Source organism: Silene latifolia, chromosome 4 (genome assembly GCF_048544455.1).
Source record: "Silene latifolia isolate original U9 population chromosome 4, ASM4854445v1, whole genome shotgun sequence".
Taxonomy (NCBI): domain Eukaryota; kingdom Viridiplantae; phylum Streptophyta; class Magnoliopsida; order Caryophyllales; family Caryophyllaceae; genus Silene; species Silene latifolia.
In genome coordinates this window covers 70,543,222-70,615,310 of record NC_133529.1, presented here as the reverse complement: position 1 = coordinate 70,615,310, position 72,089 = coordinate 70,543,222, and the positions used below count along the sequence as shown (strand labels likewise).

Below are 72,089 nucleotides of genomic sequence, written 5' to 3'. Positions count from 1 at the left end.
AGATGATTGGAATGTTGGAATCTTCCTCCATGTCAACAATGACAAAGTCCACCGGGATGAAAAACTTCCCACCCGCACGGGGACATCTTCCCATATCCCTAATGGTGTCTTCGTCGATCTATCGGCCATTTGAAGAGTGATATTGGTGCATTTAAGCTCTCCTATTCCCAACCTTTTACTTACCGAGTACGGCATGACACTCACACTAGCCCCTAGATCACATAAGGCTTTGTTGATCGTTGTGTCGCCAATGGTACACGGTATTGAGAAGCTTCCCGGATCCTTTAACTTTGGAGGTGAACTCCCTTGAAGTATTGCACTACTCACCTTAGTGAAGGCGATAGTCTCAAGTTTCCAGATCGACTTCTTCTTTGTGAGGATATCTTTCATGTACTTTGCATAGGCCGGAACGTGATTGATTAATTCCGTGAAAGGAATTGAGACTTCTAAGTTCTTCACAATCTCCATGAACTTCCCAAGTTGATCATCGAATTTAGGCTTGGCTTGACGACTTGGAAAAGGAAGTCTAATCACAATGGGCTCCTTTTCTTTGGCTTTGTCTTCATTTTTCTTTGAGCTTTCTTCTTTTGATGATTCCCCTTCTTGCACCACAACTTCATTCTCACTAGCTCTCACAACTTCATCCTCAACTTGCTTCTTCGGTGCTTCATATCTTGTACCACTTCTCAAGTGAATGGCACTAACCGTTTCATGTCTAGGGGGATTACTTTGTGGTGGTAATTGCCCCTTTTGTCTTTGTGAGCTTGAAGATGCTAGTTGGGTCAATTGTGTTTCCAACATCTTGGTGTGAGCTAGAATGTTGTTGATGGTGGTGTCTTTTGCTTGGCTATCTTTTTGCATTTGGGTGAAAAATTCTTGTTGATTCTTTTGCATTTGGAGGACCGCTTTTTGGACATCAAAACCTTGGTCATTGTGGTGATTGTATGGATTTTGATTTTGGTAACCTTGGTTTTGATTGTAAAAGGGTCTTTGATTTTGATTTCTCATGGGTGGTGGAGTGTATGTTGTTTGAGGGTTTTGGACATTTTGGCTTTTGTATGAGAGATTTGGATGGAACTTGGTGTTTTCATTGTAAAAATTTGAATAAGGGGTACCACTTTTGTAAGCTTGGAAAGCATTAACTTGTTCGGTTGTTCCCCTACACTCACTTGAGTCATGACCCAAGGTTCCACAATTCTCACATATCCCGCTTGGGATTGATGAGGATGCCGTCATGGCATTGCCATGATGCTTTGATGATTTTGAGCTTTCCTCAAGTCTAGCCATAGCTTGTTCAAACTTCAAGTTGATTGTGTCAATGTGAGCACTAAGTTGAGCACCCAATTGAGTAACGGTGTCCACTTCATACTTTCCTCCTCTAGTAGCCTTGCGAGGCCTACTATATTGTGAATTATGGACCGCCATTTCCTCAATCTTGTTCCATGTTTGATTGTCATCAACTTCGGTGAACATTCCATTTGATCCCATATTGAGAATGTTCCTAGAATCTTCATATAAACCATTCCAAAATTGTTGCACTAAAAACCATTCGCTAAGTCCATGGTGAGGACATGAGCGACAAATACCTTTGAACCGCTCCCAAGCTTCATACAAAGATTCTTCATCCATTTGCTTAAAACCCGTAATTTGAGCTCTTAGCATATTGGTCTTTTCCGGTGGGTAGAATTTTTTGTAGAAAGCTAGAGCTAGCTTCTTCCAAGAATCTATTCCAAGGGTGGCCTTATCAAGGCCCTTCAACCATTGCTTTGCGGTGCCGATTAACGAAAAAGGAAATAAGACCCATCTTATTTGGTCTTGAGTCACACCCGTTTGAGAGATAGCTTCACAATAATCGCAAAAGGTTTCCATATGAGAATGAGGGTCCTCACTAGGCATTCCCCCGAATTGGCTCCTCTCAACTAGTTGAATGAAGGCGGACTTGGCAATAAAGTTTCCGGTAAGATGTTGTGGGGTAGGAGTACCATTTGGTAAATCCTCCTCGGTGGGTATAGAGTGTGACGAGAATTTAGGCATTGTAGGTGGATTTTGTGTGGTATTGTTTAATGGGTTTTCTTCTCCTTCTATTGCGAAAGGATTGACAAACTCACTAGTGGGTTGAACAACTTCACCAACACCTCCCAAATTCCTCCTAACAAGTCTCCTATTATTCGTCAAGGTTCTCTCGATTTCACGGTCAAAAGGTAACAAATCTCTTTGTAACCTTCTAGACATGCAAAATATCAAACAACTCGAAAACAATTAGAACAAACCTTGAGGAGTTTTACTTCCCCAAGGTGAAAAAGACACAACTAAAACAATAAAAGAAATCTTAAATCAATTAAACACCGTCCCAAGAACGGCGCCATTTTTGATCGAGTCCATTTCGTGTTCACAATTAAGCATATGTGGTCGTTGGTCAATGGTCGATACAAAACACAATTTATACTTCACAAACAACTCTACAATTAGTAAAGAGGCAAGTAAAGGTCGGATCCCAAGGGACGGGTATTGAAATGAAGATTCTATTGTAACTAGTGGTGTCTAGGGGTGTCACAAATTGGGTTGATGTAGAAGGTTACTAAACTAAGATAGCAATGAAAATAAACTAACAAGGTAAATAAAATAAGGGGTGTAAACAATTGATTAAAAGCACTAGGGTGTCATGGGTTCATGGGGGAATCATGGGATATGATCATACAAACATGTTCTCAAACTATAAGCAAGCAATTATTGTTGTGATGGATTGAGTTGGGTTATATCTTACAATCCTAGGAAAGTTTGGGTCCCGGAGCCGAATCTCTTGGATTGTACAACACCTACAAGTCGACTTAATCTTCCCTACTTAACACATGCATGGTCTAACAAGACTCGAGTTGGGTTATGTCTTACAAGTCAAGTTGAAAGGATAGAAGATGATAGTAAATGCAAGGATTCATAGGCTTAGCATTTCATCAAATATAACATGTGCATGTATTAAGATCAAAACAAGCAAGCAAATAAGATATGAAAGCATATTAATTTAAGCATGAATCATTCCCCATGTTGGTTTCCCCTAATCACCCATTAAACCCTAGCTAAGAGACTACTCACTCATTATCATATTGATCATGCTAGAAAGGTTGTCAATCATACTAACATAATGAAACATGATGAATAAATGAAAGTAATTAGCAATAATTAAAAAGGGATTAAGAGATTATACCTACTAATGATTCCAATAATAAAGCAAGAATAATAGAAGTACTTGAATCCTAGATTAAGAGGTTGTCAATCTCCCAATAATAACCCAAATAATCTTCAATTACGCAAAATAAAGTAAGAACAAGAGAGAGATTAAAGAACTAAAACTTGGATTAAAACTTGATTAATATTTGATTACAATATTGAAGAGAGATTTGATTGATATTAACTACACTAATTATTGATAAGAAGAACATGCTCCTCTAATTAGACTAATGGGGTATTTATAGTGAAAATTAGGGAGGATGCATTAGGGTTAACTAAGGGCTAAACTAGTAATTACACTTTTTAAGTTGAGCAAGGAGACTCCGGGATTCTCCGAGAGTAGGGCTTCTCTTATCGTTGCTAGAAGAATGAAAACGTGCTGTGCTGCAATCCGTGCGGATGGGAGTCGGGACGGCCGGATCTAGGCTGAGGAATCCGAGCGGATTCTTGGGCAAGACGCTCGGATTGGCGAGGGGGAATCCGAGCGGATTCCTTTGCGGGACGCTCGGATTGGGCTTGGACGGACGGACGGATTGTGTACGATCCGTTCGGATTGTTTGTCAGCATCTTTTCTTCTTCTTTTCTTCCCTTTTCTTCATGAATTCCTTGGGGATTCCCTTGGGGACTCAAGGATCCTTTTCTCAACATTGCTCTTCTACTATGCTATGTACAAAGGCCTTCTAGTCTTGTCTCTCCTTGATGCTTGGTCATTGAATATGATCAATTTAGCCTTGTTTTGCCATGAAAATGCAAGATTCTTACTCCTTTCCTACCAAGGGATCAAAATCTCAAAGAATATGCAAAACAAAGAACTAAAGATAAGAAATGACCCAAATAGGCACTAAAAAGCATGAAAACAATGGTAATTCGGGGGCTAAATATGCGCCAATTATGGTCACATCAAAGTCATTACCAGACGATACCTTGAAATAAACCCGATGTTTCAGGCTATTTCCTAGAGTTGATCATTCGACCATCGATGGCTGGCGAGCCTCTACGCATCACCTTCCTATGACTGGCGAGCCTCAAAACGCACCTTCAACATGGCTGGCGAGCCTTTGCGCGCAAGCAATTCAAGGACATATCCCTAAGATGCCTCATGTATGACTCCTTCCTATGGCTGGCGTGCCTCAAAACGCACCACCTTCAACACCGGCTGGCAAGCCTTTGCACGCAAAAGATTCAAGGACATATCCCTAAGATGCCTCAGGTATGACTCCTTCTTATGGCCGGTGAGCCTTTATAAGCAGTCTAATGGACTTTAAACGACCCGAATCGGAAGTCGACAGACTCTAAAATTTTCCCGATGGCAGGTCTTTGACTCGAATCCTCGAGTCGCCTCGACGTCGCCCTTCCCAACGGCAGGTCCTTGGCTCAAACCATTTTGAGTTGCCTCGACGTCGCAATGGTCTTCGAGTTGTAATCTTCGATTGACCTGGAGGCCATACTTTGACTTTTGCCCTGTCCAAGCCTCAGTCAAAGTGGGGGCTCTGTAGATACCCAGTATCTGCACCTTCCAAAAACCACCCGATGATGATCGGACTGTAACGTGTTTTTGATATGCGTACGTGAATTGGCTATACATGAGACGGTTTAATGCACTACTCGAATATGAAAAATGATTTCAAAAGTTTTCTAACTTCATTTGATTAAAATAACACTATTTAGAGTTAAAATCGTCTTCGGACCCAAAACCGACTCAGAAACCCGCAACACGAGTGAACCTGAGTCAACCCAAATCCCGAATGTCAAAAATAATGCCATGAATGCCTTTATCATGTAATTTCCATTAAAATGACCCTAATAATTAGAGTCAAAACCGTCTTCGGACCCAAAACTGACTCAGAAACCCGCAACTCGAGTCAACCTGAGTCAACCCGAGTCAACCCAAATCTCGAATGTCAAAAATAATGCCATGAATGTCTTTATCATGTCATTTCCATTAAAATGACCCTAATTAGAGTCAAAACCGACACCGGGCCAAAAACCAACTCCAAATTCAAATCTCGACTCACACGGATCAAACCCGAGTCAAGCACACAAAACACCTACCTCAAGTAACACCAAAATCATCTTATTAGATGCCCATATTATTACAAGATATCTTATATAAACACCACATATCAAACTAACCAAACAAGGGATAGAGCAAAGGCCACGTCCAAATTGAAAAGGACAATACACCCATTTGTAACACAAGGTAGCCCGCGCTTCATTAGGGTGTCTGCTTAGCCTCTATGCAAACTCAACCGACCTACCATCCCACATTTCTCTATAAATACCCACCATTACACACCACAATCCGCACGCGAGAGTCCGCCTCCTCCTTCTCCCTTAAACTTCTAGACCCGACTTCCTAAGTCACAAAATCGACACGTGTTTACGACCTATCGATCGTAAACACTAGCCTTACACATTTTGTTTGGTACCGTCGCCGTGCATTCGACCGACCCATTCGACCAACTCAACATTAATCAATATGTTTTTCAACAACATATTTTCAACTCATTTTCAAAACAAAATCCTTTTTAAGGCACTCTTTTAAACTTCTTTGATCATGAGATGTCGCTACGAGAAAATCGTCTCTAAAGTCGTCTACCTTGCAAACATCAATACACGCAAGTTTGAGGGTGTAAATATCTCATTTACTTCATGTCTTTACTGTTTTTATGAGTTCATAAGCATGAACAATGCATAACACGATTCAAATATAGGTTAGACGAGCCAAAACCGAGTTTTGGTCTGAGACAAAAGCCCTTTGCTATGCAAAGAGGCTCGCGCCTCTTGTAGGTTCTCGGGTCAGACTCAAATATGTTTGTTCTCGTCTTTCCTCTTTATTTCATTTCTTATTTGTAATCGGTTTTTAACATTTCAAATGTTTCAAATCATTTTTATGACAAACTTTTTAGCCATAAATTATAATCACCCTTTGTTCCTTATACCATGACGGTTTAATCCGTGACTCGGTGATATTATTTGGTTAATTACATTTTAATGGGTATTTTAACACCTTTTTCTTTTATTTAGCATTTTTCTCATTTATTTACATTTGTAAACATATTAGTCATAACTCATAATCATCCTTGGTTCCTTATACCATGTCGGTTTAATCCGAGTACGATGACAAACTTGACTAATTACAAAGAAATGAACTGAACATAATTAGTTCAAATCAAACATTTTTCATTTTTATTTGTAAACTATGATTTTCAAACATGCAAATCCGACAACGAATATTACTAACATAATAGTAATTATTCCGAGTCATGCAAATCATACTTGCAAATCATTAATCACAAAAAATGGTTTTAAAAACCTTTTTAACAACCAGGAGACGCCCCTTGGGTCGGCTCATGGCTCACGCCCCAAGGCAGCTCCTGTTCTCATATTTCAAAACCTGAGTAGAGCCCTTCCCTCGCCAATAGGCTCGCGCCCCAATAGGGCTGCCTGGCACCGTTCTGTCTCATTTTGATATTCGTCTAGGACGATCTCGATTACGGTTAATCCGAATGCATGACGGATCAGATTGATAAGTTTACGTTTTTACACTTTGTCATTTGACACCCTTTTTCAATAAATGGATCGTGTTAAGCATCATAAACCGAACTTGGTAAATGGATGTATAATTTCCGTTTTCACATGCAAATCAATCTAAATCCAACTCGACACAAATTTCTTGGTACATGCATAAACAACCAACTTAGGAAATATTCACACGTTAGGTTAAGACTTTTGGATGCGCATTCATGCATTTAAACCGTTTTATCATCTTTTGCACTTAAACAACCACGATCGATCAGTAGAGGCCGCTAACGTGGGCGGGATTGGGTGTCCGATTAAAGGGCTTCCCAATATGTACCCTCACCCCTTCCTCAGAACCTTTGGATAGTGGATGGCCTTATCCAGGGCGCACGAGAGTCATTTTAGGCATAGAATGCTAAAAGGGGGACGAGTCCTTATCTTTAGTACCTATGTCAAACACCGCTTTTTGCCTTGATTAACCTAGGTATAAATTGGTTTCGAACGGGTTCCAAGCATCCTACAAATGCTTGGTGGCGACTCCGAACATCTCTGTAATGTTTCGAGACTTTTGCCGAGACGAAATCGACCAATCTAAAGCGATCCGGTCGAAAACATTTCTACGCCACCGACCGTGGCTTTCAAAACACCGCTGCATGTCCACAATTTGGCTTGGCGTGCAGGTGGCCTGTGACTATGGACCGGCAGGCGGCTCACGCCCGCAGACCGGCTTGTGGCCCATGTCCACAGTCCCATTCATACTTATGGCTTGCATCTCTCCATAAAAACGGATGGGAGCATTAGCCCATGCGATCATAGCATATTACATTAAAATAAATACGCATTCAAGGAAGTAGGATGACTAAGTCAACCAATTTCATATTAACTCGACTCAACAAGTGTAAGAGATATACAAAGTGTAGACAGACAAGACAACCAACCTAGACTCCAACCTCCTGGTAGGATGACTATAATAATACAGTCCTAGTCTAAACCTGGATCGAGACTCTCGGGATGGGCGTCACTCGATTTGATATACGATATTCCAATCGCATCCAAGACTCGAAACATGGCACACATAGCCGTAACCAAAGGTCGTGTAACCTCTAATCAGAAACATGGCACGCATAGCCGTAACCAAAGGTCCGACGAAAGGCGGAAGGATAACCCAATTCCGGAAACATGGAACACATATTGTAACCAAAGGTCCGAAAGAAGGGGAAGGCTACCCAAATCCGGAAATATGGCACACATACCGTAACCAAAGGTCCGAAAGAGGAAATAAGGAAAGTTAAGTCGTCACACAATGTAAACGTTACACTTGGGTCACAAATAAGAGCAACAATGATTATACTAACATAACGTAAACAATTCATGTGAAGCACGTAAAATTACATGAATATAACAAACATCAGGGGGGCTCCCATGATAAAAATAAAGTGCCAACACACCATAAACAAGCATTAGAACTAAGGTTAAGATGCATACCGAAAAGAAATATAAAACTCAATCTATAACAACAAGTTTAGTACTCGACTACAACAAGGGTCAACTTCAAACGGTCATAACTTGAGTTCTAAATATGAGAATGAGGTGAATCCAGTTGGAGATGATAGCTTATCCTCTTACGGATCTAACGGTAGGTCATAAGCCTCAAACAAACAAGTAACAAAGAAGTTATGGCCATTTTATGAAACTTGGTCCAGGCTGTAGCGCAGCCCGCGCCGAGGTGCGCAGCCTGTGCAAATCACTTATTTGCACGACCCAACAAGTTCATCTTCATCCCCAAATCAATTTTTTATCATACCATTACCATACCAATTCCATTATATATTACCCAAGTAACTTCATGCAAGTATTAAGGGTGAAATTAAAGCATAAAGGAGGGATTAAAACATAACATTTGATTCAAATTCAAACAATTCCAAATTAACAACTTCATGCCATAATTAAACACAATTATTAAGCATGAATAAGATGGTTTCTTCACTAATTCATCCATGTAAACAAAAGACTAGAAACTTTCTCAAACCACCAAGAGAGATTCCACACAAAAACCCATACAACAACAAACAAGTAAAAACATGTAAAGAATCTAACTTTAACACACATATGAACAAACTATAACATATAAACACCCAAATTGACATAATGTCGAGTAACCCATCACCGTTACCTTTTAGCTCATCAAAGGACATGATTCCAATTCGATATCACCCCGGAATGCTAAAGCATCATCCTGGAACAAGTTTAAGGCAAAAAGGGTGAGAAAACTCATCTTACAAAAAGATGGATTTTCTAAAATATACAAAAGGCTAGAACTTTCTTACCTAGAAAGATGGAGGGCGAGGAGAGGAAGATGATGGTGCGAAAATGGTTCCAATTGGTGAAGAATTAAGTTAGATATGATGAATCTAGGTTTTGATGGAAGATGAGTGTTAATGTGTTTGTTGAGAGGAGAATTTCAGAAAAATAATGAGGGAGATGAAGTTGTGAGGTGTTATTGAGGGTTTTATGAAGAGAAAAGAGAAGGAGAAAAACCCATAAGTTATAAAAGGCCCAACAACTCAAATTGAGCCGGATCTCACTAAAAACAAGACTCAAGACTAACTACGCATTTTAAAATGCTAAGCCGGCTATTATTATTATTACCATAATTACACTACTACAAATACATGCAACTACAACGGCCCTTTAACAACGCTTATTCAAGAAAATCATCAAAAGACGTTGTAGAATGGATGGCGCGAATTTTACCAAACTTAATTACAACGGTTCTGTGTTGTTAACCGTTGTTATTGGTTTTAACAACGGGTCATACTTTCAAAACCGTTGTTAATATAAAAACTAATAACAACGGTTAAATTTTAACCGTTGTTAATAATTTGGCGCAAAATTAGTGAAAAGTAATTACAACGGTTTGTTTAGAACCTGTTGTTAATACTTTTTAACAACGGTTGTAGACTCAATAACCGTTGTTATTAATGTTATGAAAATCTTAAAAACAACAGATTGCTTTATTCTGCAATACGCTACAAAACACAAACACAAGCTAATACTGCTACTATATCATCCTCCATTCCTCCCTGATCATCTCTCTGTCTTCATTTCCGTCACTGTTGTCACCGTCTTCTCTCCCTCATCGTGTTTATCAATCAGGTATATATATGTTTCTTAGCAACGCTTATAGATATAGGATTTTTTGGGTTATTATCTAATTTATTGATAATTTAGCTTAATTGCTTTTCTGAATTTCGTTTATTTGTTTGCTTATTATTGTATTTTCTGAATTAGTTGCCTATTATTACGAATGTAGAATAATGACTCGAACTTGGATGATTGATGTAAATATGAGTGACCGCACCTACAAGGATGGTTTAGTTGAATTTTATGAATTCGTTTCGAACAATTTGAAAGGTTCTTCTAGTATTGCATGTCCTTGTGAAAGATGTGGTAATATTACCTATATGGCTTTCCCGGACGTTAAAATACACCTAGAAAAGTGGATATTTAGTCGATCCTATACACGTTGGATTTTTCATGGGGAATCATTAGAGGAAGAGAATAACTCTGAAGAACATGGTGTTGAGGTACACTAAAGGCTAACTGATGATCCTGAGTTTTTTGAGTTGGAAGAGTTGGAAGAGTTGGAAGTAGAGAAGTTGAATGTTGGGTCTATAGATAATGAAGAGAATGATGATGAGTCGATTGCTTTTGAAGATGTAGGTGATGACACTAGTAATTGGGATGACCTTAACAACATGTATGAGAAGTTGTGTGAGTCTGAAGCACCTCTGTATCCTGGTTTTAAGTTCACAAAAATGTCGGCTGTGGTGAAGTTGTATAATATCAAGGGGGCAAATGGGGTGAGTGACACGTGTTTCACTAGTTTTTTAGCCTTGATAAAGGAGTTGCTTCCTGATGGTAATGTTCTACCTGTTAAGACATATGAGGCGAAAAAACTAATAAGAGGAGTGGGTATGAAATATGAGAAAATACATGCATGTCCAAATGATTGCATATTGTATCGGAAATTATATCAAAACTTAACCAATTGCCCTAAATGATTGGAGTGGCGTTATAAGGATAAGGAAGAGATCCCGTCTAAGGTGTTGTGGTATTTTCCATTGATACCAAGAGTCATAAGGATTTATGCGAATCCTGATGATTCAAAAATTTTAACTTGGCATGAAACAAGAAGAATAAATGATGGAAAGCTAAGACACCCGGCAGATGATATGCAATGGAAATCGTTCGACGCTAAGTATCCCGAGTTCGGCAATGAACCTAAAAACTTACGTCTAGCACTGTCCACTGATGGAATGAACCCACACGGAAACATGAGTAGCCAACATAGTACTTGGCCAGTAGTGTTGGCTATTTATAACTTACCTCCATATGTGTGCATGAAAAGAAAGTATTTGATGTTGTCGTTGTTAATTTCCGGCCCTAAACAACCTGGAAATGATATAGATGTATATTTGGAACCTCTTGTAGATGATTTGCGATTATTGTGGTATAGTGGGATAGAATTATTTGATGCATATAAGAACGAAACTTTCAATTTAAGAGCGATGTTATTGTGTACAATAACTGACTATCCGGCTTATGGCGACCTTTCTGGGCACACGGTTCATGGGAAAGAGGCTTGTCCATTGTGTGGGGAGGATATCGAGTCTGAATACTTGAAGTCTTCTCGTAAGTATGTGTATATGGGAAATAGGAGGTTCTTGTATAATGACAATTGTTATCGCAAGATGCAGAAAGCATTCAATAGAAGACAAGAACTTCGTCAACCTCCTAGAATTTTGAGTGGGCATGAAGTTTATCAGAAAGTAAAGCATATTGAGATAGATTATGGGAAGAAGAGCGGCTCTAAATTGTCTACTCGTGGGTATAAGAAAAGATCCATATTTTTTGATAATCTTCCATATTGGCCTGACCTGGAGGTCAGGCATTACCTCGATTTCATACACATTGAGAAAAATTTCTGTGATAATATTATCAATACCCTTTTGAATGTTCCTGGTAAAACAAAGGATAACGCCGCAGCTAGGGAAGATATGAAAATGATGGGTATTAGGCTAGAGTTGGCATCACAGAAGAGAGGTAATCGTACATTTTTACCGCCAGCAGCTTATACCCTTTCACGGAATGAAAGAAAAAGAGTTTTGTGCATGCTTGAATGGAATTAAAGTGCCACATGGTTATTCGTCGAACATCAAAAGCCTAGTGTCGATGCAAGACCTAAAACTCACCGGGTTAAAGTCACATGATTGTCACACTTTGATGCAACAATTACTACCTGTGGCTATTCGTTCCATTTTACCTGAAAAGGTAAGATATGCTATAACTAGATTCTGTCTCTTCTTCCAGTCCATATGCGAGAAAGTCATCGATCCCGATGACGCGGATTCATTGCAGGACCTCGTTGTAACCTCTCTTTGTCAGTTGGAAATGTATTTTCCACCCTCTTTCTTCACTATCATGATTCATCTGACCATTCACTTGGTTAGGGAGATTTTGTACCTTGGGCCCGTGTACTTGAGATACCAGTATCCTTTCGAAAGATTGATGAAATTCTACAAGGACTATACATCTAATCGGTATTGTCCGGAAGGTTGTATTGTTGAACGCGCTATTTTAGACGAAGCTCTTTCATATTGTTACGCTCATCTCTCCCCTGAGGAGTTGATTGGCGTTCCTAAGAATCGTCATAGTGACTGGATGACCGGAAAAGGTATTAGGGGTCGGGTTGAAAAAATTGTGACACGTGAAATGTTGCATTTAGCACACATGTATGTGCTAAACAACGAAGATGAGATGCAACCTTATATTCAACAACACAAAGATGAGCTCAAATACGATCACCCAAACAAGACCGAGAAGTGGATTGCGAATGACCATACAAAGACGTTTGAAGAGTGGTTTAGGAATATTGTCTTAGAGTGTACGGATCAAACTGGTGATGACATCTCTCCTAGGTTACTACGTCTTGGTTTAGGTCCAAATGCCAGGGTCACCTTTTACAACAGTTTTGCCATTAATGGATATACTTTTTACACCCGCGAGCAAGATGAGTTGAGCACAATGCAAAATAGTGGTGTGAGTTCTGTATTTGAGGCAATGCACTTTGCTACTTCAAAAGATAAAAAGCCTATTTGGGGAAAATGCCTTTATTATGGTGTTATTCAAGAAATATTGGTACTAGATTACATTGATTTCATAATGCCTTTGTTTCGATGTAACTAGGTTGATAACAACATCCATTGTGTCCGAAAGGATAAGATGGGATTTAAGTTGGTCAATCTGGGTAAGGTTGGCAATAATAAGGATGATCCTTTCATAATGGCATCCCAAGCTAAACAAGTGTTCTATGTCACCGATCCTATGGATAAGAAGTGGTCTGTTGTACTGTCTATAAGGAGTAGAAGGAGTAGTCCATCCGATAATGATGATGATGATCAGGATGTCGTTTTTGAGGGAATGGATCACTCTACCACTGTATCTTATTTCGACGATGTTGACACTGATCATGAGGACACAGAAAGCATCTATATGCGTGATGACCATGGTGAAGGTATTTGGGTTAACAAAGAAACTATGACATCTAAGAAACGTCCCCGATCCTGAGATAGTTCATCAGGACACAGTGATATGGACGACCAACATTTTGAGTCATTTTCAGACCAATAATTTGATGGTTTAATTTATTGGTAAATCAATAATGGTCATTGTTAAATAAAAATTCCCAAATTTGCATGGCATGGTAAATCCTGTAGCTTAGATATGCAAAGCATGCATGCTTTGGTGTTGTCTTATTTTCTTGATCTTATTATTATATGTGGATCTTTGGTGTTGAAATTGTTTGAATAATGTTGCGAAAGATATGGTGCTTCTCATTTGTTACAGTATGTATTGTTACAGGTTTGGACTGTAATGGAATTACAGTAATTTAAAAAACAAAAGGTTCAACAATAACAACGGTTATATTTAAATTACCCGTTGTTAATACTTTCAACAACGGTTATAGTTACACTACCCGTTGTTAAAACTTTCAAAAACGGTTGTAGTACCCCTAATCATTGTCATTGATGTTTTTGACATATTTCATTTTGGCGCAAATTTGGTGAAAATATATTACAACGGGTATATTTTAACCGTTGTAATAAAGTTTTGACAACGGTTGACTTATATTGACCCGTTGTTATTAACATATAACAACGGTTTTGCTTTGAGAACCCGTTGTCAATAGTTTGTCTTAATAAAAAACTAATTTACAAACACATACAGCATACCATACACAAACACACACAACATCAGTTCAACCGTTGGTATCCTGAGTTTATTCTTCACTCTTCCTCGCTTTCTACATTATCGTCGACGGTCGTCGCCCAGTTTCCGACGCCCAGATTCCGTTGCCTTCCCTTATCATCCTGCTCCTTCTCTTATCATCATAATCATCAGGTATGTTCACTTTAGTTTTGTGTTTCGTCATTAGGGTTTTAAGACGATCATCTTTTTTCTTTTTCATGCATATGTTTGTTTTTCGTCTTCTTTGTTATTTTTATCATCTCGCATCATCTACTTCACTTCTCTTATTAGGGTTTAGGATTTTAGAAGCTCAATCTGTTGTTTTAAATTTTCATTCCTATTAGGGTTTAGAGTTTTAGATAATACTCTGCATGTACGCGCATTGTTAAGTTGTTCATTTCCTATATCATTCATATTTGGGTTTTAGGATTATCATGGGTGAAAAACGGAAAAGAAGTCAAAAAAATAATAAGCATGGGGATAATAAGCCTGGTGAGAGGGGTGCTACGAAGTGCCCGAGAGCCCTTGCAGCTATAGCCGTTAAAGAACCGATGGAAATAACATGGAGCTCGAAGGGTTTCCCTACTGGTCCAAATGCGGGTTTTTTATCCAGTTGGATTCGATGTTGCACAAAACAGTTTGTGCCTATCCATTTAGATGATGTTAGAACTTTGAATCCAAAATTGGCGGAGTTATACTTGGCTTGTGTAAAGAAAGCCTTTATTATACCCGATGAAAGCCATGATAAGTATTTAATGCATAAGGCAGTGGATGTGCACATGCAGTGGAGGAGTGACGTTGCTAGGGATTGGTTGTATGTGGATAAGGCAACGGGGGAGATGCGTAAGAGCCCACCGACAAACAAGTGTCCCATCATCAGTCAGGAACAATGGGATCTTTTCAATGAGATGAGAACTACTGAGAAGTTTCAGGTTAAATATCCCCGCCTTTTAACGATTTACCTATAATTTTTTTAATTAATAAGTCCTTTATATAATCTTTTTATTATCTGATCTACTTGCGCTTTTATATAATTATTTGAAGGCCGTTAGCAGAAGAAATCGTGCTAACATTTCATGCAAGAAGGGGAAATGGTATGGTTCTCGAGACGGTTACAGAAAGATAGAAGAGAACCTCGTAAGTAGCATGCATTATTCCCCGGCCTGTGAGAATTTATTTTTTTAATCACACTTGGACTTGCATTGATACACATTTACATGTATAAATGTTACCATGTTAATGTGTAGGTGGCAAAGGGAGTGACCAACTTGAATCGGCATGTAACTTATAAAGAAGGGCACACGCCTAAAGGATCCCGGTCGTCGCGTGACAAATATGATGAGGAAGTGTTGGCCAACATAGTAATAAGCATTATTTTATTAAGACGAGTTCATTACTAACTTTATTATTTTAGTCACAAATATAATTTGAAGTTTATTTAATATATTATAGGACAACGTATTGAAAGAGGTAGAAGAAGGGAAATTCACTCCCAGTGGTCGTAATGACGTTCTTGCTAGAGCGATCGGCCGACCCGAACATCCAGGTCGTTTGAGGGGCGTCCCGTTACAGGTTGGAGTAACGAAATATTATGGGACAACTGCCCCGATAAAGAAGAAAAGGAAGACTAAGTCTGAGAAGGCTGACATGGTACCATTTATTCTATTATTTTCATTTAAGTTCAATTCACATGTTATTGTTGGGATAAAAATTGCTGAAAAATTATATTCTTGGCACGCAGCTTCAGTTAATGGCATCCGTACTACTAAAGTTGAATGCTGGAGGCAAGCTTTCCGAAGAAGAAGTGAAGATGATGGAGGATGTCATTTACAAAGGGGGTAATAAGGTACAACAGATTGATCAAGAGGCCGCTACTACCTTGGCAATACATGAGAAGGAAGTTTCGGTCAACGAGATTCAGAAAGATCAGGTACCTAATGCTTCTGAAGTTGTAACAACTAAAGCCGATCAGGTACCTAATACTTCCTTATTTTTCTTTTTTTTTTTTTTTTGGGTAAGATCAGGGGGTGTGTTCCCTGCCATCTCTAATGCTATAACTTCTGACATCGTGCCATTGGTTAATTTTATTAGGTAAATAATGGGTCTGAAAAGGAGATGCAACTTGAGAAGACGGTGATGGAAAACAAAGATACATCCCCTTCAAGTCGTTCCTGTTTTTAGTAAGGTATGCATACATGAAGTGTTTAATTAGTTAAATTTATATGAATTCTATTAAATTTTGGGATATAATAATGTATGTGTATATTCTTCAGGCCGCAAACAAGAGGGTAGTTATTCTTGCTGACCCTAAATTCGAAAATCCAAATGTGCGTGTTGGCCGGGGTCTCGTAGAAATGCACACCAAATCAGCAGCGGTAACTGTAGTAGTTCATGGCGAAGAACTTTTGCCGAATCATAGAAAAGTAGAGATAACTACAGTCTTTCCAGGCCATGAAAACTTTCAACTGCCTGTCCCGATTCAGTGACGACATTACCATTCTCGGGAGATGCGGTTGGGAGTTTCATCCAATGGCTCTGAAACTCACATCTACTTGGCTCGGTCGTCTCGCCTCCGCCTCAAAGAAATTCGAAAGCGATTGGGGTTAGAAGAAATACCTTTATATATATGTTACATTTTTAATTGTTGAATGTTTTTATATGTTAAATTTATATGTTATTTTTTTTTTTGAAGTGAACAAAAAGCCGGCTTTGGCGGATAAGCCTAATGTCCGGGGACTTGATGAGGTATTTAATTAACTTCTCCATTTTTATGAAAACCTCCCTTTAATTTTTTTTGTTTCTGTATTTCTAAAAAGCATGGAAATTTTTTGTATGTAGGGAACAGAAAAGCCGGCTAAGGCGGATAAGCCGAAGTCCCCGGACATGCCAACTACCTCGTCCAGACAACAACTTGATGAGGTATTTAATTAACTTCTCCATTTTTTTAAAAACCTCGCTCCCTTATATTTTGTCTGTATTTCTAAAAAGCATGCATGGTAATTTTGTGTATGGGACAAAAAAGACTGATAAGCCTAAGTCCCCAGTCATACCTGCTACTACTACCTCATCATTAAAAGAGCAGGTTGATGAGGTATTTAGTTAAGTACGCTTTTATTTTTATTACTACAACTAGGATATATTACCTTTGGATTTTTTATTATTTTAATTATCTACATGTGTGCGCTGGTGGTAGTAGCACAAAATCAAAGAATCATTATTTCCCTGACCTGAAAGAAGTTAGGAGTTTAAACGACTCACAATATTCTGGGAAGGATTACATGCAAAAAGTAAGAACGGCGACGATGAGGAAACTGCATGAGGAGGCTAACCGTCGCATAGCCATCGAGCAATTGATAGTTATTCCGCTCGAGGAGGATATTCTAGGGGTTGAGCGCGAAGCACTTATGTCATGGGATATGCTAGCCATTTGGGCTGGCCTAGACCAAATTGATGTCCAACACCTATTTGTTTGGATGAAGTAAGTTTCTTAATAAATAATTTCATATTCTAATATTCTGACTACTAGATATTGTTTTAAATACCGGAATTAATACCGTAATAATGTAGGATATTGAAATTGAGAGTGATCCCCGAGAAGAAGATTCCATCTGATCAATACGGATTCCTGTGCCCCTATGTTTTATCTTTATTTATTCTGGAATTCTCGTTCGAAGATCGGGTAGATTATATTGCTCAGCAATTGGTGACAACCAAGAAGCTGATTTTTTCCCCTTATAATGAAAAAGGGTAATAAACAAATTAATATTACGTTTCCCCCTACAATTGCATTTTCATAACTAATATATGTACTTGTTAACAATGATGATGTCTCTTGATGTAGGACTCATGGGGTGCTAGCAGCCATCATGCCGACAAAGAAGAAAGTTTTTTGGTTGGACTCTTTACATAATCAACCAAGCGAGACTTTTATGCGCTTGATTAATAAGTAAGTTTATAATACTGATTTATTTATAATAACATTAAGTTTCAATTTTTATTTATAGCAAAAAGCTCATTTTTGCCCCTAAAAAAATGAGTTTCTGCCTCCTTTTATTTTTTAAAAAAAAAGGGTCGTTGAGAAGAGAAGAGCTAACGATCAGGATCAACCCACGAAAGGTTCTGATGATGGCCCCTGATTTTATTACGATAACAGGGGTACGTGCTCAAATACAATACATTAAGTGCAAAAATCTGTGTTTAATACTAATACAATACCTAAAGTTCAAGATTCTGATATGAGCCTTCTCTCGTCTGTTTGTTTTTATGTAATAATAGGCCCCTCGTCAGCCGGATAGCATACAATGTGGATACTACGTTTGTCGGTTCATGTTGGAGATTATTAAGCGAAGATATATCCTTATTCCAGAAAAGGTTAGTAATTTAATAATGTGTTTATTACTTTTTTAAAATTAGAGTTGATTTTGTCTTGCTTGCTGCTATACCATGATGTTGCTATGCAGTATTTGATGTTGTTACAATAATGTCTTGTCTTTGTTTTTTCCGTAGTATATAATCAACCCGTCACAAGAGATTCAGCAGTACTCAAGTGTAGATATAGACGAGGTAAGGGACATGTTGGGCAAATACTTCTTAGAAAATAGAAATGCATGATACTCAGAGTTTAGATCAGCTTATTAGTAAATTTTTTGTTGAAGTTAGGGAATGATTAGTTCATGTAAATTTAACTCCTTGTAAGTATATATATATATATATATATATATATATATATATATATATATATATATATATATATATATATATATATATATATATATATATATATATATATATATATATGTCTTTGTTTGTGGTTGAAATGAATCTATTGAGTTACGATGAACCCACTGTGATTTATCTTTGTGCTAGTATATGGTGCTGCTGATATATGCAGGTTTTTGAATGACATGAAACAAATTTAATTTTTAAAATCATTAGGAGTTCGTAATAAAAACGGTTACTAAAAAAACCGTTGTGAAGACCTTTCACAACGGTTACTAAAACAAAACCCGTTGTGAATACCTTTCACAAATACCGCGCATAATATTCAACTACAGGTTTTAAACGAAGAATCGTTGTTAAAAGTCATCACAATTTTGAAGGGAAAGTTACAACAACGGGTTTTAAACTAAGAACCGTTGTTACTACAAATTTCAACAACGGGTATGTAGCATATACCCGTTGTTAAAAGTCTTCACAATTTTAGAGGGAAAGTTACAACAACGGTTATACATATGACAACCGTTGTTATATTATTCCCACCAAATTTTTGAAACACTTTCCACAACGGCTTACACGTAACAACAACGGCTTTTAACCGTGGTTAATACTTTCGACAACGGTTTAAGTAAATAACCTAACCGTTGTAAATATGTTTTACAGCGGCCGCTTTAACAACGTCCGCTTTTTGTTTTTACAACGGTTTTTACCCATTGTTATAGCCTGTATCTGTAGTAGTGTTATTATTATCACTACTACGGATACAGGCTATAACAACGGGTAAAAACCGTTGGTAAAACAAAAAGCGGACGTTGTTAAAGCGGCCGTTGTAACAGGTATTTACAACGGTTAGGTAATTTACTAAAACCGTTGTGGAAATTATTCAAAACGGTTAAAAGTCGTTGTTGTAGCGAGTAAGTCGTTGTGTAAAGTTTGACAAAATTTTTGTGGGAAAGATATAACAATGGTTATAATATAGAAAACCGTTGCTGTATCTTTCCCCCAAAATTGTGAAGACTTTTAACAAGGGTTATATTTAAAAAAACCGTTGTTAAAAGTAATAACAACGGTTATATGTTAAAAAAACCGTTGTTAAAATTGACTATTAACAACGGTTTTTTGGCATATAACCGTTGTTATTGATGTTTATTATTTTTTTAAAAAAATTTACAAAATTAGTGCATTAAAAATCCTATATCAACAACAGCAGCAGTATCAACATACAACAAAAGCCCACTTTAAATTGATTAACACAAAATTAAACACCTGCAAAGTTTTATGCACTAGCACAACGATTTTTTCAAAATATCAATACCACAATTCAAACATCCATTTACATCCGAGAGTTACGACTCCACTACTACGCATGCACATTTTAGTGAATAAAATATTCCACAATACAACTCCAACAAACATACATCAATCTCGCATCACATCCAACATAACAATAACATCTTAGTGAATAGACTATCCAATATTACGTATTTCCTAAATAGTTGGTAAGCCTACACCTCATTAACATCCCTCATCTCCTTAATTGACACTCTTAAATTTAAATCTACAATGATACATTTAAGTTAAGATGATGGAAATAAAAAAGGAAAACCTACGTAGATATGAGAAGTGGATGGAAGTAATAAGTTGAGGAAAAACAAAGGAGGAAGATACCTGAGGAAAATATATGAAAATCACCAAAAGTCTAACCTACAAATAGCAGAAAATGAATGTTTACTAGCAAAAATCAAGGAATAAAGCAGAAATTAAAAATGAAGGAGAAATCAAAAAGAAGAAAGTGAGGTAGCACAACATAGAAATTTCACAAGTTTAGCCAAAAATGAGCATATATTGCATCTTTAGCCATAAAACTAAAAGTCGTGAACCCAAACACTTTAAATTGAAGTAACACAAACAACATTGATCCATCTTAACTTCATAAAATTTGGAAGAAGATTCAAACCATAATGGATATTGTGGGTGGACTAAATTACCAAGTCAAATTAGTTATAGTTGAAAGACTTGTTGATATGCAGCAAATAAATTAAACAGTTCTATAACATTCCAAAGAAAAAATATTCTGAGTCTTGCGAATCCTTAGCAATTAAAAACTTTGCACTATTTGTAAACTATATATGAATAACATAATTTCTAGTGGAAAAAAGTAGTGATAATTACCAAATGAAGTGGCTTTCGTCCTGCTTTGTCAGTCAGAGTTGCTCCGGCAGCAGTGATTACTACCTGCAGGATCAATTTCTCTAAAGAAGAGGTCAATTTAAGATGTTAACTTAAGTAAGAGCATATATTACAATCCCAATGCTAGGTAATACCGCTGAAATAGGGAAAATGAAGAGGTCACGGGTTAGTATCTTCGTGAAAAGGAAGGAATACATACCATTTTACGCACCTCTGAAATTAATCATCTATAATCGAACAATACTATACAAAGAAGCATCATACCATTTCACGCCCATATATTGAGCGAGATTACCTGACAAGAAAGACGGTAAAAGACTACAATGTACAAACTTTCACCATGTTTGACCTTCTAAATCAGCTGAGAATATTAGCATACTACCTCCAAGACTCCAAGACTACAATGTAAAAATTTCCAAGTATAAGAATAATGCGAGACGGTAAAAAAAGTACAAATATCAAACGAAACCTAAAATTCAATAAGGCACCAGAGATTTTAAAATCAAAATAGGCGAAGAAATTACGGTTAGAAAAAATACCTCTAGATCTGAATCCCTTCATGGATACTCTGAAAGATGAGATCCTTATGAAATCAAACAAAACCCTAAAATTTAATAGGGTAATTGATAGTATAAAATGAATAATTGATAAAGGGGAGAGTGATGTCGATGGTGAGATAAAGAAGGGTTAGTCAAACAACAGTAAAATGGGAAATAAAATAGATGTGCAATTATTAAGATTTTGTGTTGACAAATAAATCGAGTAGGTTAGTATTTCATACCTAACAATCGAAGTAATAAGGCGAAAATCAAACCAAAAATCAATTTCTTGCTCTCGTATTTTTAAAACCCTGGGTTTCTAAAAGTCGATTTTGAGTGATTTTGGTAGTTTTGAAGGTTGGAAAATGGGTTATAAGTATGTAAATTGAGTTAGGGAGAATTTTTGAGTGTTTTGGGGGTGATTTGGTGGGTTTTAAGTGAGTATTGTGTGAGAGGTTTTGTTTTTGAGTGTAAGAGAGATGAAGATGCGAAGGTTGAAGATGAATAAAGAATAGAAAGGAAAGAAACATAAGGGATCCGGTTTGTCCCACAATGAAAATATTTTGGTGCGAAGGTAATAACAAGGGTTATATGTAAAAAAACCGTTGTTAAAAGTAATAACAACGGTTATATGTAAAAAAACCGTTGTTAAAAGTAATAACAAGGGTTATATGTAAAAAACCGTTGTTAAAAGTAATAACAACGGTTATATAAAAAAAACTGTTGTAAAAAGTAATAACAACGGTTATATGCAAAAAAACCGTTGTTAAAAGTAATAACAAGGGTTTTAAATAAATAACCATTGTTATAACTTTTCAACTATTAACAACGGTTCTAAAATGAAACACGTTGTGATTACTAATAACAACGGTTTTAAAGAAATAACCGTTGTTATTACTTTTCATAGAATTGCGCCAAAATATACTAAGCTGATTAACAACGGTATTACATATAATGCATTAATATGCGTTGTTAATGGGGCGTTGTTATTGCCTATATTTGTAGTAGTGTATACATATAAAGTAACATTGTTATAAAATTGGGTTTAAAATATAAGTAGAATAATAAAATAGCTAATTAAATTATAAATGGCAAAATGGGAATTTCGCGGGTGTTACAGGGCCGCTTTCATATTTTGTCTAATCTCTTTCACTTGGTCTGTCACTCCTGTACCATCTGTGGTCCTAAAACCACTGCCTCGGCTCTATCAACCCAGCAAATCGGACTCCTACACCTCCTCTCAACAAAGTCTCAAACGGAGCCATCCCAATACTTGTGTGGTAGTTGTTGTTGTAAGAAAACTCGATCAAATCCAACCTATCTTCCCAACTACCACCAAACTCTATCACACAAACTCACAACATATCCTTGTAGATACCTCATTTATGCACCTCCTGCCAAACACCCAGTGATGATTGGGCCGCATGTTTAGCATATGTCGCGATTTTATGACATTTTGTAAATCGGTTAATAAACGGTAACTCATACACTCTTGTGTACCTCATGATCATCATCTAGGTGTCATTCCGGTCGTTTTGGCAGTAATTATAGTTCATTTGGAGTCCGGTTTAAAAACCGCTTCATTTTCCTAAAACCGTCAAATCCCGAGTCGAAAAGCAATGTACTTGTCTACCTAAGGTTAGGATGTCATAAAATGTTAGGAGTATATCTCATTTTTAGTCCCATGTCACTTCTTTGGGCTAAACTTAAATTTTACATTGCAAAATGTGCATTTCATTTAGCTAAAATGACAACCCGACCTTTAGGCCCATTTTACGAGGTGATAACGACTTTTTTGGGTCAGGCCTATTTCACAGAAAGTTCTAGATCTTTCTCTTAGCTTTCCAACGCCACCGAAATCACCTTATCCGAGTCTTGTAGAGAAAGTTATGCCTAAAATACGACAGGCTGTCAAACGCGTTTTCTCGCGCAAAAGAACCCTACCAGAGAAAGGACGCAGCAAATGCTGCGGCTCTTTGAAGGATCGCAGCACCTGCTGCGCCTTTTCTCCGGGCTTTCTTTTTGTCTAAGTTTCCGTGTTTCAACTAAGTCGGTTGTTTCCGGATCTTTCTTTCCTATTCTTTTCCAAATTCTACCCTTACCATAATTCCTTCGTGTGTTTAGTATAAATAGAGGCCTTTGCCTCACATATTTTTCACGCGAGTGTCCACCCTTCTCTTCGCCCTTTGCATTCTAAGACCTTGCTCTAAGCTTTTGACGCCAACGTGCTTGATCAATCGACCACGTAAGCTCAGATCATTCTGAGTGCCAGTCACGTTTACATGACCGACCAATTTGACCACTACACCATAATTAATCAATTTCAATCTTTTTAATTCCTTTTTCAAGGGCACTTTTATATTTGCATAGATCGAGTCAAGTTACCATTAAAAACCGATTTAGTTAAATCTCGCGACGTTAACATGTAATCTGAGGGTGTAAAATCCCAATTTTATTTAATGTATTTTATTTTATTGTAATTAATTAATGTATGAGTTTATGTCATAAGCATGTTCAAAACCATCTTTAAAAACCATCTTTTAAAATCGTATTACAAATCAGTTGAGATCTGACGTCGATAAGAAACGCAGCAGCAGCGGCGCCTCTTCGAAGAGTCGCAGTACATGCTGCGCCTCTTCCTGAGGGTGCTGCTACTTCTGCTATTCTTCTTCTTCCTCGATCTTCTGCAACCTTTTCTATTTTTCTTGTTCTTTCGTTTCTCTTGTAATTTTCAGTATATAATCATAATCTAATCAATCCTTTTCAAATTATAATGCTTAATTCGACATAAATCCCTTATAATTCAATATTTGCGGGTTTTCGTCACAAATTCGAACCCGGGTTTAAGAGGCTCGATTTGTTCATATCAGGTCCCTTGAAGTCGTCTTTGATACATGTTTTAATTCTGTTTTCATCTTTGATTCTTAATCTTTAATTTCTGCCTCTAATTTCAAGTTCGCATATAAACTCGTTTCCGACATTGTAAATAATATATAACTTATAATAATTTGTTTCAATCCGTTTTCATCATCTTATAACAATATTAGAATGTATGTAATCTGTTAATCACTTCAACTCGAGTTCTAATCGGCCTTAAAATTACTAACGAACATTAACAACCCGCGAGTATGACTTTCACAATCAGAATCCAACTGGAGAATAGACGTAGAACTGATGCGCCTCTTCTAGAGGACGCAGTTTATGCTGCGCTTGTTCTAAGTTGGCTTCTGCCTCTGAACTCTCCTCGTTTTGACGTAGGCTTCTAACTAGGTTTCTAATTAACTATTATTCTTATTATCACCATAATTCGACATATTTTCCATATATTTCATATTTTCCATATTCTCTATTTTATTTCTTTATTTTTATTTTCCTAGTTTATTTTATTTCCTATTTTCTTTTTATTTCCTTATTTTCCAAATTTCCTTATTTTCCAAATTTCCTTATTTTCCAATTTTCTTTATTTCCTAATTTCGTTATTTAAATAAATTTCCAATTTCCTTATTTTTCTAATTTTCTAATTTTCCTTATTTCGTTCATTCTTTTCATTTCTTTAATTTCTAAAACTCTTTTTAGCATGTTTATGATGCAAATTCAAATATCCATTGTAATTTATTTCTTATTCCTTTGTAATATCTCTTATTATTATGTATGATTTAATTTTATGGCTTTCACATGTAATTAATCTAACATCAACTTTCGAACCCAGTTGGTTGTTAAATTATTTGCTCACCGACATAGTTTAATTCACATGCTAGGATTAATCTATTATTTGTTGCATTGTATGCATATAATCGACGACATATCGAACTATGAATAACTTCCCTAATCATTAGTAGAGGCCGCTATCGAGGCGGGCGGGATTTGGTGTTCAGTAAAAGGACTTCCTAATACGTACCCTCACCCCCTTACTCTAGATCTTTGTGAACATCCATGTTCATTGGCATCCATGAGAGTCATTCTAGACATAGAATGCTAAGGGTAACAAGTTCTTAGTGTTCATGTCACTACTTTGTGTCTTGACATGACACGAGGCATTCGAACGGTTGCAATTTCCCATAAAAATTGGTGGCGACTCCACAAATGCAAACGCTTGTTCCCAAGCGCCCCCGTGGCCCATGTCCACAGTTTGGCGACTCCGCTGGGGATGATACACTTACGTGTTACCCAGGGTGAAACTTGAACGAGGTTAGGGAGCAGTTTGTATGAGACAGTTGTCGGTTTTCATTACTCGACCTTCTTAGGTCGTTTTATTCGGCCTTCCTAGGCTTAACCCAACACTTTCGACCAATCATCCCGTCTGGACGGTCCAAATTCTTATCTGGGCCTAAAGATGGATAGCGATTGACGTCAACCATACCGTGGTACATACTCATGTTTGTATCAAGAGCTTTCACTACTCGAGGAAATGGACTAGAAGCCGACCTTACTCATGTTTGGCACGGACCTCTCCACAGACCAGAGTTTGATTGCTTGGTATGGCAACCCACCTTTTTAGGCCAAAACCCTTTAAATGCACTCAGCATACTGTTATAATGCATGTTTGTATGTATACATTGTACGTGTCTAAATTCCTCATTTATAAACAAAATAATTCATTTTCAAACCTTTTCAAATATCACATTTGTAAACCAAATAATGCCGAATTTTCCGATTTTCAAATTTCAATTTTCCAAAAAAAAACCTTTTCAAAAATCCATTTTGTAAATTAAATAATGTCTAATTTTCTGTAAATGTAAAATCCATTTCCTTTCAAAAATTACTTTTTTTTTTTAAATTCCATAAATAAAATCCTTTGCAAATTCTCAAAACAAACAAAAAAAAATAAAAAAAAACGTAAAAAAAAACCAAAAAAACATTTTAAACCTAAATATTTTCAAACTATGTAAATGTAAATATTTAAATTCCATTCGGCTAAGTTAGAGTCAAAATTCAAACCGACTATGTCCTAGTCGGAACTCTGTCGAGTTATAAAACCGTCTTCCTTTACATTATTTGGTCTTTTCAAATTCAAGTCGAATCCTAAGGCGTCACGCCGTCATTTTGGACCCCTTACCCCAATTCAGTTAGGATTTAAACATTTTCGACACCTCGAGTCACACGTTGCGAGGCTCAACACACGAGTCTCAATGGGCCTCACATTTGAGTCTAAATGGCAGCCGTCTTCTTAACACATGTCTTAGAATCAACATGTGTCATCAATCCCGTCAATAAGGTCAATCATATAAGGGTCACTCCCTCAAAGTCGACACTCGAGTCTAAAATTAAAGTGAAGCACCATGAATTCAAACACGAGAAGTCGCTCACGACATTTCACGAATTCACAAGTCAAGTCTAGATTTGTCATCTTATCCTTGTGTTTAATTCCTGTGTTCGTTTCTTATTGCCTTAGTATGCGTGATCCCATGTCGAATCGAGTTGTAATGCGCGTCATTTCTGTCGAGTAGGAATCCAGCAAGTTCCGAAGCAGCTGAAGCCAAAATCATCGTGTCTCTCCAAGACGTTTATGCCACGGTCCTGCGAGTTCAAACTACAGTGGAAAATTTGAGCATTCGCGTCCTCACCCTTAAAAATGGGAGGGTGGAAAAGAACATGCCACCCAGAGAAACCTCTAGTCTAGGTCGTCTAAAGCTTATCACTTGCAATAACTGTCGTCATAGAAAGCCGAAGACAACCGAAAGGAAACCTGGAAGGCATTAAAGGGTGCTTACCGATTTAGGCATGTCTTATGCCGATGCTTTGAAGAGACTCTCTGCCCAAGGTAAGCTACATCCAATAGGTCCGACTCCGGATCCACCTTTAGAGAAGCAAGTTAACCTCTACAAGGGCAACAAATATTGCTTGTATCACCAAGGTAGAGGCTATGATATTAAAGAGTCTTTTCTCTTGAAATACACCATCCAAGATATGATTGAAGAGGGCAAGCTTTCAGTGCCACCTTCTGTCGAGCGATCTAAGAAGATCAACCCTCCTGGGTCTAGCAGCACTAAACATAATGTAGAACCATCCCTAGATTGTTCTCATCTCCTCGAGCCTCGTGACGACAAAGAAATCAATGTCCTCGAAGACGATGATATCCAAAGTGGAATGCTCATGCTTTCCATTGCCTTCAACAATAAATGGTGGCGAAAGATGTCCAAGTAGACAGCTGATCTGTGGCTCATGCCTTGCCTTTATATGACGTCATCATTCTTGCAATTCTTCTACCTTTGGAACTGATACGCATTGTCACCCACGCTCGGCTAGGGGTTACGCATACTTAAACAAAGTCTGTCAAATTCGTCCCTGTGTCACGTCAAATCTAAGTCAACGTTGCATCAGTCTATCGTCTTGCATCCTAGTGAGTCGATGTCGTTTCAAGTCATGTATCTAGAGCCCATTGAATATGCATAACGCATTACAAATTCCATCTTTATTTCAGGTTTTAAACAATTTTATAAAGAAAGAGCATTCAAAACTTGTATGTTTCTGTTAGGCCTGGAAATCCGCAGACCTTCCTGATAAATATCTCACCTGAACCTGACTGCCAGGCTGTCAGGGTGCCAGGCTATCAGGGCACATGAAGATAGGCGTCAGGCCATGGAGAGGACAACGGTGAAAATATCAGGACGATATCAGACCATATTCGCATATATTAAAGGAATTAAATACGCAGCATTAAGTATGAAGATTATGCAGTAAATACGATAATTAAGGGAGAAATATTCGGTGATTATTATTGGCAATTATGGAGAATATTCTGCCTTTAATACCAGATCAAGCAGCCGTTCAGGGAAGAAGACTATATAAGGAACACTTTGAAGATTTCAGAAGGCATCTCACATACACGCAAGAAGAAATATACGTAATACTTAGATAAATACAAAGATTGTTATTATCAGATAATTATTCTCTCAATTTACATAGTGAAATCCTCTCCTGGCTTGGTGCCCGTGGTTTTTCCCATTCAAGGGTTTTCCACGTACAAAATTGTTTATCTCGTTATTATTGTTATTTCATTCACGTCTTGTTATTATACCCTGACGACCTGACCAACAGACTACCTAGAGCTAGTTAACCCTACACAGTTTCACCCAGACCTAATTTTGCCTTGCGCAAAATCCACACAAAACAATTGGCGCCCACCGTGGGGCATCTAGCTCTTTAAATCCTTTTTTCTTATCTTACAAATACTCAAAAATCCCATAAAAATGGCCCAACCCACCGTTGAAGAAGAATTGAACGCAGCTCCCCAAAAAATCGCTGAGTTGGAAAGCCTGAAAGAAAAAGTGGCCCAAACTGAAGCAGAAATTCTGCAATTGAAAGAATCTGAGTCGGCCCTGAAGCAAAAATTGGAAAAAAATACAAAGGGGTAGGCTCTAGATTCCAACCAGGAACCCCGTTTTCATCAATCATTAAGAACATTGATTTTCCAGCTTTGGGAGCCCAAGTATTCCTAAAGTTGTTAACGTAGATGGTGATGATGAACCAAAAGATGATGATAAAGAGAAACCTGATGAATCTACAACAGCCATCATGATGGCAGTAGTTCAGGAGATCAAGAAACTCAACGAAAAATTCGATAAGATACCAGAGTACCGCCAAAGATGGAAGAAGTCGCCCGACAAACTTTGCTGATTCGCCTTTTATAGACGAAATAGCAAAAGTAGACCTACCAAAAACGTTCACAATTCCATCCATGAGAGTCTATGATGGGACCACGGATCCACAAAATCACGTGGCTCTTTACAAGCAGAAAATGCTGGCTGCATCTATTCCTAGCAAGTTCAGACAAGTTTGCATGTGCAAGGGATTTGGAATGACCCTGACTGGCCCTGCCCTGCAATGGTACATCAACCTGCCAACTGGCAGCATCCATTCCTTTGCCAACCTGATTAATAGTTTCAACCAGCAGTTTGCAAGCAGCAGGGAGTTGGAGAAACGATCCAGTGATATTTACCGAGTTACACAGAAGCCTGATGAAACTCTCAGGACATTTCTTGCAAGATTCAACAAAGAGAAAATGTCTATACCCAGGTGTGACGTTGGAACAAAGAAAGGGAGGCATTCGACAGGGGTTACTACCATACAAGTGACCTATACAAATAACTCACTAAGTATCCCTGCCACACCTTCGAAGATGTTCAGGCCAAGACTCTTGCTTTCATCAGGCTGGAAGAAGATAAAAGCTACAAACTTGGCTCACCCAGTAGATCGAAGGACCATGAAAGAAGTAATAGGAAAAGCAACAGAGGGAACAATTATAGACCTGCCCCATATTCCAGGCCAGACCAGTTAGAAGTTAACCTGGCTCATGAGTATCAAGGTAAGGTTAAAGTTTATCCACCTATCTCCGAACATAACTTTAGTGTTGATATTGCAGGATTAATCTAGAGACTTGACAACATGGGATCAGCTGTTAGATGGCCCAGGAAGTCAGAAAATCCAAATCCCAGAAGAGACAATTCAAAATGGTGCGAATTTCACATGGATATTGGACACACCACGGATGATTGTTTCACTCTGAGGAAGGAGGTAGCCTACCTGTTAAAGTCAGGGTACTTAAAAGACCTGATCAAGACGAAGGGCAGGAACGCAAACCTGGATAAGGAAAACCAAGAGCACAAGCAGGATCGTAGTCTCCCTCCACCACCACCAATCTATGAAGTAAAATTCATATCTGGAGGTTCGGAGATCTGCGGCCTGACAAGTTCAGCAGCAAAGAAGATAGCCAGGACACCAAGGACTGTGTCACCCTGCAAGCCGGATCTTGCCCCTACAATCACTTTCAATGATTGTGACCTGGTGGGCATCCCTGATGTTCATCATGATGGCATGGTCATTTCTATGCAGATTGGAACAGTCACGGTAAGAAGGATCCTGGTAGATGGAGGCAGCTCAGTGAACCTGATCATGCTTGACGTACTGAAAGCCATGAAGATAAACGAGGATCAAATCATCAAGAAATCCAGTGTCCTAGTAGGATTCAGCGGTGAAACCAAGAACACCTTAGGGGAAATCCACCTCCCAACCTACGTGGAAGGAGTCTCATCCTATGAGAAGTTTAGAGTCCTTGACTGCCTGTCACCCTACAATGCTATCCTGGGCAGACCCTGGATTCACAATGTCAAGGTCGTACCATCAACCTATCACCAGTGTATCAAGATACCAACAGACTGGGGCATAGCCACAATCAAAGGGGATCACAAGACAGACCCGAATGCTACACAAAGACCTTAAAGCCTTCCAAGGCGGGTAAGTCTCTGGCATAGCAATTACAAGATTCCATCAGAGCACTTATGTAGCACCTCCCAGAATGGAAACAGATCAGGTAATCCTAGACCCTGAGTACCCTGACAGGTATGTTTTGATAGGATCTGACGCACCAGATAGTGTCAGACCTGAACTGGTAAAATTCCTTAAAAATAAATAATCTTGGTTTGCTTGGTCACATTTTGATATGACTGGAATTAGCGCTGATATTATTACTCAAAAGCTCAATGTTGACCCATCTTTTAAGCCTGTACAACAGAAAAGGCGCAAATTTACAGCTGAAAGAAACACCATAATAAATGAGGAAGTAGAAAAACTCTTAGATATGGGGATGATCAGGGAAGTAATGTACCCTGAATGGCTGGCTAACGTAGTTGTTGTGCAGAAAAAGAACGGGAAGTGGAGAGTCTGTGTAGACTACACGGGCCTGAACAAAGCCTGTTGGTCGGACTTACTAAATATTTTCGGTAACTTGTCGTTAGGAGCACCTAGACCAAAACACAATTTATAACTTCATAAACAACTCTACAATTAGTAAAGAGGCAAGTAAAGGTCGGATCCCAAGGGACGGGAATTGAGATGAGATTTCTATTGAAACTAGTGGTGTCTTAGGGGTGTTACAATTTGGGTTGATGTAGAAGGTCACTAAACTAAATAGCAATGAAAGTAAATAAGCAAGATGAATAAAAAGGGTTGTAAACAATTGATAAAAAGCACTAGGGTATCATGGGGTCATAGGGGAATCATGGTAATTGATCATACAAACATGTTCTCAAATTATAAGCAAGCAATTATTGTTGTGATGGATTGAGTTGGTTTATATCTTACAATCCTAGGAAAGTTTAGGTCTCGCAGCCGAATCGATTAGATTGTACAACACCTACAAGTCGACTTAGTCTTCCCTACTCAACAACATGCATGGTCTAATGAGACTCGAGTTGGTTTATGTCTTACAAGTCTCATTGAAAAGATAGGTGATGGGTAAAAAATGCAAGGATTCATAGGCTCGCATTTCATCAAACATAACATGTGCATGAGTTGAGATCAAAACAAGCAAGCAAATAAACCATGAAAGCATATTAATTTAAGCATGAATCATTCCCCATGTTGGTTTCCCCTAATTACCCATTAACCCTAGCTAGGTGACTACTCACTCATTATCATGTTGATCATGCTAGCAAGGTTGTCAATCATACCAACAAATGAAACATGGTGAATAAATGAAAGTAATTAACAATAATTAAAAAGGGATTAAGAGAATTATACCTATTAATGATTCCAATAATAAAGTAAAGAATAAAAGAAGTACTTGATGCTTGATTGAGAGGTTGTCAATCTCCCAATAATAACCCAAATAATCTTCAATTACCCAAAATAAAGGATGAACAAAAGAGAGATTAAGGAAATAAAACTTGTATTAAAACTTGATTAATTGTTGATTACAAAACTAAAGAGAGATTTGATTGATATTAACTACTCTAATAATTGATAAGAAGAACATGCTCTTCTAATTAGACTAATGGGGTATTTATAGTGGAAATTAGGTGGATGCATTAGGGTTAACTAAGGGGTAAACTAGTAATTACACTTTTGAGATTTGAGCAGGGAGACGCCGGTATTTTTCGAAGGAAGGGCTTCTTTCTTTGAAGCTTGAAGAAACGGATTTGTGGTGGACTTGAATCCGTGCGTCTTAGGCACGGGACGGCCGGATTCAACGGTCTCTGCCCGAGCGTCTTTGGGGGAAGACGCACGTCTTCTGGTAGCTGCTGCCCGGGCGTCTTTGAAGAAAGACGCACAGATTGTGGTGCTGGGGATGGGCGGATTCAGGACAATCCGCACGGATTGCTCCTCAGTCTTGCTTCTTCTTCTTTTCTCCCCTTTTCTTCGTAAAATCCTTGGGGATTTCCTTGGGGATGCAAGGATCTTTCCACAACATTGCTCATCTACTATAATATGTACAAAGGCCTTCTAATCTTGTCTCTCCTTGATGCTTGGTCATTGAATTCAATCAATTTAGTCTCATTTTGCCATGAAAATGCAAGGTTTGCACTCCTTTCCTACCAAGGACACAAAACCTCAAAGAATATGCAAAACAAAGAACTAAAGACAATAAATGACCCAAATATGCACTAAAAAGCATGGGAGCAAGGCTAATTCGGGGACTAAATATGCGCTAATTATGGTCACATTAAATATCCCCAAACCGAACCTTTGCTCGTCCCGAGTAAAGAGGTGACAAAGACTAGGACCATTATTTAAACTAACCTATTAACATAGCCGATATGAGACAATTAGCGGGTCTCACTCCGCCCCTTCAACTCACAACAAGACAACCATGAGGTAGGATGCCTTTTTGCAAGGCAAGGTGGGTCTTGCCAAAATGGCGACACATCCAAACATTAAGCACACAAAATCAAATAATGGATGCATCTACAAAAGGAATAGCCACTTCCTCATCAAGTGGCGGAGGCAACTAAAAGAGAACAAATTTCAGAGCATATAATCCTCCACAAATACTAGTTCAACAAATTACTAAGGCTAAGAGGATGGCACTAAATCACCTCCAAATGGTGTTAAACTAGACTACTTTCGTCCTCAATTTCCAAATGCTTTCGTCAAGAGCGATCGGATGGTATGGAATGATGATCCCTATGATTCTAGTAGCATACGACATGACAAGTCTCGAATTCTCTACAAAAGTAAAGGTCATGGATCGTCCCAAGCTCGACAAAGTGGTTTGACAAAAAGGCTTTTTGGGAATGAAATGCTCAAATCGTTATAAACAAGGGTGGATATGACTAGTATTCAAAAATTGACCTCATTCAACTTTCACATTTCAAAAATTAGAGATGGGGTTTGTCCCTTCCGTGCTAATGTCCTTTGCTTTCGCCAATCGCTTATTAGGCAACCGGTTAACCTCTAGACAATAGCTTTTCGGGGTGATAGTTACTCTGTCTCTGGGCGGTTGAATTCACAACCGTGTGGGGGCCCAATTCAATGGATCCCTCTCCAAAGCACATCGAAGTGGTACGCCTCCATCAAAACAACTAAAATTCTCAACATTTCAACATTTCATAACATTTGAGGTTTCCTTGGCAATAAATTACTTCCACATAACAAAATTTTCGAAATGAGCACTTCAAACTTATTGATAGAAAGTATTTTTGGGTTGCCTTACCACAAGGTCAATCAAGGTCACCTAGACAAGTTAACCAAGTCCACATCGCATCACGGGGTTGGAATAGGTGACTCACATGCAAACCCTTGACTAGGCTTTGGGTGATGGGTCAAAAGACACTAGTATGACACAACCTAGGGTGTTTTACAACCATTCTAGTAGGCAAAGTCTTAAGTTGAAAAAGTATTTGTAATGGCTTAGTTGCTCTTGTCAAAGTTCTCAATTAGGCACTTTTCAAAATATTTCATCTAAATGCAACTATATGCCATGATGCAACTATTATATACATCCTAATGCAAATGATTCTACCAACTAATATGACATATAAACTAAATGCAAGTCCTAAGTTCACATTGTTATACCGCATCAATCAAAATAAAGCCACATAGTCATTAACATAAAGAGGAAAAAGGAGATTGGAAAGATCATACCATGCGGTCTTCATGATCCTCATGTCTCGAATGTGGCGTAGTCAATCAATGTGAACAAGGATAGAACAAACACAATATATACAATAATATATACATGACTACACTAAAAAGGAAATAAACATGTTTTTGGATTTTTCAATTGTCAAATTTTTATGGTTTTTCGAAATTTTTCAATTTTTTTGGATTTTTGAATAAAAGTTAAGTTAGAATTCCCCATTCCCACACTAATATGGGCATTGTCCTCAATGGCCAAAATGATGGGAAATTATGCAAGCATGATGCATGATTTCTACACTAAATGCAAGCTACACTAATCTATACTACATGATGCATGGTTTTTGTTTATGACGGAGTGGATAATTTAGATTACCTCCCGTTGTGTATGCGTGTACTTCCCCAAACCGATCTAGACATTATTGCTAATGTCCTAAGGTTGGGTGTAGTTCATGCACACACTATGCAATGCATGAAACTAATTTTGTCATTTTGGATTTTGAAAGGTGGGAACAATAAAATGAGAACACCTCAATGGGGCCGAGGTGTTAGTCCTCTATGGTGCTAGGACTACTCCAACAATGATCAAGATTAATAAATAAAACAAAGAGAGAAATAGACAAACCTCAAGAGGGTAGAAGCCTCTAAAGCTTGCTAATCTTCCATCATATCATCACTATCATCATCTTCCTCACTAGAAGTGGACTCATCACCACTTTCTTCTTCACTTTCTTGTTCACCTTGCTCATCACCCTCTTCTCCTTCTTCACTAGCTTCTTCATCAATGTTATCATCAACCTCTTCATTACCGACAACCTCATTATCACCCAGAGCAACCCTAGATGCACTCGGAAAGAAGACTTCCCTATCCGCCCAACTAGGCAAAGGACATGAAGGGTCAAGTAGTCCTTGCCTAGCTAAGTGAAGGAGGGGTGGATATTGGGCTAAATAAGCATCTTTCCGATCCTCGAAAGCTTGCTTGTGCATCTCTTGCATGAGAAGAGTCAAATAATCATTTCTTGCTTCAACGCCTTCGGGCTTGAACTCTTGGTACTCGAAAGGGTAGGGTGGTGTGACAATGGAAGAGGAGGGCATTTCAATTTCACCCTTTTGTTGTCGGATAATGTATTCGGCCTCTTTTGAAAGGGGAAGTAGATAGTTGGTCCGATGGACACTCAAACGACAAATCTTCGAAGGCAAAGTGAAAGATCTAGCCTCACTAGTGAGCCATCCATACTTGGTGTCAAGAGGGTTATGGGTAACCCACTTGTACTTGTGTATCATGGTATTAATATCAATGAGATGACCACCCTCTTTCGCCTCATACTTGCTATCCTTGTTGAAGTTTGGATCAAAGTATTTAGCTAGAAGAGTGACTAGTCCTCCATTCACAATAACGGTGGTGCCTTTCTTCCCACAATCAATATTTAGCCATCTATCCACCAAAAGCCTTAGATGGTTGAAAGGCTTGGTGAATTCCCTTCCAATGTTCAAAGCCGACTCAAGAAGAACAAAATCGAGTTTGGTGAAATGGTTTGTGTCTTTTCTTGCAATGATGGTGTTCCCTATAACCTTGTGCCACACTCTAATGCCCGGATGGTGGACTAATAGAGCGCGACTAGCATGAAAGTCCTCAAATTTCCTTCCGGAAATCGCCTCCCAAAGAGGGTCGGGGTCATACTTGCCAACATTCTTAAAATAACTCGGTGAATCACTAAGACCCAAAGCTTTACCCATTTCCTCAAAGGAGATGCGCCTACTAACATTAGCTAGGCGAAACTCGATGGTCTCCATAGTCTCAACTTTATTGACTTTCAAAGAACTCAAAAATTATAAGGTAAGGGAGGGGTATGTCAATTCTTTTGATTCAAACAATTTCTCCAAACCCATGGCCTTAAAGAAGGCTCTAGTTTGCTCAAGGACACCCAACTTATCTAAGGCATCTTCACAAATAAACTTGGTGGATAGAAATGATTTTCTAGCAAACTTGGCAAAAGTGTCCCTATGGGATTTGGAAATGAAAATTACCTCCGGATAATTCGAAAGTTGAGCAATTTCCGGAGTAGAGGATGTTGTTGTTCTCATGGGAGGTTTTTGTTGTTGCATTTCCATGTTTGGGTTAGCTACCACCATAGCCAATGATTTCTTTGCTTGAAGACTCTTTTGTCTTGATGAGAGTGCCTTTGCCTTTGGTGCCTTTGCCTTTGTTGCTTTTGTTGCTCCCTTAGTCCTTGCCATTGATGAATAAACCAAGAAAAGAGTGAAAATCTTCAATTTCTATTGTACCCAAATCGATTTAAAGATGAAAGGCTTCGCCTTTATGAATTCAAAAATCGACTCAAAGGTTGAAGATTTTGTGCTTGGTTTTGATTTTTGTTGAAAGAGGAGTGATTGATTTGTTGTTAAAAGGATGTTTTGATTTGATTTTGGTGAATGTTGTTGAGGAATCTTGTTTTTGTGATGGAGAGGATGAGGGTTTTGGAGTTATGGGGTTTATGAGTAGTGTTATGACTTATGAATGAAGGAATGAAGAAATGAATGTGGGAGGGGGTTTATAAAACCCGAAAAATTTGAAATGCAAGGGCAAGACGGGCGGTTTTGGCTCGGGACGCCCGGATTCGGCCTGTTCTGGGTTGGAAAAAACTCGCCTAAAGACGGGCGTCTTTGAACAAACACGGGCGGATTTGAAAATGCGGGACGGGCGTCTTTCAGAGAAGACGGGCGGATTCCTTTACAAGGATTTTTCTTGTTTTTCTCAGCCAAGAAGACGGGCGTCTTTCCTTTCAGGACGGGCGTCTTTTTGAAGACGGGCGGATTCTACTGCAGGACGCCCAGATTCGTTGACAGTCAGAAATTTCAAAAATTCAGCTCATAAGGACGGGCGTCTTCTGCCCAATATGCCCGAATTGCCTGAAGACGGGCGGATTCTACTGAATCCGCTCGGATTCGACTCCTTTTAACCCGGATTCAGTTCCATCCGTGTACATTGCATATCCCTTGTCATTTTTCATTCTTCTTCATATCTCGTCTTCTTCATTGTGGGGGCACTACTAAGGCATGGATAGCCTAGGCAATTGCTATCCCCACACTAAGCTAAAGCACTACACATCAATTAAAATCGTTAGTCCCTCCCTCACTTCTCTCAAACATGATAATTATCTTGATCAAAGTACAAAAATCCAAAAATGACAAAAATGCAATATAAGAAATGAAATGCAAGTTAGGGAGTTAGAAATATTTACAAATGGTGGTTTAGGGAGGACTCCACCAAACTCTCATTCTTGATGAGATGTCAAGGGGGCATGTTCAAGGTGTTATTGATGTTGCTCAACACCTTGAAAAAGTAATCAAACGCTTGTTCATTGTCATGATAAAGGTGTTCAATAGACCTTGGCCCTTGTTGTCGGTCTTGATCGATGGCATTACCAATGTAGGGATTAAAAATCCCTTCAAATTCGTCGTCCCAAAGACCACAAACTTCATTAAGTTGATCATTGAAAATCTCTTGATTTGATGGAGACAACTCTCTCATTTCCTTTTCTTGGCCAATAAGGCCATCTTCTTCATTGCTTGACTTTGGTGAGCTTTTCAAGCTCTCTTTGTCACAATTCACTTGCTCTTTGAATGGAGCATCTTCAATTTTCTTCTTCCATTGGAGTTCCGACTTCTTCCTATCATCCTTCCGACTATAATGATCGATCATAAAACACGGTTCATGTAAACGGGGAGCTCTCATAGTCTTGTCAAGATTAAAAGTTATACTCTCATCTCCCACTTCTAGAGTGAGCTCACCATGTTTCACATCAATCACCGCACCCGCGGTGTGTAAGAAGGGTCTTCCTAGAATGATTGGAATGTTGGAATCTTCCTCCATATCAACAATGACAAAGTCCACCGGGATGAAAAACTTCCCAATTCGTACGGGAACATCTTCCCATATCCCTAATGGTGTCTTCGTCGATCTATCGGCCATTTGGAGTGTGATATTGGTGCATTTAAGTTCTCCCATCCCCAACCTTTTACTCATCGAGTACGGTATAACACTCACACTAGCCCCTAGATCACACAAGGCTTTGTTGATCGTGGTGTCGCCAATGTTACACGGTATTGAGAAGCTTCCCGGATCCTTGAGTTTTGGAGGTGAACTCCCTTGAAGTATTGCACTACTCACCTTAGTGAAGGTGATAGTCTCAAGTTTCCGGATCGACTTCTTCTTTGTGAGGATGTCTTTCATGTATTTCGCATAGGCCGGCACGTGATTGATTAATTCCGTGAAAGGAATTGAGACTTCCAAATTCTTCACAATTTCCATAAACTTTTTAAGTTGGTCATCAAATTTGGGCTTGGCTTGACGACTTGGAAACGGAAGTCTAATCACAATGGGCTCCTTCTCCTTGACCCTGTCTTCATTTTTATTTGAAATTTCTTCTTTTGATGATTCCCCATCTTTGGAGTTTTGCACAATTTCTTCCTTATCACTAGCTTCCACAACTTCATCCTCAACTTGCTTCTTCGGTGCTTCATACCTTGTACCACTTCTCAAGTGAATGGCACTAACCGTTTCATGTCTAGGGTGATTACTTTGAGGTGGTAATTGCCCCTTTTGTCTTTGTGAGCTCGAAGATGCTAGTTGAGTCAATTGGGTTTCCAACATCTTGGTGTGAGCTAGAATGTTGTTGATGGTGGTTTCCTTTGCTTGACTATCTTTTTGCATTTGAGTGAAAAATTCTTGTTGATTCTTTTGCATTTGGAGGACCGCTTTTTGAACATCAAAACCTTGGTCATTTTATTGATTGTATGAATTTTGATTTTGGTAACCTTGGTTTTGGTTGTAAAAGGGTCTTTGATTTTGGTTTCTCATGGGAGGTGGGGTGTATGTTGTTTGAGGGTTTTGAACATTTTGGCTTTTGTATGAGAGATTTGGATGGAATTTGGTGTTTTCATTGTAATAGTTGGAATAAGGGGTACCACTTTTGTATGCTTGGAAAGCATTCACTTGTTCATTTGTTCCCCTACATTCACTTTGGTCATGTCCCAAAGTTCCACAATTCTCACATATCCCATTTGGGATTGATTGAGATGTCGTCATGGCATTAACATGATGCTTTGGTGATTTTGAGGCTTCTTCAAGTCTAGCCATAGCTTTTTCAAACTTCAAATTGATTGTGTCAATGTGAGCACTAAGTTGAGCACCCAATTGAGTAACGGAGTCCACTTCATGCTTTCCTCCTCTAGTAGCCTTGCGAGGTCTACTATATTGTGAGTTATGGACCGCCATTTCCTCAATTTTGTTCCAAGTTTGATTGCCATCAACTTCGGTGAACATTCCATTTGATCCCATGTTGAGAATGTTCCTTGAATCTTCATATAGACCGTTCCAAAATTGTTGTACCAAGAACCACTCGCTAAGTCCATGGTGAGGACATGAGCGACAAATTCCCTTGAACCTCTCCCAAGCTTCATACAAAGATTCTTCATCCCTTTGCTTAAAACCCGTAATTTGAGCTCTTAGCATGTTAGTCTTTTCCGGTGGGTGGAATTTTTTGTAGAAAGCTAGAGCCAACTTCTTCCAAGAATCAATTCCGAGAGTAGCCTTATCAAGGCCCTTCAACCATTGTTTCGCGGTGCCAATTAGAGAAAAAGGAAATAAGACCCATCGAATTTGGTCTTGAGTTACACCGGTTTGAGAAATCGCATCACAATAGTCACAAAAGGTCTCCATATGAGAATGAGGGTCTTCACTAGGCATCCCCCCAAATTGGCTCCTTTCGACTAATTGGATAAAGGCGGATTTGGCAATAAAATTTCCGGTTAAATGTTGTGGTGTGGGAGTACCATTGGGTAGGTTCTCCTCGGTGGGTACGGAATGTGATGAAAACTTAGGCATTGTGGGTTGATTTTCCGTGGTATTTTGTGTTGGGTTCTCCTCACCTTCTCTTGCAAAAGGGTTGATGAACTCAATAGTTGGTTAAATATCTACAACCTCACTAATACCTCTCAAATTCCTCCTAGCAAGTCTTCTATTGGTTGTCAAAGTTCTTTCAATTTCACGATCAAAAGGTAACAAATCACCTTGTGACCTTCTAGACATGCAAAATATCAAACAACTCGAAAACAATTAGAACAAACCTTGAGGAGTTTTACTTCCTCAAGGCAAAGAAAGACACAACTAATAACAATATAAGAAAATCTAAATCAAGTTAACACCGTCCCCGGCAACGGCGCCATTTTTGGTCGGACTTACTAAATCTTTTCGGTAACTTGTCGTTAGGAGATCCTAGACCAAAACACAATTTATAACTTCACAAACAACTCTACAATTAGTAAAGAGGCTAGTAAAAGTTGGATCCCAAGGGACGGGAATTGAGATGAGATTTCTATTGAAACTAGTGGTGTCTTAGGGGTATCACAATTTGGGTTGATGTAGAAGGTCACTAAACTAAATAGCAATGAAAGTAAATAAGCAAGATGAATAAAAAGGGTTGTAAACAATTGATAAAAAGCACTAGGGTATCATGGGGTTATAGGGGAATCATGGGAATTGATCATACAAACATGATCTCAAATTATAAGCAAGCAATTATTGTTGTGACGGATTGAGTTGGGTTATATCTTACAATCCTAGGAAAGTTTGGGTCCCGGAGCCGAATCGATTAGATAGTACAACACCTACAAGTCGACTTAGTCTTCCCTACTCAACAACATGCATGGTCTAATGAGACTCGAGTTGGTTTATGTGTTACAAGTCTCATTGAAAAGATAGGCGATGGGTAAAAAATGCAAGGATTCATAGGCTCGCATTTCATCAAGCATAACATGTGCATGAGTTGAGATCAAAACAAGCAAGCAAATAAACCATGAAAGCATATTAATTTAAGCATGAATCATTCCCCATGTTGGTTTCCCCTAATTACCCATTAACCCTAACTAGGTGACTACTCACTCATTATCATGTTGATCATGCTAGCAAAGTTGTCAATCATACCAACAAAATGAAACATGATGAATAAATGAAAGTAATTAACAATAATTAAAAAGGGATTAAGAGAATTATACCTATAAATGATTCCAATAATAAAGCAAAGAATAAAAGAAGTACATGATGCTTGATTGAGAGGTTGTCAATCTCCCAATAATAACCCAAATAATCTTTAATTACCCAAAATAACGGATGAACAAAAGAGAGATTAAGGAAATAAAACTTGTATTAAAACTTGATTAATTGTTGATTACAAAACTAAAGAGAGATTTGATTGATATTAACTACTCTAATAATTGATAAGAAGAACATGCTCTTCTAATTAGACTAATGGGGTATTTATAGTGGAAATTAGGTGGATGCATTAGGGTTAACTAAGGGCTAAACTAGTAATTACACTTTTGAGATTTGAGCAGGGAGACGCCAGTATTTTTCGAAGGAAGGGCTTCTTTATTTGAAGCTTGAAGAAACGGATTTGTGCTGGACTTGAATCCGTGCGTCTTAGGCACGGGACAGCCGGATTCAACGGTCTCTGCCGGGCGTCTTTGGGGAAGACGACGTCTTCGATAATCACGCTTCTTGCCGGGCGTCTTTGAAGAAAGACGCACGGATTGTGGTGCTGGGGACGGGCGGATTCAGGACAATCCGCACGGATTGCTCCTCAGTCTTGCTTCTTCTTCTTTTCTTCCCTTTTCTTCGTAAAATCCTTGGGGATTTCTTTGGGGATGCAAGGATCTTTCCTCAACATTGCTCATCTACTATAATATGTACAAAGGCCTTCTAATCTTGTCTCTCCTTGATGCTTGGTCATTGAATTCAATCAATTTAGTCTCATTTTGCCATGAAAATGCAAGGTTTGCACTCCTTTCCTACCAAGGACACAAATCTCAAAGAATATGCAAAACAAAGAACTAAAGACAATAAATGACCCAAATATGCACTAAAAAGCATGGGAGCAAGGCTAATTCGGGGACTAAATATGCGCTAATTATGGTCACATCACTTGTCCTAAAAATCTATTCCCCCTGCCTCATATTGATGCCATGGTAGACGCCACAGCAGGCCACGAAATGCTAACATTCATGGATGCTTCCAGCGGATTCAATCAGATAAAGATGCACTCTGCTGACCAGGAAAGTACTGCATTCATTACAGACCGAGGCATATACTATTACACTGCCATGCCTTTCGGCCTGAAGAATGCAGGGGCAACGTTCCAGCGCCTGGTCAACATGATGTTTAAAGACCAGTAGGTGACATCATGGAAGTATACATAGATGACGTGGTGGTGAAATCCAAGAATGCAGAAGATCATGTGAAGCATCTAGAAATAGCATTTGAGATATTAGAAAAGTATAACATGAAGTTAAACCCTGCAAAGTGCCACTTTGGAGTCTCTACAGGCAAATTTTTTGGATATATGGTCACAAAGAGAGGCATAGAAGCCAGGCCTGAACAGATAAAGGCTATCCTGGAACTACAGTCACCCAAGTCTGTCAAGGATATTCAAAAATTGACAGGCCGGGTAGCTGCCCTGAACCGCTTCATATCGAGATCCTCTGAGAGATGCAAAACATTCTATAACCTCCTCAGGAAAAATAAACAATTCCAGTGGAAGGATGAGCATGAGGCAGCTTTTCAGGATCTAAAATCCTATTTTTCATCTCCACCCTTACTGGCTAAACCAGAAAAGGGAGATCCTCTGTCAGTATACCTATATGTCACTGACACGAGAGTCGCCGATCTGGTGAAAGAACAGACGGGCAAAAACATCCATCTACTATGTAAGTAAACGCCTGCTAGATGCTGAGTTGAGGTATGGACTACTTGAAAAATACGTTCTAGCTTTAATTATGTCATGTACCAAGTTGAGACCTTATTTTGAAAGTCACCCCATTATAGTCAGGACCAACCTACCCATAAAATCTGTCCTGCGTAAGCCTGAACTTTCAGGCAGAATGGCCAAATGGTCGGTACAGATTATCACATATGACATCTCTTTTGAACCCAGGGCAGCGATCAAATCGCAAGCCCTAGCAGAATTTGTGGCTGATTTTAGCCCTAACCTGGAACCGGACCTAATAAAAGAGGTTAATCAATTAGAAAATAAAACCCTAGACCAAGAATGGACCCTATTCATAGATAGGGCATCCAACGCCAGGGGGACAGGGTTAGGACTAGTACTTAAATCACCACAGGGAGACGTGATAGCTCAGGCTGTAAGCTGTGAGATCAAAGCTACCAACAATGAAGCAGAATATGAAGCCCTGATAGCAGGCTTAAAGGTATGTCTAGACCTCGGTGTTCAAAACCTAAAGGTAAAAACTGATTCGCTCTTAATCGCCAATCAAATAAATGGAATTTATACGGCTAAGGATGCAAAAATGATTTCGTATTTAGAATATGCAAAAAACCTTACCGCTAAATTTGCTTTATTTGACATAGATCAAATATCAAGAGACCTGAATACCCAGGCTGATGCTCTAGCCAGCCTAGGTTCAAATTTTACCCCCACTGTTTTCAACAAAATACCAATTGTGCATTTATTAGAGCCAACCATCAGCAAACCTGAACAGGTCAATCCTGTCAATCAGGACAATAAATCTTGGACTAAACCCTATTATGATTGGTTTCTCCGAGGAATACTGCCTCAAGGAAGACATGAAGCAAGGGCTTTTAAAATTAGAGCTTCAACTTATGCTATCATCAATAACACCCTGTTCAAGAGATCGCAGGCTGGGCCCTACCTCAGAAGCTTAGAGCCTGACGAAGCCAAACTGGTACTTCAGGAAATACATGATGGACATTGTGGCAACCACAAAGGAGGAAAGAGCCTGGCAAGAAAAGTTCTCAGGACAGGCTACTACTGGCCTACACTGAGGGCTGACTGCCTGGAATACTCTTCAAAATGCGAAGCCTGCCAAATTCATGCACCAATCATACATCAGCCATCTGAACTCCTTCATTCAATTTCCGCACCCTGGCCCTTTATAAAGTGGGGCATGGATATTGTGGGAAAATTACCTGTAGCTCCAGGACAAAAAGTCTTCATGCTAGCTATGACTGATTATTTCTCCAAATGGATTGAAGCTGATTCTTTCAGGCAAGTAACCGAAAAAGAAGTAATACCTTTTATCAGGACGAACATTATTTGAAGATATGGAGTCCCATCAGAAATAGTATGTGACAACGGAACTCAGTTCATGGGAAAAGAACCCAAGCATTTTGCCAAGATTGGAATATCAACCTGGTAACATCAACCCCTGGATATCCAAAAGCAAATGGCCAGACGGAGTCAAGCAACAAAAGTAGTCATAAGCTGCTAAAAAAGAAGCTGAAAAGAAGACGAGGCAGATGGGCTGAAGAACTTCCATTAGTTCTATGGGCAGACAGGACAACTCCAAAAACTGCAACAAGCCAAACATCTTATTCCCTGGTGTATGGCTGTGAAGCTGTCATCCCTGTGGAAGTACGAGTACCAACATCCAGATGCAGCCTGAACAACGTTGAAGCAAACAAAGACCTGATGCAAGATATACTAGTCTTGACAGAAGAATTAAGAGACGCTGTCAAAATCAGGATGGCATCCTATCAACAAGCAATCGCCAGGACTTACAATAAAAACGTCAGGATCAGGGTCTTTAAAGAAGGAGACCTGGTCTTACGTAAATTATTTCCAAATAAAAAAGAAAAATCAGCAGGCAAACTGGCTCCCACATGGGAAGGCCCTTACTTAATTGATTCAATTGTTGGACAAGGAGCATACAAGCTCCAAACACTAGAAGGGGAAATGATCCCAAGATCCTGGGATGTAACTCATTTAAAATTATTCCATATGTAAAGATCAGGCTGCAATCAGGTATAAATTCAATCACTACTCAACCCAACATGCTATGTGATGAACTACGTGTTTTACATGCCTTGTCTGTTTTTTATACCTGTTCAACTAACCCATTTATTTACTCTTTGAATCCTGAACAATTATACACAATAAAAGATTATATGCATAAATATTCAGGATTGAGGGCTACTCTACTGTACATTCCTGAAACAAAAATTCTGCACTTAACTGTGCCTGACGAGTTGGTAACCACTACAAGATACAGTAAAGAGTCTGGACCAATCAGGCATGAAATAATTGCCTGACCTGACTAGGTTTACTGCCACGGATTACAACCAGCTGGACGTAGCAAGACAGGTGCAAGGGTGTTTTATCCCGACCATCTGTCTAAATGCCCTCTTGACAGGTCGAATACCAAGCCCTCCAGCTAGGCAGGGGACATAAGCCCTTCTGACAGACCGGATTTCCCACCCCTTCAACCATTATAGCAAAAAACTATACTTGGTTGAAATACTCATGACAAATTAAAACGAAAATAATGTGTAGGTCATTCAAATGAAATATTTGACAGGCCCAACAGGATGAAACTCACAAATCAAGCAAAGTCAAAAGTGAAATCAGCCAAAAGAAGGCCACCATATCTATATTAATAAAAATCCATTACTCCCTGGGGCAAAGGCGCCAAAATATTCATAAAGGCCAGGGAGAGTCCCCCTGACCCAAAACAGGAAAATAAAAATAATGTTTGTCCAGGGACATCCCCCCTGGATGGGCCAAAATACCAACTGAGAAATAAAATATATTACTGTTTCTCCTTAGAAGCAGCAGCATCAACAACCTATTCCCCACTCTTAGCCGGCTCAGCCTCAACGTCCTGCTCTCCTGGGGAGTCGACCTCCTGTTCATTCTCCAAATTGTGCAGGTCAGGATACTTTGAAGCAGCGAAAGCCATCTCAGCGGCAGGGTCCCATTTTACCCTGGCCTCGACAGGTTCCGACATATCAGCCGCCCTTCCCTTGATATAAAACTAGAGGGAAGCATCATCGAGGTTAAACTCCAAGTCATCCCTCTCTTGGGTGAGCTCCTCATTCCTATCCAAGGCCTCCTGCAATAGTCGCTTGCTTGAAACCGCCTCAGTCTTAGCAAAGATCCTCTCGGCTGCCGCACCCTGGTCAAGTCGGCGGCTTTAGCAAACCCGAGTTAGCCCGCAAAGTCCACCTCAGATTTTAGCCTATCATAATCTGATCTCATCAGATCAATTCTGGCTACCAATGAAGTAGCCTGATAGGCATTATGGAGACAGGTTGTAGCACCCTGATCAAAAACAGAGAAAAATATGAGTAATTTATACCAACAATAGAAAACTACCAAAACAAAACACATTTAGAAACAATGCCAACCTACCTCCCTCACAGCAGCCAGGGCACCAGCCAAGAGGCTGACTGAGTGATCCACTGAAGCAACTGCCTGAGTAGCAGTCTCAACAGGGTCAAGGGTAAGCATGACATCCGATTTAGAAGCTGCATAGTCCCTGATCTTCACCCTAGTAGCCTCCATATTATCCAACCTCGGCTCTCACCTCCTCGACCAAGGCGAAACATCAACATCTTCAATTCTCCTTTTTTGGGTCATTGAACTTGTTTCGATAGGGGGCGGCAATGTAGTAGTGACCTTGGCGCATCGATCGCTCGTCAAGTAAATAACAGGCTCAGTATCCCCGCTTCCCTGGGGACCTTCCTCCTTGATCTTAGCCAGCCTAGCTGAAAGGTCAGCCACGCCAAACTTGGCAAGGTGAACAGATGACCTAGTAGCTGCAACACGAAATATTGTATCAGCAATATAAACCAAACATTATCAGGAAACCCATGTAAAAAGAAAGGAAAGATTAAGATGGACTTACTGCCTGAAGTAGTGGCACTAGCAGCCCCTGAAACTTTAGCCGCCCTGGGAGCACCATTAGCCTTCAAACAGCGTGGAAGGTGACCAACCCCACAACAAAGAGGCCAGGACCTCTCTAAAGGAGGAATAGCGAGGAAAGCAAAAACATTAGGAGTGGGATACTCAGTTTCAGTAACCCAGTCATCAACTGCACACATAGGAGGTATGATTTACTATAAATTTCGTTTCATTTTTTACCAACAGATAAAACATGCAGGGCAAAGAAAGAAACCAAAAAACTCACCAGCCACACAGGCCTCATGATTTAAATACGCCAGGTCACGACCCACAGAATTGGTCCTGACAAACATGTAGCCAGCAGCCCAGCCCTTATCATGGCCACTGTCCAAGTTACTCAGAAGAGGAGTAGTAGACGCCCTGAGCTTAAAACTTATACGGCCAAGACTGTTTGTTTTAACAGCATAACAGGTCTTCAAATCGTCAAGAGAAAAAGAAATATTGTGTTTTTTACAGAGGTTCTCAATAGAACATACAACTTTCCACACCATTGGCATTAATTGATAAGATGGAACACCGATTTCCTTAATAACATCAACCATAAGAGGAGAAAAAGGAAGCTTACAGCCTGCCCTGAAGGCCCAGTCATGGATGCAAAACCAACCAGGACAAGCCCAGTCAGCCCTGATAGGAGAATCCTCAGGGATCCAGACTTCAGCATCAGCAGGGATGATCCCCTTATCCTTCAAAATCTTCTCGAACTCAAGCTTCAAACGGTTTGCAGGAGACTGATCCTCATTTAAATCCTTCGTAGGCTTGAATTGGAAAGCACCATGAGATATTGAGATAATCTCCAATGGAGGATCACTCGGCTTACTTACTATGGGAGATGGAGCAGCAGAAGAAGCAGGCAAGGTTTCAGAAGAAATTTCCTCAGGATTCTGAGGAGGAGGAGGAGTTGCAGGAACCGCTACCCTAGTAGATTTTTTCTTCGAAACCATTATTTAAAGGATTATGGAAGATTGATTAAAGATTGAGGAAGTTGGGAATTAAGAAAACTGAAGAAAAATATTGTTAAAGAAAGAAGATAAGAAGAAATTGCGTTGATGAGTTCAACTTAATGAAGCACACAAGTATTTATAGTGGAAAAGATTAGGGTTTCAGCCGCAAAATCATTAAGGCAAGTTGCAGTAAATAACCACGCGTCAGCAATTGCAGTAAAAGAGCCGTTACAGGAAACTAATCAGGAAAAACTTAACCGTTGGGTAATCTTACCAATAATAAAGTTATCTCCTAATTTTTCGTCCTGACACACTGCAAATGAGGAGATAAGGGGCAATTGTTAGGCCTGGAAATCCGCAGACCTTCCTGATAAGTATCTCACCCGAACCTGACTGCCAGGCTGTCAGGGTGCCAGGCTGTCAGGGTGCCAGGCTATCAGGGCCCATGAAGATAGGCGTCAGGCCATGGAGAGGACAACGGTCAAAATATCAGGACGATATCAGACCATATTCGCGTATATTAAAGGAATTAAATGCGCAGCATTAAGTATGAAGATTATGCAGTAAATACGATAATTAAGGGAGAAATATTCGGTGATTATTACTGGCAATTATGGAGAATATTCTGCCTTTAATACCAGATCAAGCAGCCGTTCAGGGAAGAAGACTATATAAGGAACACTTTGAAGATTTCAGAAGGCATCTCACATACATGCAAGAAGAAATATACGCAATACTTAGAGAAATACAAAGATTGTTATTATCAGATAATTATTCTCTCAATTTACATAGTGAAATCCTCTCCTGGCTTGGTGCCCGTGGTTTTTTCCCATTCAAGGGTTTTCCACGTACAAAATTGTTTATCTCGTTATTATTGTTATTTCATTCACATCTTGTTATTATACCCTGACGACCTGACCAACAGACTACCTAGAGCTAGTTAACCCTACACAGTTTCACCCTGACCTGATTTCGCCTTGCGCAAAATCCACACAAAACAGTTTCCTTCCTCATTTGAGGTCCATGTGCTAATTGCGTTTCCTCATATGATGTGTGCTATTTGTCTATTAGATTGCGTTCTTGTGTAGCTACTAACCATGCAGGTAAGTATCAGAAGCAGTGCTCGCTCCAACTGGGGGCTTCGCCCAAGTCTTCATTCTCCCCAGCGCAACAATATTTTGCAGTATTGCTCACTCAAGATTTCTTCCATGACGGTCAAGATGTTCCTAATCGTCAATATATTCCCCAGCGAGAGTTCATGACAGCCGATTGCACTTCTCGAGAGACGGAGTTTGTTTAAAAGCAGATACAAGCAGATTTCCCAAAAATGATTCAATCCAGACAGAGTCATTCCCCAACAAGAGTTCGCTTGAGACCGACGCAAGGAGATTCCCCAGCAGTTTCTACCGACGTTTTGCTACCCTCAATATTATTGTTTCCTCACAGAGTTCGGCAAAGGTGTCATTCTCCAGAAGTTCCCAAACCAGAGCCTCCTTCCTTAGGTTCGTAAACCCAAAGTTAGGATTCATACCCTTAGATTCTTAGATCCCAAAATAGCTTCCCTTAGGTTCATAAACCTGAAAGCTCTCATACCAAACGTCCTTAGGTTCATAAACCCATAAATCCTTTTGGAGTTCTCGTACCTCAGAAAGCTTAAAACGCACGCATTTAAAACAAGAATTAGTAACCCAGTAAGTTCCTAAACTTAACCTTAGGATCCCAATTCCTCTTAGGTTCACAAGCCTTTAAGTTCCCATACCAGCCTGTCTTTTTAGGTTCATAAACCCCAAACTTCCCTAGAGGTCGTACACTTCTATCCTTAGGATCATAATCCTTTAGGATCACTTTTTCTTAGAGTTCGTAAACCCAAACCTTGGTTACTCCTTAGGTTGAACTTATATTTGGCCTCATTCCTGTCGATGTTTTCCTTTAGGGCCCCACACCCTAGCACAATCCTTACATATCTTTTAGGTCTTACCCTCAGCTCCTACGCAACTCCAGAAACATCTCAGGAAAGAAGTCTCAGGTATGGTTTCTTGTTATGGATGGCGAGCCTCCTTATGTAGTCTAATGGACTTTAAACGACCCTCCCCAATAGTCGACAGACTCTAAATTGTTCCCGACGACAGGTCCTTGGCTCAAACCCCTTGAGCCGCCTCGCGTCGCAATAGTAGTCAGGTTGTAATGTTCGATTGACCTGATGGCTATACTTTGACTTTTGCCTTGTCCAAGCCTCAATCAAAGTGGGGCTCTGTAGATACCTCATTTCTACACCTCCCGCCAAACACCCAGTGATGATTGGACCGCATGTTTAGCATATATCGCGATTTTATGACGTTTTATAAATCGGTTAATAAACGGTAACTCATACACTCTTGTCTACCTCATGGTCATCATCTAGGTGTCATTACGGTCGTTTTAGCAGTAATTAGAGTTCATTTGGAGTCCGGGTAAAAAACCGCTTCATTTTCCTAAAACCGTCAAATCCCGAGTCAAAAAGCAATGTACTTGTCTACCTAAGGTTAGGATGTAAAATGTTAGGAGTATATCTCATTTTTAGTCCTATGTCACTTCTTTGGGCTAAACTTAATTTTTACATTGCAAAATGTGCATTTCATTTAGCTAAAATGACAACCCGACCTTTAGCCCCATTTTACGAGGTGATAACGACTTTTTGGGGTCACGCCTATTTCATAGAAAGTTCTATATCTCTCTCTTAGCTTTTTAACGCCACCGAAATCACCTTAATTCGAGTCTTGTAGAGAAACTTATGCCTAAAATACGACAGGCTGTCAAACGCATTTTCTCGCGCAGAAGAACGCTACCCGAGAAAGGACTCAGCAAATGTTGCGCCTCTTTGAAAGATCGCAGCACCTGCTGCGACTTTTCTCCAGGCTTTCTTTTTGTCCATGTTTCCGTGTTTCAACTAAGTCGGTTGTTTTCGAATCTTTCTTTTCTATTCTTTTCCAAATTCTACCCTTACCATAATTCCTTCGGGTGTTTAGTATAAATAGAGGCCTTTGCCTCACATATTTTTTATGCGAGTGTCCGCCCTTCTCTTCGCCCTTTGCATTCTAAGACCTTGCTCTATGCTTTCGACGCCAACGTGCTTGATCAATCGACCACGTAAGCTCAGATCATTCTGAGTACCAGTCACGTTTGCATGACCGACCAATTTGACCACTACACCATAATTATTCAATAATTCAATCTTTTTAATTCCTTTTTCAAGGGCACTTTCATATTTGCATAGATCGAGTCGAGTTACCACTAAAAACCGATTTAGTTAAATCTCGCGACGCTAACATATAAGTTTGAGGGTATAAAATCCCAATTTATTTAATGTATTTTATTTTATTGTAATTAATTAATGTACGAGTTTATGTCATAAGAATGTTCAAAACCAACTTTAAAAACCATCCTTTAAAACCGTATTACAAATCAGTTGAGATCTGACGTCAAGAAGAAACGCAGCAGCAGCTGTGCCTCTTCGAAGAGTCGCAGTACATGCTGCGCCTCTTCCTGAGGGTGCCACTACTTCTGCTATTCTTCTTCTTCCTCGATCTTCTGCAACCTTTTCTATTTTTCTTGTTCTTTCGTTTCTCTTGTAATTTTCAGTATATAATCATGTTCTAACCAATCCTTTTCAAATTATAATGCTTAATTCGACATAAATCCCTTATAATTCAATATTTGCTGGTTTTTGTCACAAATTCGAACCCGGGTTTAAGAGGCTCGATTTGTTCATATCAAGTCCCTTGAATTCATCTTTGATACACGTTTTAATTCTGTTTTCGTCTTTGATTCTTAATCTTTAATTTCCGCCTCTAATTTCAAGTTCGCATATAAACTAGTTTCCGACATTGTAAATAATATATAACTTATAATAATTCGTTTCAATCCGTTTTCATCATCTTATAACAATATTAGTATGTATGTAATCTGTTAATCACTTCAATTCGAGTTCTAATCGGCCTTAAAATTACTAACGAACATTAACAACCTGCGAGTATGACTTTCACCGTCGGAATCCAACTAGAGAACAGACGCAAATATGATGCGCCTCTTCCAGAGGACACAGTTTATGCCGCGCCTGTTCTAAGTTGGCTTCTGCCTCTGAACTCCACTCGTTTTGACGTATGCTTCTAACTAGGTTTCTAATTAACTGTTATTCTTATTATCACCATAATTCGACATATTTTGAATATATTTCATATTTTCCATATTCTCTATTTTATTTCTTTATTTTTATTTCTGTCCATCTGTTGCAGGATAAAAATTTAACACCCCCATACTCCAAGTGCCTTACCAGGACCACTTAAGGCATGAAAGTGCTATCATCTCAGTTACCCGAGGCAATGATAAACAAATAGACAATAACGAAACGTACTTTAATAATAAAGTTTAAGCGATACAAACCAAATCCGAACTGACAAAAAGAAATACAACTGTTCTCCAAAGTGTTAACCAACTAAACAACTAAAAGAATGTTCGACACAGCGGAAGACTTCTAAAACAGCTCGTGATGACTCAACCCAGCTATCCCATGCGCATCAACTCATACTTGCTCAATAACTGTTCACCACCCCCGAATGGATCACCAATGTTTTTAAAAAAACAATTAAACGTGGTCAGTACTGATTACACAAAACAAACAGCTGCAATAAACAGTATTACCAATCACATCAATCCCCAACTCCGTCACATCACCATACACCTGACTACACACTAAAGTGTGTAGTCCTGCCAGAATACCCATCGCAACAAGTATTCCACACCGCCAGTAGGGGACCGCAGTCGTTCTCACCTAAGCCATGCTCATCCCATCCGAGCGATAACCCCATGTTCCTTAATGTGCACATCCCTTCTGTGGCGGGTTCCAGAGAAGGCGAATCAAGGGAATGAAGCCACTCCCGCAAGTGACTCAACTCAGCCGAGGACGCACCTCGCAACCACAGACAGTTATACAATAACCACATTACACTACTAACAATCACCAAATCAGAATCCAGTGCCAATACGTATACAATCACAACAGATAATTACCAACACAACCATGTAATCAATACTGAGTAGGGAAACCCTACCTGGAATAGCAATCACCACAGATGATCTAGCAGCCAACCAGAATCTCTCCTCCTATAACATACACACATACAATTACCAACTACACATCACAAAACACCCAAAACCCCCCAACATTACCCAATTAGGGTTTTAATGAAACACAACCAAACGCTATAAAAATTATACAAGGAAATTACCCTCGACACGACGATCACAACGGTATAACGAACGAGATGATCCGCCGAACCTAGCCTTGGGGATTTACCAATAACGCGAGCGATGCGAACAACGTAACTTCTAATCTCTCTTGAAAGGTTTTAGAATGTTGAAAAGTGTTTAAGAAAATAATGACGGAAGCTTTTATATTAATCTCACGTTATTAACAAAACCCGTCTAAACAAACCCGTAAAACACACTTACTCGATCGAGTAAGTGCCTTACTCGATCGAATCCCCAACTTACTCGATCGAGTACAATACATGCAGCCTACTATTTTGCGTAAGAAGTTACTTACTCGACAGAGTAAGTCCCACTCGATAGAGTACCCATTCGGGGATGGTGAGCAGTTGTTGAGCAGGTATGATGGCTTACGCGAGGGATAGCTGGGATGGAGTTACCACATGTCGTAGAGTCTTCCGCTGTGTCATGAACTAGTTGTTTTAGTCATTTAGATTTTGAGAACAGTTGTATTTGTTTTAACAGTTTCGGAGTTGGTTGTATTGCTTTAAACTTTATTATTATTATTATTATTATTATTAAAGTACACTTCTTTATTGTCCATTTGATTATCATTGCCTTGGGTAACCGAGATGGTAACACTTCCATGCCTTAAGTGGTCCTGGTAAGGCACTTGGAGTATGGGGGTGTTACAAAGTAGTATCAGAGCGACGATCTTGAAACCTGTAACCAATGAACCTAATGAACATAGGGAGTCAAACTAAAATGAACCCGGGTAGGAGTTGTAGGAGCTAATGCAAAGCCTTGGGAGACGTCCTAAAGTCGCGAACTCGTCTTACAACTTTCAACCGGTCCCCATGGGGTGTGTATCGGGATCTCTATGTGTTTATCTTGTTTTGTGTATCTATATAGTAATGTGTTGTGTGAATTGGTGGATGCATCCATGTGGAGGATAGGAGATGTGTGGTGAAAGATGGTGATGATATGATTATATATGTCATTGATTGAATACGTGAATTGCATGATAGATGGTTTATAACATGGCTTATTAGAAACATGGAAGGGAAGTTACTGTTATTTGTGTATATAAAGAGATAGTGTATATATATGTTTGTTTGTCGTTTACTATAAAAGTATAGATGGTTGGGAGTGTTGAGTTAAACATGCGGGTAGTATACGATTCAACATGACTCGATCGAGTGGGAGACACTCGATCGAGTAGGTGAGTAACTCGATCGAGTGGGCGACACTCGATCGAGTAGGCAGTTTTTCGTTTCTGGACAATAGCCTGTTTTTAGGCACTCGATTGAGTATGTTTGGACACTCGATCGAGTGGGGTCAACTCGATCGAGTAAGGAGGTGGCTCGATCGAGTAAATTTTTGAATGAATTCTGGTCAGGTTCTGGAGTCGAGGCACTCGATCGAGTAAGTGGGCAACTCGATCGAGTGATCTCAACTCGATGGAGTGGGTTGTGGCAATCGATCGAGTAGGTGTTGTACATGTCATTTTCGTGTTTTGAGATATGGGATGTGCGTTCATGTTCACATTTTCTTATATAGTTTTAAGATGCCGCCAAAGAGAACCGCGTTGTATGCCAGGGCAGAGAACATGAGTATAGATAAGATTGTTAAGATGTTGGAGCACCTAGATGCTCTTACTGAGGCTTTGAAGGAAGTGGGGAAAGATAAAGAGGCGAGGCCAGATCACTTCAAAATAAGTATACATATAGCGAGGTTTAATCCTAAGGAGTACATGGGAACTAGGGCGCCAATTCTGCTGGATAATTGGCATAGAGAGATGGATAACATACTCAATATGGTGCATTTTCCAGAGGAACTTCGAGTGGAACAGGTTGCGTTCTACCTGAGGGAACAGCTGGTGAGTGGTGGGATAAGGTTAAGGTGAGTGCTCTGGACTTATATGTGAAACAGGGGTTACCTGCTATACCATGAGATGAGTTTAAGAGAGCTATGAGGCGAGAGTTTGTGCCGGAGCATGTGCGTAGTAAACTGAGAGAGGAGTTTGATGACTTTAAGATGACTTCTGACATGACAGTTGATGAGTACTACCATAAGTTCAACGAGAAATCTAGGTAAGCAGAGGATATGGGGCTGAACCAAGAGAACTTGGCATTGAGATTCGAGAAGGGGTTGACACCCAAGATTATGGAGAAGTTGCCGGTAGGGGTCCTTACAGATGTCAAGGAGGTGTATGAACGTGCCGGGAAAGCTGAGAGGTTAGTAGAGATGACCAAGGAGAATCGAGAGCGAGCTTCTGGGAAGAGGAAGGCTGAGAGTGAGGGTGGTGATCAGTCTAGTTATCAGAGGGGCGACCATAACCAGGTGGGAGCGTACTCTCAGGATCGGGGTTTAGGGGTGGAGCTTCGTACGGGCGTTGCCGTGGTGGTGGTGGTAGCAGCAGTTAGGGCTTGTCTTGTTTTACTATGGCGGTATGCGCCACAAGAGGCATGAGTGTACCAGCGCTGTGAGTGGGGATTTCCAGAGACCGTCACAGGGGAGTTTCTCTCAGGGTCCATCTCATAGTTATGCTAGTAACAGGCCGGCTGGGTCGTGGAATAATCGGGGTGGTCAGAGTAACAACAATGATGGGGCTAACCGCAATGGCGGTAATTCATATCAGACACCGGCGACGAACAACAACAACCAGGGGTCAGCTGCTAAGCCGTCTACTTCAGCTAGTACTGTCCAGGGAGGTGGGCAGAAGACCAGTGGTAAGCTGTTCATGATGGAGAAGCAAGCAGCTGAGGATGATGCTCACGTTATCACGAGTAATTTTCTTGTTAATGGAGTCTTTACCTTTGTTTTGTTTGATTCTGGAGCGTTGTAGTCGTTTGTATCATCGAGTCATGCTAAGCTTTTGGGTTTGAGTGTGTATGAGTCTGTAAAAGAGGAAGTTTTTATACCGTCGAGTGAGTTTGTATCTTGTGGGCGGTTGTATAGAGGTGTGTCTATGATAGTTGGGCAGGTTGACTTACCCGTGGACTTGTTAGAGTTTCCTTTGGAGGGTTTTGAGATGATAGTTGGTAAGGACTGGTTGGGTAAGTATAAGGCTAAGATAGACTGTCATCAAAAGAGGATTTCTTTGAGAGGTCCTAAGGGGATTAGTGTGTCTTGGGTTTGTTGTCAAACCCAAAGTTAAGCTGATTGTAGCAGTGAGCAATGATGCCTCCGCTAGCTGAAGTACGAGGACTGGTAGGAGGAGTAGGGGGATGACGAGACAACGGGTCGACCTCCAAGGGTTCAGGCCTAGCAGAGCTGGAGTGAGTAGGAGGAGTCAGAAAAGAAGCATCAGGAGCACTCCTCTTGGAGGCAGATGCCACATCAGGGCTGGCAGCGGATCTCTTTCTTTTTGCGCTCTGGAGGATAGCTTCCAAAATGTCAACTTTTGAACCTGCAAGCAAACATCATTTCAGGAGTCAGGAAAATTGAGCTGTCAGTAAGGTTTCATGCAAACTGAAACGATTACAGAAAGCTTACCGAAAGACATACTGTGAGAGACGATTGAAGGGGGTTGGAGGAAGAAGCAGGAGAAAATCCAGGAAGCAGGTCAGGAAACTTTCTCTCTAACTGAGGAATGCAGAATAACTTGTTACGGGCAGGGATCTGGGCACCAATACGGGTCAGCTAGCAGGGACCTGCACGAGAATGATGAAGTAAGATAGTAAGCAACAAGATAAACGAATCAGATGACAGGAAGGCTACTTACTCGAAGTTATGACCCATTTCTCGAAGATGTAATCGGCAAGCGACTGGATAGAAGCCTTCCTCACAAAGAAGAAGTCCTCTAACCATTTCTCATCCCGAGATTTTGACACATGCCTAAAAGGAGCCTCTTCAGAGCTCCGGAATGAGAATTGGCCCCTACCCAGGGACCTGATATCATACATATGGGCCAGATCGCCCAGAGAGATGGAGTTGCCATTATTTTGACAAGCGGCCATGGAGTAGAGAAGAACCCTCCAGACAGTGGCAGAAATTTGTGTCATGGCAAAGTTATTTGTAAAGATGAAGTCTTGAACGAGTTTGAGAAAAGGGAAGCGAAGACCATATCTTAATGGGTATAAGTAAAAGCAAACCCACCCTGGACGGATGGCATCAACTTTTTGGCCGGGCTCAAGAATGGCGACATCTACCCCGTCACCAAGACCAAGTAAATCCTTGATCAGAGGGATGTCGGAATGGGTCAGGGCAGAGTTACAGTCATGGGGGTGAGTGAAGAGTCCCCGGGAAGGAAAGACCGGGTCAGGGTTGCGATCAGAGAGTGTGGAAGTCGATGATGAGTATCGGGTTTTTCCCATGGCGAAGAAAGAGAAAATGGGAATGAAGAAGGAAAGGGAGAGGAAAATACCTGGGGGCGACGAGAGTGGAGCAGTGAAGCCGGCAGAGGAAGTAGGGAAGGAAGGTTAAGGATTTGAGAGAGAAAGAGAGAGTTTTTATGGGAAATGATTTTGTGATGAATGAAGTAAAGAAAGGGAGTTGAGATTATAAAGGAAGAGAGAGAGGGGGCGCGAGAAATGAGGAGAAGGGCGGCAGTGATGATGGATTTGCATGAAAAGAAGGCAAATGACGACTTAGGGTTTTAGCAGTTGGTTACGTAAATTCCTTGTTCGACACCTCGAAGCGTACTTCACAAGAAATTTGGGGCAAACTGTTTGGGGTAAAAATCACATAATAGGAAAGGCCCACTTAATAAGTAATGGACCATAAGAGAAGGGATAGGAGAAGGGGAGCCCACGGTTAAGGTGAGTACAAGAAAGGGAGAATGGGCCGACATGCATGTGAGAAGAAGGCTGAAGCCCATTAAAAGAAGCATCTGAACTTAGGAAAGAGGAGTCAGGGAGAAGTCAGGGAGATCAGGGAGAATAAAGGAAGATCGTGCGTTATGGCAAGAGTTATTATGGAAGTTGTATTCCTTTCCATAATGAAGGTAGGATACGTCTAGGGTTCTTACCCTACAAATAGTCAAGGAAGCAATCAGAGAAGGGGGGATATTCGTTCAAGATCCTACACGACCAATACCACGTGTTAACAAGATTTACATTCCGTCTCAATTGTAATCATCCTCTTATTCGAAGCTAGTGCAATATTTGGCAAGGTACCGTCCCTCCCGCGGTTGTTCCTGCATTGGGTTTTCCGCGTCACCAAATCTTACATGTCAATTTAAATTACGAGCATTATTTCCTTATTTAAGTATCATCATACAAACGACTAATCAAATAACCGAGTAAAACCACATTGACCTAAAACAATCAATTTGGTAAAAATCACCTAAACACTACCCCAAACAAAACAAGTCAGTATAAAGTCTTCTTCATGGGCCATAACAGTGGAGACTAGGAGTGCTTGTGTTCATTATGTGTAAATAAGCTTTTGAGCGAATCTGGATGTATGGAGTTGGACATCAGATCCGTCAAAGCCATTTATCCTGGGCATTGGCGATTGTTTAGCAAAACAAACACACACTGATATGTGTGCTATAATATTGTGTTGTTCACCTACATGAGCATTAATCAATTTTACTTGGCATGGCATATACATTTTGTTGGCTTATTTTCATATTACTGTTGTGGAAACCCTCAGGCAACATGTGACTCGCTTTGATCAGTAATTTGATATTAACTTGACTAACAATAGCCTATAGTATCAATGCTTCAACTTAAGCTTTCTCTTAATGTGTACTTTGTAAGGTAATAAATAGGTAGTTTTTGAACTTTACATCAGTTTAGCCTCACGAACCTTCAAGCGAAGGAATAAATGAAGAAATTTTCCCCATGCTGATGCCCAATTTTAGACATTTTAATTTTGGCTCATGTTATTTGGCAGTTTGGAAATGGTGAAGTTTTTAGTTCAGGGCAGATATTGGAGGGACAATTTACTTGTGGAGGGGTTTCTTATTACCTTTTGTGTCTAAGATGAGACATACATACTACAGATTTAGTATACAGAGACAAATAAATGGAGTGGGAAGTTCGAAACCAACGATTTATCGCTCTACCCGTGTACCAAACTTGTAATCCGCTTTACCAACGGGAATAATAAATTAAAATTAATCAAAATATTTTAAGCAATAGTTAATTTTAAACCTCCCATGCATTACACGGGTCACAAAACTAGTTGTTTTGTGAAAAGCTAATGAAAAACAATTACTTGAGAATTTTCAATATTATAACCAGTAGATAAATTACACAGTGTAAAAATAAAAGCAACTTTATTTATTCTTTTCCAGTATTTTATAAACTAGATAGCAAATAGAATTAAAATACTCACCTTCTGTTGAGCGATGATTTAAACTAAATTGTTGTTGAGTAGTCATGTCAATTTTATTGAGAGAAAAATTATACTCATTAATCTAAAACATAAAAAAAACTAATAACTAAATAAAAATAAATTACAAATCAAATTAAATTTATAAATGTAGGTTATCCCATGAGAAAAACGTAATAGATGGAAGTTTAATGACAACAATGGACAAATTTATAAATAAGAAAAAAAATTTGATAATTAAATTATTGTTTAAGAAAGTGAATAAATTACAAATTTCTTTAATAAATTAGCAATATGCAATAAATTTTAAGAATACTTCAAGCGTAATGAAACTAATTACAAGGATTTGAATACAAATAAAAAAAATTCTTCCAATTGTTTGACAAGTTTGTTTAATTACAAATTTATTTTGAAGACAAAAAATGACCGAATCTGTTGATTATTTTCAATTTAAAAAGAAAAGTTAACAATCAAACCTTGCCTTCTTGTAATACTACGGTTTTCTATGTCTATGGGTACTCTATCGAGTGGGGCTTACTCTGTCGAGTAAGTATATTTTTACGCAAAACAGTAGTCTGCCTGATGGGTACTCGATCGAGTACGTGTGGCACTCGATCGAGTAAGGGGCACTCGATCGAGTATGTCATTTACTCGATCGAGAAAGTGTGTTTTACGGGTGATTTTGACGGGTTTTGTTAATCATGCGAGATTAGTATATAAAGCCTCCGTCATATTTCTTAATCTCTTTTATCATTCTAAAAACTCCTTTTGAGAAGAAAAGAAGTTACGTAAGTGTGTTCCTCGCATTGTTAACAAATCCCCAAGGCTAGGAGTGCCGGATCATCTTGCTCTTTACGCCGTTGTGATCCTTGTGTCGAGGGTAAGCTTTTTATATAATTTTTATAATGTTTTGTTAAAGTTGGTTGAAACCCTAATTGGGTACTTTGGTGGTTTTGGGTAGTATTGTTGATGTTAGATTGTGATTGTTTGATTGTATGTTTGATAGGAAGTAATTTCAGTGAAGGACGATGTTGATTAGCTGATTGTGACAATCTTGGTGATTGTTGTTCCAGGTAGGGTTTCCCTACTCAGCATTGGCTACATAATGTGTGGTGATTGTTGTTGTGATTATTGGTTAATTATATTGTTGGTTGATCTTGATGGTTGTTGGTTGTATATTGTTGATTGGTTTGTATCTGTCTGTGATCTTCGGGGCGCATCCCTGGCTGAGTGGAGTCACTTGCGGGAGTGGCTTCACGCCCTTGATTCTCCCTCTGTGGAACCCGTCACAGAGGAGATATGCACATTAATGAACTTGGGTTTATCGCTCGATGGAGATGAGCGGGGATTTGGTGGGTACGGCTGCGGTCCCCCACTGGCGGCGTGGAGTACTTCTTGCGATGGATACTCTGGCAGGGCTACACACTTTAGTGTATAGTAAGTTATGTGGAGATTAGGGATGGAGACTGGAGATTTGTTTGAGCTGTTTGTGATATTGTTCCTTTATGGTGTTTGTTTTATGTAATTAGTATTGACCCCGTTCAAATGTTTTAAAAACTGTGGTGATCTATTCGGGGGTGGTGAGCAGTTATTGAGCAGGTATGAGACGATGTGCATAGGATAGCTGGGATGAGTCATCACGTTGCAGTTTTAGAAGTCTTCCGCTGTGTCGAACATTTTGTAGTTGTTTAGTAGTTGACAGTTTTGAGAACCTTGTATTCCCTTTTAACAGTTTTTGGAGTTTGGCTTGTATCACTTAAACTTTATTATCATTTAAATAAATTTCGTTATTGTCTATTTGAGTATCATTGCCTCGGGTAACCGAGATGGTGACGTTCTCATACCTTAAGTAGTCCTGGTAAGGCACTTGGAGTATGTGGATGTCACAAAGTGGTATCAGAGCGACGATCTTGAAACATGTAACCAATGAACCTAATGAACATAGGGAGTCATACTAAAATGAACCCGGGTAGGAATTGTAGGAGCTACTGCAAAGACTTGGGAGACGTCCTAATGTCGCGAATTCGCCCTACAATTTTGAACCGGTCACCATGGCATATGAGTCGGGATCGCTATGTGTTTACCTTGTGTGATATGTATTCATATAGTAATGAGTTGTATGAATCGGTGGATGCATGTATGTGGAGGATAGGAGATGTGTAGTGAAGAAAGATGATGATATGATTATATATGTTGTTGGTTGGATATATAAATGGCATGATGGATAATTTATGATCTAGCATAATAAGGAACATGTGAATAGGAATGTTGTGTCATATACGTATATTGTATTTGCGTAAAGTCATATAATGAAGTTATATATTTGTTTACTGTTGTTTCATATGCACATGTTGGATGAATTAATTGGAAAAGATGTAGTGACAATTGCATGAGAATATGAATTTCGTAATTAAGAATATGTTTACGTGACGAAGGGGAGTTATAATAGAGTTGTATTAGTAACATGGTAATAGAATTTGTAATGTATAAGTATGTGTTGTTTTACGAAAGGTTATAAAGTTAAAGCATGCGGGTAGTACCTGATTAATAAGTTGAATGTTATATGAGCATGATAGATGTTATTGTTTGGTTTTGGTAGGTAGTAACTTGTGGTTAGGGATGGTGGTTTTACAAGTATCGAGTCGCTTTTGTTCACCTTGTTTATGTTTAAGTTGTTTGAAAGAGAAAATCAAATAGTTATGTTGTCTGTTTATAGAGAGGTTATCTTTAAACTGTTATAACTTGAGATTCATAAATTATTTTGATGTGATTCTAATTGGAGGTAGTAGATTGTTCTTTTACAATTCTAACGATAGGTCACACGCCCAAAATGACCAAGAAACAAGTGAGTTATGACCGTTTTACGAAATTTGGACAGTGCTGAGAAATGCGTAGGGTACTCGATCGAGTGGCACTCACTCGATCGAGTGCACCTCTTGTTACTCGATCGAATAACCCTTACTCGATCGAGTAGCCCTGGTAATTTGTTTTACGTGTCTCTGACCTTCTCCTACTGGATCGAGTAAGTCACTCACTCGATCGAATGACCTGTACTAGATCTAGTGACCCCTGTTTTGGGTCATATGCTTATTTTTTTGACTTCGTTGCCTATTATGTTTAATTCAAAGGTGTTCTTTTACTTCCTTATGCATTGCTTTACATGTGTGTCGGTCTTGATGCGTAATTTACCTAATCTTATGATGTAAGGAGTATCACCTGTGGTGAGTATGAGTTCGGTGGGGAGGACATGAGTTATATGCGGTTGTGATAGGTAGTGAAAAAGAAAAGGAAGATTGGTAAGGCTTATTAAGGCATGAATCATGTTTTGTGAGAAGAGATGAGTGATATTATTGTGTGTTGAGTAATGTAAAAGTAAGTGAATATGGGCAAGGAATGATGTGAGTCTAAGGAACGTGAGAATGAAAAGATGGAAAGTAAGGATGTGGATAGTGGCAACTTGAGATGTGTAAAGAATTATGGAGGAAGATGGTTAGGAATCATGTGGGTTAAGAATATATGTAGTGAAAGATCGTTATAGAGGGGTGGAGAAGAGTGGTATATAGTAAACTTAGCGCAGATATGCCGCAACGTGGATTTGCAGATAGTGAATGAGTTTGGGAATTTGAATTATCAAGAGGTGAAACTAATGTGTGATTTCCTTGGGCAACTAACGTTATGAAATGATTTTTGTGATTCTAAAAAAAAAGGTAATTGGAGATCAGTGTGAGTGATAGCATGAGATGGACTGGACTGATTGGTGATAAGTGTGAGTGATAGCATGATAAGAGAAGATCTATAGTAATAAAAAGTGAGATGATACTTATATAAAATAATGGGATTTGAGTTTTGTAGCAATGAGAAGGTAACTAGAGCACTAAAGAGTTAGGTAGAAGGAATAAGGAGTTGAATCATTAATTGGTATTGTTGAGTGTAAAGAGATAAGAAGGATAAAAGTAAGCTGAGAAAGATGTCGATCGGAGTTATGTGATATAGAAGTCAGGAATCGTCCAGATGTATGATACTATCATGAGGATGTTAGTTAATGGTTATATATGAGTTTCAGGACAATATGATTAGTCATGAGTTTCGGGGAATTAAGGAAAGTAAGAAGTCGGGTAAAGAATTTACACGATATGAGATCTTGGTGGTGAGTTGGGTGACGATGCAATTAAGGATGGAATTGGGAATAGTGTTCAGGTAATTTTTGTTGATGGATTTGATGTTCGTTATTTGGGATGTTAACCAAAGATAGGAAAGAAACCGTAATGTTTAGAGATTAGTGTAAAAGGTTTGTTATACGAGCAGTTGGGGTATTGTGGTGTTGTCACTAGTGGTTAAGGGTGATGATAGATAAGAAGGATAGCAATTCTAAAGAGGTTGATTTTGTAAAGGCCGGATTGATATGTATGTTTGGGAGGAAGTATAAGATGTGGTTATATGAGGCGAGTGCTAGTAGTTGAATATTAATGGTATGGTTATACTTGGCAGGAGGTGATGGTATGCGAATGGGAGAATATGTTATGAGGGGCATACGAGTTAAGCTTGGGCGAGAGGTAACCTTTATCAAGTGGTAACTTACGTGATCTGGGTTGACTAGTTGGATGTGATTATGAGTCTATGATGTGTATAAACGTTTGTGTGAGGTTTTGACCTCACGATAAGTGGTATGGTGTGATAGTCATAAAATTGTTATCTAAATGTTCTGTAATATATGTTGGATACGGTAACCTAATGGAATGATGTTTAAAAGTGATAGTTTGGGTGATCTGGCATGGCTAGTTATATTTGTATGTGTATTCCTGATATATGTTTATTCCGTAAAAAGGTATGGATGATATTCATGAGATTCTTGTCTGTTTATTCCGTATAATATGTTGTGTTAAGATCTAGTAAAGCAGTTTTGAGTAAGTTTTCTTGTCCGAAAAGTTATACTGAGTCAGTGTTTATGGGAATGGTATGTGGTTGTGATGTCTATCGATGTGGTTGTTGTGCCTCGAGTGGTGATCCGTGCACGGTACTTCGTGTTGTGATGCGGGTATTTTTGCGCTGCTGTGCGGCTGTTGGTGGCGGTGTTGTGATGCCGTCACCGGTTCTGGTGGAGTAGGCGGGATGAATGCGATTCGAGTTTCGAAAGTACATACCAGTTATACATAGATTGTTGTTTTGTTTGCTGCGGTTTTCTGTGAGTTTCAGTTTGGACAGATAGACGGTTGTTTTGTTTATTGATATTTCTTACCAGTTTCAGCTTGGGCGTGAGGGTAGAGTATGATATGGAAGAGAGTTGTGTATGTTTTCGTTGTTGTCATGGTATAGTGATATCCTGTTGATGGGACACAGTTGTGAGAGGTTGTTACAGTAATTTTGATCTTGTTTTAAGATGAGGCATTGGTAGACATAGGAATGGCAAGTGAATAGTTGAACATGTGTTGTACTGATCTGAAAGCTGTAAGTGGTTCATAAATTTTTATTGGGACAAGTGAGTATAGGGTGTTTGAAATTAGTATAATGTTAAGTTATGGATGAGTTTTGCGGTAATGAAAGAAAAGAACTTGAGGATCTAGTGTGAGTGTGTGTTATAATTGTGGATCGTGAGTTCTGAGTATGGAGATAGGTGCATGTATAGAGGACTATGTCGTTTTGGCGGTAATAGAGAACAATTGAAGTTTTGGTTAAGCTAAAGATTTTGTGGTATAGGTTAGGTGGTGTGCCGAGTGAATTGAGGTATGGGAATTGTCGAAGTAAAAGAGCTTTGGATATAGGAATGGTGAGTGTTTAGATTATAGGCGGTTATCTTTGACATGTGGTGGTGATGAGGATAATGAGAAGATATAGCTAAGGATTTGGTATTAGTGAGTTACGAGGACGTAACATTTGTCTTAAGAGGAGTAGGATGCGATAAAAGAGAGTTTCATGGTTGTGCATGTTGTAGTATAATTGGAAGTAGAGTGTTGGTGTAACATAAAGGATGGATCTTTGTTGTGATTGATTTTATTAAATGTCATGGCCCTGCTTGTAGTAGTTCGATGTTTAGGAATGGGAGAATATTTCGATAGTGTTGACAGTTGGATAATGATGTTTATGAGTTCGATAGTGTTGACAGTTGGATGATAATGTTTATGAGTTCGAGAGTGTTGACAATGGGATGATGATGTTTATGAGTGTGATTAAACTTCGAGGACGAAGTCCCTTTTAAGGGTGGTAGAATGTAACATTCCGTTTGATGTTATGAGTGTCTTGATATCGCATTTTCTAGTGGATAATATGTTACGGAGCTAGCGGCGTTTGTGGATAGTAGTTGGTAGTGTTTGGAGTTGGTGTCGAGAGAGACTATGACGTAGTTGATACGATATTGTAGATACCCAGTATCTGCTGAGACTCCAACAAACACCCGATGATTATCGGACTACAACATGTTTTGGAATCGCGGCGTTTGATCGACAGTTTGTGTACAACTTTACGTCGGAAAACATAAAACGATTTCGAAAATAAAACATTTCAAAACATTTCAAAAATACCTGGAGTGTTTAATGCATGACGACGGGGTCGCAATGACACTTACTAGAGTCAAAACCGACACCGGACCAAAAACCGACTCAAAAATTCAAATCCCGCATCCAACAACGAGTCAAACCGAGTCAACCACCAAAAACAAAACATTTCAAACCTTCTACCTTAATTTTTCCCGGATTTATGTTTGGTCAAGTACCAAACATATGACTACAAAACCTAGGATAGAACAAATCATGATTGCATTTGTGTGAAAGCGACAACACACCTCAAAGACCCGCGACGTGGCACGCGCCTCTTTGAGCAGCCCAGGTAGCCACGTCGTCTCCCCCCCCCCCCCCCCATTTGAGACTTACGCGAGTGTCCGCCCCCTCTTTTCTCCCTTAAAATTCTCGACTTGACTTCTTAAGTCACAATCCGACGCGTATTTACGACCTACCTATCGTAAATACAAGCCTTACACATTGTTTGGTACCGTCATCGTGCATTAAATCACTTGACCGACCACTTCGACCACTACACCGTCAGTAATCTTAAAACACTCTTTTTACTTACCAAAACGGTTTTAAACCGAGTTTTTTCCGACCAAACGAGTTGTTACACTTACGTCGGTCACTCGCCATAACCAAACATGTAAGTATGAGAGTGTAAAAATCCTCTTTTTATCATGTTTTCATTTGTTTCATGACTGTAACATGCTAAAACATGCATAACATGAACCAAAGTCAATATATATATATATATATATATATATATATATATATATATATATATATATATGTATATATATATATATATATATATATGTATATATATATATGTATATATATATATATATATATATATATATATATATATATATATATATAGATTTAGGATCCGGTGAGAACGATTATTCGGTGAGAACGGTGAGAACGAACTAACTACCACCTTTTATTAAACACTACGACATACAAACCCCATTATAAACAGCACACTGCCAAAACCAAATTCCCATTCATCCCCATCTACCCCATTACCAGAATCCGGTGACCACCATTATCGCCGACACCGAGCTACGGCACAGACCGCCGTTGTTAAGACGTTGGCATAGACCACCACCGTCGTCGTCCCTATCTCGCATCTCTCCTCTCCTTTATTCCGCACCCAAATCACCGACAGTGACTGATCGGGAATGACAGAGTTGCCGGACGTGATCCTTTTGTCGTCAATAGAAGCAGATGAAGATTGGGGATGAGAGAAGTTCACCACGACGGCACGAATCCCCAAAATTTCGGATTCTTAAATCACAGACCCTGATTCTACTTCCTTTGATTTTGAAATCTGGCAATCAACTATCCAATCTGAACTCCTTACCTTAGCCGGTTCCCACCGATATTACTCGCCGGAAAATAAAACTAACCTTCTTCCACTGATAAAATTGTTCGATATGGAAAAGGTGAGGTATAAGGAATGATGAGATTTTGCAGCACGAATCATGATGAGATTTGTGAGTAGTTGTGACTGCATCATTCAATTATGAACCTTATTGATCTATGTACGTACGTCTTAGCTCAATTGGTGTACTATTCTTTGAAACTTGATTATATTAATAAAAAACTTCTCGACAAAAAGTTTATATTGATAGAATAAAGTAAATGACTTACTCAATTTGTTGCGCTTCTTTATTTAGAAATAGCAACTGAATTCGATTATCGACATAATTGATATGATGGGATACCTGGAAACATCATCTATGTGTTTAATCGGTGTCTTCAAATAGTGTCTTAACATAAGTGGTAAGGCTAACTTCCAATTCATGTTTAGAGTAGCATGTATAATTCACCTAAACTTGAATTTTCTTCTGTAAAGTGTTACACGTTGCATTTGCTGGTGTACTGTATACTGTATGTAGTGGTAGTTAGTAGTAAGTAGAGACATTAGGGATTCCAAGGAATGAGGTAATGATGTCATAGTTGGATACTTTAACATTCATACTTGACTTATGTGATTTAATTTGCATGTTGTCTCCAGGGAACTTTGCTAGCAATTGCTAGAGGGAGCAGCACATCGGTCAAGGTGTGGGACACTGCGACATGGCAACTTGTTTCCACCCTAACAATTCCTCGTTCGGAAAACAGCAAACCATCTGATAAAAGTGCCACTAAGAAATTTGCCCTCTCAGTTGCATGGGGCCCAGACGGGAGACGGTTGGCATGTGGCTCTATGGATGGGACAATTTCCGTGTTTGATATGGATACTCGTAAGTTCCTACACCACCTTGAAGGTCACCTCATGCCAGTGCGGAGCCTCGTGTTTTCTCCTGTGGATCCTAGAGTCCTTTTCTCGGGGTCTGATGATGGGCACATACACATGTATGACGCCGAAGGAAAGAGCTTGATCGGGTATTTGTCGGGCCACTCAAGCTGGGTTCTGAGCGTGGACAAGCCCGGATGGAGCTGCTATTGCAAGTGGGTTAAGTGATAAATCAGTGAAGCTGTGGGACCTTGGCATTCGAGCCAGACAGACAGAGCATGACAAACCACTCGACATGGTTTGGGGTGTTGCATTTCGCCTCTGGTGGGACTGGATTACGAGCCTAAGCGACTCTCGCAAGTGTTTCAGTTGATAAAAGCATCTCACTATATGATTACTCTTAAACTTGGTTATTTCTTCAATAGAATGATTTTCAAAAATTTGTGTTTTTGTTTTGGGATCTGTTTATTTGACCATCTTATGGCATTGTTTATTTTAAAAAACTTATTGATTGGAGCTTGCTTGAACCCATTGATTATGTGGTTCTCACTACGGCCAATTTGCTTATCATATTTGGATACCATCTAAACTGTCCGTATGATCTAATCCAATTATCTAAGTGTGGATGGGTAAAGCTGTATATGTTTGAGATGTATAGTAGGGAGTAAATGCCCTTTATAAAGTGTATCTAGAATTCTTGAAAAAAGCGTACCTCAGAGTGTCTAAAGTGTGTATAAGATTTGGTAAAAAAATAAATCAATAAATAAATAAATAAATAAATAAGTGTATCTACTATGGAAAAAAATTGTATCTGCATCGTCATAAAGTGTGTATAGAATTTATGTAAATAACGTACGTATAAATGTATAATATTGTAAAGTGTATCTGGATTACCAAAAAAAAAAGAGGCGTATCTGACATGTATTTTAATGTATCTAGTAGCTATAAAAAAAGAAAAAAAATGTATCTATATTGTATCTAGAATTCTTCAAACAAGCGTACCTAGGAGTGTCTAAAGTGTATCTACGATTTGGTAAAAAAAAAGCGTATCTGACATGTATTTTTATGTATCTAGTAGCTGTAAAAAACGGATAAAAAATGTATCTGTATTGTTATAAAGTGTATCTAGAATTCTTGAAAAAAGCGTACCTAGGAGTGTCTAAAGTGTATATAAGATTTGGTAAAAAAAAAAAAAAAGTGTATCTACATTCTTAAAATGCGTATATAGAATTTTGGTAAAAAGTGTACCTACTTTAGTTAAAAGTGTATATGAGAATTGGTATAAAACAAAAAAAGTGCATCTACATTCTTAAAATGCGTATATAGAATTTTGGTAAAAAGTGTACCTACTTTAGGTAAAAGTGTATATGATATTTGGTAAAAAAAAAAAGTGCAACTTTTATATATATTCTAATGTATCTAGTGCGTTCTCACCGTTCTCACTGAATGGTCGTTCTCACCGGATCCCACCTCTATATATATATATATATATATGTATATATATATATATATATATATATATATATATATATATATATATATATATATATATATATAAGAGGCTTTTTTCAGGCAATTCTAGAGACTCCAACTTTTCTAAAACACAATTTTTATTTTTAATAATAAACTCAATTGAAGATAATTATTTTTGATCTAATAAAATAGGAGATATAGTAAATTACAAAAAGAATGAGTTTTATTTTTGAATCCTACATAAGATAAATCTCCAAAGAGTAATATACATATATATATATATATGTATATATATATATATATATATATATATATGTATGTATATATATATATATATATATATATATATATATATATGTATATGTATATGTATATATATATATATATATATATATATATATACATATATATATATATATATATATATATATATATATATACATATATATATATATATGATCCTATTTCTATATATATATATATATATATATATATATATATATATATATATAGAAATAGGATCATATGAGTTTGGTTTTTTTGGTGAGTTACCCCTCTAAATCTGAACCACTAATCTAATCTAAGGTGGATGGTTGAGATTAGATCTTACCCAACCTACAAATACCCACTTTTTCCTCAATATCCCCCATTATTAGAAAAAATCACTCTCTCTCCTCCTTCAACCTCTAAAAAACCAAAAAAAAAAAAAGAATCGATAAGAATTATGAAATTCAATCTTCATCAATTTCGTTCAAATTCTGACTACAAACTCTCAGTCTTCATCATACTCATTCAAATTCGTCATCAATTAAGGAGATTTCGTCGTCACTTTCGCCTCATCTTCGTATTTCTCTTCAATTTCACAATAGGTAAGTACTAATTTTGTTTTTCCAGATCTGATTTGTGCGTTTTCATTATCGTTCTTATCTAATGTTCGTTTCATTTTCGTTGATTCATTGTATATCTGCTTGTTCTTATGTCTTTGTTGTTAAATTACTTGTTCTCTCATTGTTTTTGCCAATAATTTCTAAGGTTTTGAGTTTGAGATGAGAATTCTAAATGATTTGTGCATTTTCATCTTGTTTGTAAGGTGTTTGAGTAGGTTTTTTTTTATTCAATTGTGTTTTTTGTATCTTTGATAATATCTCGAATTCTCTGGTTAATCTGTTAATAGCGCTTTATTGTATTACTTTAACCGAGTTATTGTATTATTCAAACTCAGTTATTGTATTTTGTATTTTGTATTTACTTATTGTTTGCTATGTTTGAATATATTCTGTTAATAATAGTTATTGTATTGCTTTAACCGAGTTATTGTATTATTCAAACTTAGTTATTGTATTGTTTTAACTTAGTTGTTTCAAATTAAAGTTGTTGTAAGATGGCGTATTCTTATATAATCTGTTTAGGTTGGTTATAATAATATTACACCTCAATTATTGTATTGTTTTAGCTTAGTTATTTCAATTTGGAGTTATTATTGTGGTCTCATATAATATGCTTATAGTCGGTTACAATAGTATACTTTACTTCTCTAAAATATCCAGTTATTTTATAGTTGTTTTACGGTTATTGTATTATACAAACTCAGTTATTGTATTTTGCAGTTACTTTTTTTTGCTGTTTTAATCTGTTAACAACAGTTATTGTATTGCTTTAACCGAATTATTGTATTATTCAAACTTAATTATTGTATTGTTTTAAATTAGTTATTTCAAATTAGAGTTGTTGCAAGATGACGTCTTCTTATATAATCTGTTTAAGTTGGTTATAGTAATATTACATCTCAATTATTGTATTGTTTTAACTTAGTTATTTAAATTTGTAATTATTGTTGTGGTCTTATATAATCTGCTTATAGTTGTATAGTAATTTATAACTCACTCCCTTTTTGTTTTTATTTCTTTCAGTGAGCTTTTGTTGTCTGCTAGTTCAGCCCACATCAATAGGCAAGACATGGTTCTCGTCGGGAAGAAATATCGGCGGAAGAAACGTGAACACAACGGCAAGACACGGTTCTCGTTGGAAGACATATTTTTAGACGTTGTAATAGAGATAAATATATGTAATATTTGTGATGTACTATTGTTAGATGTATTATTTGAAATGCTTAGATGTAATGATGACGATGCTTAGCTATAATTTGTTGGAGATATTTAAATGTAATGTGTTGGAAACAAAATAGTTATATAATAAAAGTAAGTGATTTGTTTTAGCCATGTTATATATGATTATTTCATTTTTCAGATTTTGCAATTGCATTAACCAAT

General features: G+C 38.7%; 2 non-coding genes and 1 pseudogene across 2 annotated transcripts; all 3 read left to right on the top strand.

Moving 5' to 3' along the window:
* The first annotated feature begins 1,555 nt into the window (after positions 1-1,555).
* On the top strand, positions 1,556-1,662 carry LOC141654200 (small nucleolar RNA R71). Its single transcript, XR_012547764.1, has one exon. It is a non-coding gene; the product is annotated as a small nucleolar RNA R71 (small nucleolar RNA).
* Positions 1,663-39,766: 38,104 nt separating this feature from the next.
* On the top strand, positions 39,767-39,873 carry LOC141654287 (small nucleolar RNA R71). The gene has a single exon (XR_012547848.1). It is a non-coding gene; the product is annotated as a small nucleolar RNA R71 (small nucleolar RNA).
* Positions 39,874-57,636: 17,763 nt separating this feature from the next.
* LOC141651632 (WD repeat-containing protein VIP3-like) lies at positions 57,637-69,001 on the top strand (annotated as a pseudogene).
* The last annotated feature ends 3,088 nt before the right edge of the window (positions 69,002-72,089 follow it).